Source organism: Ixodes scapularis, unplaced genomic scaffold (assembly GCF_016920785.2).
Source record: "Ixodes scapularis isolate PalLabHiFi unplaced genomic scaffold, ASM1692078v2 PGA_scaffold3__209_contigs__length_174095766, whole genome shotgun sequence".
NCBI lineage: Eukaryota > Metazoa > Arthropoda > Arachnida > Ixodida > Ixodidae > Ixodes > Ixodes scapularis.
The window spans coordinates 59,789,003-59,861,091 of NW_024609868.1; positions in this window are offsets into that span (position 1 = coordinate 59,789,003).

Below are 72,089 nucleotides of genomic sequence, written 5' to 3' on the forward strand. Positions count from 1 at the left end.
TTTCGCCTGGCCGGTTTTGAACAAGAGGGCTTTCAGGACAACTTTCTGAGCGTCAATACCAAAGACAACACACGGCAAATGCAAGTTGTTGTTAGCTGACGTTCTATATTTTTTATGAGAAAATAAAGCTATCCTAGAAGCTCGTCACTGGAAACATCACACACACAAAAAAAAAAAAAAAAAAAAAACAGGCGACGGAAGCGGACACGCGATCGGGAAAACATTGTTAGTGGAATATTTGCTGGCGAAGTCGCGCTTTCTTCCATGGAGTGTATTGCTTCGCTTTATCAGTAACTATGAATATGGAAAAGTAAAGCCTGGCTATCATTTAGAGCAAAAAATGTCGACAAACGATGCACTGTAATTTGCACTCTGTCGTAGAATTAGGAACTGATTCGCAGCAGAACGATTTTGTAAAAGTTTACATCTGAATTTCTGCGCGGTTTGCAAAAACAAACACACACACATACACAGACACACATATACATACACACACACACGAACTCCTGCATGTGAGGGATCCTGAGATACGCTAGCAAAATTAAAAAAAAAAAAAAAAAAATAAGATCGAGAGTCATATGAGTTCTTGAGAAACGAAGCATTCTGTCAAACTATCATTTGATTTATTCTTTGATTATATCTTGTAAGAGAGGGAGAGGGTGACTTGGTTGGCAGCGCACCATACTATTAAGTGCCACTTACTTACCGCTTGATTCCTTGGTCCGCTTTTTGGCTGGATACATGTGAATGTATATGAGATACTGGGATTCTTTTTTACTTTGACAATTTTTTATTTTTATTTTCAGTGGCTTTAATTTTTTTATTTGCTTTTTTTTTCTGGTGACGCTTTTGGTTTGCGGAACGCCAATTGTGTTTCTCAAACGCGACTTCAAGCTGGGCTTGTTTGTTTCGTTTGTTGTAGTGGGAACAAACACAAAACAAAAACATGTGTACTTTTATACGTTTGCCATCATAACCTAGTCCTACGATGCCGTCCAGTTGAACATAGGAGTAGTTATAAATAAATAAATATTCTAGAGGGCATACGAATACGTATAAAATCGGGTACCCCCCATGACAAAATTTCATATAATGCCCACATAAATATATTTGAGATGGTGCCGACTTACGTTGTTTTTTTTTTTAATCGTGACTGTCGAACTTTTATACATGTAATGGCCTAAATCAGGGGTCGGCATCCTTCTTCATTCAGCGGCGGGCAGAATTGTCACGAAGACCCGACCCCTTCGCGACGTGAAGTCGCGAAAAGGTCGGGGGAGGGGGGGGGGGGCGAAGAAGAAGGGGGGGGGGGGGGGGGCAGGCGAAGAAGGGGGGGGGGGGGGCAGGCGAAGAAGGGGCGAAAAGGAAGTGAGGGCGTTCTCTGCTCAAGCATGGGGTGCCGGACCAATCACCCTTGCAGTAAAAAACTGCCGTGTGGTCCTTGAATGTGTGGGAGGAACCGGCAGATTAGGGGGGGGGGGGAGGTTTGGGTGGTGCCAGAAGCAGCATAAATCTGTCTGGCGGGCCACATGCGGCCCCCCGGCCGTAGCTTGCCAATCCCTGGATTAGATAATTCTTGATCATTCATCTGACGTAGTTAAAAAAAAAGAAAATTACCAGAAGATTTATTGATGGATCCTTAAGAAATACGTTAGCATGACTGTCGGGAAACGCCACACGCGTCCTCCTTTGGCAAACGCTAACGCTAGCCCCTTCACTTCTTTTTTTTTTTTTTTTTTACTCTTTCTTTTCCTTGGTCTATTTCGTGCTGCCCCTTTTTGGCTTCGTTACGGGGTAAGTGTTAGTAGAAAGTTCTAAAATAACGTGCGCAATTTCAGCGCACGCTAACACTAAATGTAGCGCTTGCGTTAGCGCACGTGACGCATGAGAGTTCTAGAATAGCGTTTCTCCGCCGCGGCGCAAAACCTTGAGCACCTCGCGCTTGCAACGCCATCAAGATAGAGTCACGATTTTTATGTCAGATACGAAATGCTGTAACGTGAGAAAGAACAAGTTTTTTGGTCTAGCGTAACATTTTACGTTAGTTTAAACGGGAGAGTGCGACGCGAACGGTCGACCGGTCGTGCCCGCTTGCGTCGCCTCGGCAAGAGAGGTCTCGTTTATTGACCTTCGCCGAGAAATGTTCGCGCGTCGCTAGCATCAAGTTGCCGGTGATCGTTGCAGTCCTTGCCGGGTTTCCCAAACCGAGTGCAATGTCATACCTTATTGAAAATCGCAGTCGCGAGAATGGCGCCGACGTTGCGCTCACGACGCCGCCAAGGCGGCAGCAGCCACGGAGCCGCCCTTTTTTTAAACGTGCTAGTTTGGATTTAGCCGACTTTTGATCACAAATACCTCGGAGGGATGCAAAGATTCTTTCCGTATGAACTAAATTTTCGAGAAATAACGTCCGCTATATTAGCGCACGCAAAGCGCAATACGTGGTTAGTGTTCGGCGCATGCGCAGTTGCCACAACGCTATTCTTTGCGTGTGCAATGTTTTACCGTGCGCTATTCTAAAACTCCCTAATGTTTAGCAAAGGGCGATGGTGTTGTGTTCCCAATGGTCATGCTAACGCCTTTTTTTTTTTGAAATCCATTAGTAAACCTTTTTTTTTTCGGCCTGCTTGGACCAGGGCTAGTGCTAGGTTTACACTCCATTTTGTAGCACAAACCAAGGCATAACCGCTCCGCTCACCTGCAAGTTCAGACTCGCCTCTGCTTCCGCGCGCGCATTGGCTTCTGCCTTCTGGCGTCGACTCGCTATCGCCTTTCTCCTTCACAAGTCTCGTCCTTTCTATGCCGTCAATATAGGGAGAGGTCTCTATATTGGCAGGTGGAGAATCACGTGGCACGTTTTGAATTTCTCTTTTGCATAAATTTTTGGGGTGATAAAAGAGTTACTGATCACATCACCTTCTCTAAAGAAAATAACGAGAACATATAAAATATTGTTGTTCTTCCATTTTTTTTTTTTTGTGCTAGACTCTTATACAATGGGTAAAAATAAAAACACCACCAAGATATGGACAACAACGCAAACGTAGCCAAACAGGTTTGTTGTTCGTCTACTTTCTCGTTCTTGTCCGTGTGTTAGCGCTGTGTTTTTTTTTTAAATTTTTATGGATGAAATACCAACCAGCCCGAACGTCCGCGTTAGTCAGCATTCATATCAATTAAAAATGTTATTATATGTAATTCATTGATTGATTGGATGACGAGAAAAAGTCTTCATGATATAGTTCTGTATTACTATTTCTCGCGGTTGCAATGTACAACAAAGATGGATGTTTTTTTTCCCTATCCGTCTTCATAATGCACAGTGTCAATAGTTTCCTCTGGAAAGGTGTTTCAGTGACTGCATTAGAACCACTTTTTTTTTCATGTTTCGATCCAGTCACGTAAATGGGAAGGATGTTAAACACGAGGTGTGTCTCCGCAGTTTAAAGTAATTTTTTGATTAAGAATAAATATTGTTTTCTGGATGTTAGAAGAAAGAAAGACTAAATTAACAATTTAGAAACAAATATTACTTTTTTGCATTGATTAACATTTGTACCTACAGTTAGGGGCATCTAAATTCCTTCGCTTTAAATTATTCTAGAGGAACTCTTATGAGTTCTCCAACATTAGACTGTGTACTTACGCCGAATGACATAATGTATAAAATAATCGTCTTAGAAGCTTTAAATGTTGTCGATTTCGTTATAATCTCGATATATACGTACGTTTAAAAGGGGCAAAATAGGATATACTCAGTTGATAATTTCGACCTATCTAACCGCAATGTTTCCAAGTTAATGCAAGAATTTTAGAAACGAGCAGATACACTCTTTTCCACGTAGGCGTTTATCTGCATGAATTCGAGGTAACCGCTGGCCGGCATTTTCCTATTCGTAGTTTTTTTAATTTTTGTTATTTTTGATTTTGAGTTTACAGCGTTCTGAAATTAAGAGATCTTGCTGCAACCACTAGTTGTACGTTTGGACAGAGTGCGGTCCCCCGAGATTTATAGTACTCATTTGCCGAGCGAAAATGCGGTCCACTTTCCTCGAAGGGAACTCTTCAAGGGAGTACTGCATTCACAATGATGATACTATTATCCTCCTAAAAAAACAACGCAAACACAGATGTTGTCACTATACTTTCCCTGGCCAAGACGATAAAAATTGTATATTTGTATGTTATTTACAAAAATAATTAAAAAGAAAATGATAAAATTTCTAAAGCAGACTCTAAAATAAAGGAAGATCCATTGAGAGATCCTTAGGGAATGCGTTAGCGTGACCATTGGAAAACGCCACAACGTCCCCTTTTGGGAAAAGATAACGCTGATCACTCCACTTTTTCTGTTTGAGCTTTCTCTTTTGCTTTCTCTGTTTTTGTTTTTGGTACGGGGTCAGTGATAGCGTTTCCCTAAGGTGTACGTGCGTCGAATTTCCCAAGGGTCATGCTAACGCATTTCATAAGGATCCACCAACGGATCTTCATTGTATTTCGTAGCCATCTGCTTGAACCTAGCGCTGAATATACAAGGTGCCACTCCCAAAGAATACAGGGTTTTTTTACTTCAAAAATGAACTACGCATCGCCGAACGCTCGTTTTCCTCCAAAAGGTAGCGATAGAGGTCAAAATAGGATTCCACAGTTTCAGCATGAACCGATATTTTATTTAAAACTTTTAAATGATTTGCTGAAAATTTCATTGGGAAAGTGGGGCGCATTTTTCGCCCGTTTTCGATTTCTGAGGCCATAGATCGTCATGCAGTCGAGAGCTCTATCGTTCACAATTGTCCCATTGAAATTTTCAGAAAATCACTTATAAATCTTGAATACAATACCGTTTGTGCTTAACCTTTGGCATTTAGTTCAGGCCTATGGGCGAAGAATGAGCGTTCGGCGATGAGTAGTTTATTTTTGCCTTGAAAAAGAAACCTGTAATATATTTTCCGGGAAACCCTGTACTGGGCTCACGCTCCCTTTTGTAGCACAAAGCAAAGCATACGCGCCCCGTATACACCAACTCATGTTTACAAACAAACCGGAGCGCCCCTAGCGGACACCACCGGCGCCGCGCATGCGCGGTGGACGGTGGGCAAGAAGCTCGTCGTCGCCCATAAACAAACCATTGAATTGCGTTGTTGTCGGCGTCGGTGTGAGTCCCCGTGCTCTTTTTCGCGTTGGAATTTTCGATTCTACGTCCCCCTAACAATTGCTGGCTACTTGAGCGGCTTCAGCAAAATTAACGAGGCTCGTTACACCGCAAAACTTTGCGTGAATAATGTGACATGCGGCAATTCATTCCGCGTGGACGCCGCAGAATGGGCGCTAACACCTGACTCCCACGATGAGATTCTGCTCGCTATTTTCAATCTCGACGTCGCTCGGGCTGCAAAAGCGTGCACCGCAGCTGCGATGGTGAACGTCGATACTGAAAACCGCAAGTAGAATCGGACATTACAAGTCGGTGATGGCCACTGGTAACAATGATCAACATCTTCTATCTACTGTTTACACTTAGCCTACTTACCTCAAACAACCTTCAAAAGTGTTTTGAGGCCTGCATTTACTTATTATAGCAATTACAGGGTCAACGTTTGGTTTACGGGCCGCTGTCATTTGAACGAGCTGACGGCAAAAAAGCAGAAACGTTTGAAAGAGCAGACGACAGTTCGAACGAATGCGCATGGAGTGCGGGCAAGAGGCACAGCGTCCCGCGTCAACAAACCATTGGAATGTCACGTTGTCGGCGTCTGTGTGAGTCTGCAAACTCTTTTTCGCGTTAGACTTGTCGGTTCTGCATCCTCATTGCAATGTCTTGCCAGTTTAATCGCCTGAGCAAAACAATCAAGGCTCCTACGCCGCTAAACTTTGCGTAAATAATTTGACGTGCGGCGGTTCATTTGCATGAACGCCGCAGAATGGACGCCAAAACCATGATGAGATTCTTTTAGCTATATATTTTCGGTCTCGACGTCGCTCGTGCTGCAAACGTGTAGAAGGTAGCGGCGATGATCGACGTCAATACTGAAAATCGGAAGCGGGGACAGACCAAGCGTAACAAGTACGTGATACCACTGGTACCTATGATCAACATCGTGTATCTACTGTTTACACCGAGCCTACTTAAGTCTTTTGAGGCCTGCAATTACTTCTTATTGCAATCATCGGGTTAAAATTCGGTCTATGGGCTCGAACGATGAGGCGGCAGTGTTAATTTGAAGACGCACTGAACCCGCGGGTGGTCCCGACAGCTTGGTGGTTTTCTCTCGTTCATGATGGAATACAACAAATACATCTGTCGACCACAAAGTTTTGCCCGCACAAGCAATCGTAGCTCGACAGTTTCTGGTTTGCCCTTTTCACAGTTACTATCCACGTGTTCGGACGAACGGGGGGGGGGGGGGGGGGGGGGGCAGAAACACATGAAAACTTACCTTCAAACCTTTCCAGGCTCTCTTGGTCTAAACAGATGTTTCGGAATTTTCATTCGGTGCGCCGCCTCCGTAAGTTGTGATGATTGACTCTCCAAGTGTGTTGCGGGAAAGTAGACGCAGGGGCTTTTTTTAGAGTGTATACTTCATAAATTGGAAAAAAAAGCTCACATCTGTCGACGGAAGAAACATCACAGATACAAACAGCCGGACGACGATACAGTTGGGTTTATAATGAATTTGCCTCTTTGTCAAAAAAAAAAAAAAAGCAAACGCGTATGGTGTAAAGGGGTATGTCTGACAAAAATGCCATCCTTGATTTCCTGTGTAATGAAGAGAGATGTCGTGTTTTCTGTTACTCGCGTTTTGTATACCAAGGCAAGTTGCGGTATTTTGACGTAAGTATTCGGTTCGTTGTGGGCAGGGAATCTGGCCACAGTCAGAAGGTAGGTCTAATTCATCGCACTTTCACACTGACGAGCATACAAGCAAGCTAGCACACATAATCCAGGTGCGGGACGCATGCATTTTTTTTATTTATATATATATATTTTAATTTATTTACCTGTTTATTTTTCGCCATGTTAGCGTAAATGCCACAAAAAGGGATAAGAAGCTTATATTTTGCCCCCACGCTTAGCGTTTTCCAAGCGCCTAGCTATGAACCTCAATAGAAACATTTGCTAGCAGTTTTCTGTATCAGCATAATTTTATTTCATATCGCTGAATTATCAACTTATACCAAAAATACTTGTTCGAAGAACCGGATAACTGATATTTTTTAGAAGAATATTACCAGCAGCCTTCGTGCACCTATTTATTCAATACTAAGTTTTAATCAGGTACAGTCGCCGGCCATATGAGCTCCCCCGGCCGAACGCTGACCGGAGCAGCGAAAATCCCGCATGCGGCGCGTCGAGCGTTGCCGCGTTCTGGGAGCCGGGCTATTGGGACCAAACCATTCCGCTATGAAAGGGGTGGACGCAGGAAGTTTAATATAATTTCGCGTTTTGGAACGTGAATCTGAAGCAAGGCCGATTACAATCCCCCTTCTGGTTGTAGATAAATGCGGGCGGCTTATCGAAATTCTTCACTGCATAATATCTCTGACGTGTCATATGTTACTTTTTTATTTTCGAAACTGTTTTGTCATTATAAATAGTCCCTACCCGAAGAGTAAGCCTACGCACAAGCCACCCCTCTCTTACAATATTTCTTAAACCTTGACTAGAGAATGACAAGCGATTTTGATATAATTTATTTCATCTATAAGGATATGCTATAAATAACAAAAAAAATGATTTGTGTCGAAGCAGAATGAAGATTCAGGCACTTTTCATGAACGCGTTTTATCGAGGAGAACCTATTGTTCTGCGCTCAGTAGCGTGTTGCTTCGCCAAGGGTGACTCTCTACACGATGATTTTGCAGATGGCTTCCTGGTCGACCACTTCTTGCTCGCCGAGGCATCGTTTTCATGCCTAATATCATATCAAACATAGGGACTTTTACATTTGTAAGCATCGATCGCACACTGCTGCTTTATCTACGCCTAAAGCAAGCTCCAGTTTATCAGAAGTTGTAACATCATCTCCGAACACTTGGGCCCAACACCCGAAGACGGCAATTCTAATCGGCCATGCTTTTGTGATTCACACTTCTAAAGGCTGGAATCCCGATAAAAGCTATGCGTCCACTCCTCCGATAACGGAATGGTTTGGTCCCAATAGCCCGGCTCCCAAAACGCTGCAACGCTCGACGCGCCGCGTGCGGGATTTTCGCTGATCCGGTCGGCGTTCGGTCGGGGGAGCTCATATGGCCGGCGACTGTACGTGACTCGGTAACATTTTAGATGGTTAAGCTAGTATAATAATATCTACGACGCCTTGCGGGTGTAATCAAAGTATTGCCGCAGGAATAGTAAAGGTGAGTTTTAGAAATTGGTGGTGTGGGAAATGGCGAGCTCAATAGACATGATTCCTAGGGATTTAACTGCTTCACATAATTACGTTATATGGTTAAGACATTTTCAACACTATAATTAATATTTTGTATTTTTAATGAATTTAAATACTAGGTGTAACGATCTGACCTTTCTGATCAGATCGTATCATCGATCTGTTCAGAAAGGATGTGTCTCCGCGACAGGTAAATATATATCGGGTTTCTCTCCTCTTTTGGTTCACATACTATCCAGACATTATTGTGTAGATTTGCTATAAGTTCTTAGCTTAACATAAAATACTTAGGAACGTAACGTGACAAAATATATACGCTCCTGTAGCACAGTCCGGTACGTTAAACGTTTCAGTAATAAAAAAATAATGATCCAGACAGTGCTGCATGAACGTAAATAATTGGCAACGTTACGTTCTTAAGTATTTTATGTTAAGCTCATACATGATAAAAAACCCACACAATGATGTCCGGATAGTAGCTGAATTACAAAATAGATGGGAAAACCACGGCATATGTTTCCTTGTCACGCAAACACAAATGTTTAATCAGATCGGTGATGTCGAACGAGGTTACAGCTTGTATTTATATTAATCAGAAATACAATAACACATAGTTCTTGTATTCCTGCCCAGGACTCATCTAGAAACACGAGAGGAGCGGTAAATGAAGTATGCCAGTGCGCTATATATATATATATACATATATATATATATATATATTTGAATTTTTACCAAAAATTTTTTTACAATTTTTTAATTTTTTTAATTTTTAGTACATGGAAGTAAAAAATGTTTGTGCTTAGCTCTTGATGCTGCCTCTCTTGGAATAAAAAAAAAAAAGAAACATTTGTTATTAATTGAAGGTGTTTATTTTAAGTTTGTACACGGGAATTTCCTGAATATTTATTGTTAAAGTTCACAGTGCAATTTTGAATCCCGTCCAGAGTCAGATAGCGCTAACTCGGCTATTGGTCCCGAGACCGACCTTCGACTCGCTAATTGGACACGAGCCCCAGCCGAACCCTGACATAGCACTCGTGACCTATCTCACATCTCGATCGATCTGACTGTGATGGACGCGTGCGGAGGTCCTTTGTCTAGGTGGTGTTGTCCCAGCAGAGTCATTTGGCGTACACATCAGTTGGATCAATCAGCTTTCTTTAGGTGTCGCACGTTTCCTATTTTACTCCACATAATAGGAAGGGAACGTCCTGGAAAACCTTTCAGTCTCAGCACCTAAATCTGGAAGTTAAACCATCCGGTGGTAAGAAGGAAGTGCTAGGTACAAATAGCGGGAATCAATTCTTCATGTCTTGCGCTTATAACAATTAAAGTTGAAATTGGTCTGTTACATGCCTCTAATGCTTCTAATACACTCTAAACCACCTATTTTTCGCGGGATCAATAATTTCTAATTTAGGTAAAAGTTGAAGTTTTGGAGTAATTTGCGTGTTCTAATTTTCGCGACGCAGTGGGATCTTATTATAAGTTCCAGTGTGTTTACATTTTACCGGAATTGTTCGCGGGACCTATATTTCACGAATCGTAGGTGATTCGCGAAATTCGCAAAAATTAAGCAGCTAAAGTATTTGTGTTTTGGCAGCAAGATATGTTTAGACAATCTGTTTGTTTCTTCTTTTTTTTTTCATAGGCCAGCATCTCGTAAAATGCATAGAGTATGCATGTATTACAGAACAGGATACTTGGGAGAAGAGCGTGTTGGTTCAAGTGATGGATGAAGATGTAGTTGTGTTCTCCCAGTGTTAATTGTTTATTCTTTCTTCATTATTACAGAACATTTTTCTTTTTTTTTAAGCAAATAGGTGAAAAAGAACAAACAGATAGCTTTTAAACTGAATTAGTGTATCGGCATTGTAGAGGCGTTTTCTGCCAAGAATTTTGGGGGAATATGCAGAGCGGTGCACCATTTACTGTTAGCTATAAAGAAAAATATTGTTTCCCAATCAAGTCTTATATTGAACTGATGTCACAATATTTTTATTTTTTCTTATTTTTTGTAATTTTAACTGTGATAGAACTTAGTGGGACATTTCTCCAGTTTCGCGCCTTCGACCCCGCTCCATTTCGACGCGGGCCATTTTCTGCACTCCGCCAAAACATTATGCATTAGCGTCAAGCCATTCGACATGACTGTTACGTCACGCCGCGTATCACGCCACTTAGACGATAATGAACCCTGGAAACAGGAACAGCGGGGATAAAGGTCAAACAGAAATCTTCAAACCTCTGCTAGTTCGTCGTGTATTCGGAGATTTGCCAACGATTGTAAATTTCGCTGCCTGGCTCCTCGCTCGTTGTGCTGCATTATTCCGGTTCCTTAGTTTGTCTGCGGTGTGCTTGCGTGGACAGGCAGGTTTCGCTACTGCCGAGATTGCGGCCGCCAACGTTGTAGATGTTTAGATGGCGCCGCCATGTTCGTCGGCGTCGAGAGGAGCAGAAACGGCCGATTGTGCGCCACCGTGTACCTTTTACCGGCTCGCTGCCGGCACGTGGCCCGCAGCGCCATGGGGTGGCGTTCCTTGAAACTATGACGAGCGCCAGCCAGTGGGAACCTCGTTTCTTGAAACGATGACGCGCGCCAGCTAATGGGAGCCTATTCATAAAATCGCTGCTACAGAGGACAGGCTTCGCTCCACTGGGACAGGGGAGTTTAGGTAGCGTTTAAAGCGGCTTCAAAAGCTAACAACGCCGGTTTGCTCCATGGGACAATTAATGCGTTCAAATTAAAATCTACATGGTCCTCGTATCGAACCAGGGACCTCCCCATTTTCAGTGGAGCGCTCTACCGAATCAACTAACAAGGAGTAAGACCTCACTAGAGCGAACGGGTTTTATCAGCTGCCACCAGTCTAACACAAACAAAGGTGAACGGCATGCATTTTAAGGTTACGACGTTGATACAATTAATGCAAAGTTGCAGGCGAGTTGGACAGAATAAACGATTGTTCATTTTGTCCAGCTCGTTGCAACTTTGCTTTAATCGCATTGACTCGTCACCTGTTACCTGGCGCCAGCTGACACCATGACGTGACATCGTCATGTCAAGTGACATTGCATAGTGACGGCACGCGACTTAATGACGTGAGGTGAAAAAGCGAGTCACGTGGTCATGACGACACGTCAAACTCTGACGTCACGTGACATTCAGACGTCACGTGACAATGTGTCGTCGCGTGTCACCATGACGGCACATAAGAAACATACACATGAGACGACTGATAATGAAAACAATAAAAACAAAGCGTTTTCGGTAATTATGTCAGAAAGGTTCGGGCGATAAAACTAATAGAGCTTGGTGGGTTTTAAGCTGGCGAAACCACGGGCGTTATATAGGTGGAGCTACACGCTTGAAACTGCAGTGGGCGAAAGGTGGATAACCAACTCGCCCAAGCCGCCTTTTGTTCAGTGGGCGATTTTTGAAGTGTTCTTCAGTGACTACAAGGCGGTGTTAGTTTGTATCCAATAACATGGCATAAGGCGTTCAGGCAGCCACACCAACGACAGGAAACGGTTCAGGCACACAGATGCAGTTCTGCCGTTCCCTGGATTTTAAACTTGGGATCGGGATTTTTGAAGTGTTCTTCAGTGACTACAAGGCGGTGTTAGTTTGTATCCAATAACATGGCATAAGGCGTTCAGGCAGCCACACCAACGACAGGAAACGGTTCAGGCACACAGATGCAGTTTTGCCGTTCCCTGGATTTTAAACTTGGGATCGGGATTTTTGAAGTGTTCTTCAATTACCACAAGGCAGTTCTTGTTTGTGTTCATTGAAATTGTCTAACGGGTTCACGAAATGCTCTCTACTTATAGTGCAACTGCGGTCGAAAACAAAATAAAATAAATGACTCGTATTGCTTTAGTGGCACCAAATATGATCTCACCCGAAATATTGCGTAGAAGTGAAGCAGCGTACTCCACTAAAACCGATTTTAAAAATGCGACGTGCTGCTCTTTGGTGGGAGGCAAGCGGGTTAGCTTTTAGTCAACGAACAGTGGCGCAGCACCCTTGTGACGTCACGTCACGGTATAGGTGTGGCTGATCGGTTGGACCGCGTACCGCAGCCTCTCGGTGACGTAACGTTGGGGCCGCACGACTGATGATCGGTGTTGCCATCGCTCTAGAATATAGTTTCGCTTTCGCCGTAGACGCCCGAAACAAAACTTTGAGCCGTAATATTCATAAAACTGCACACAATGTCGAGATAAAAATTTATACAATGTAATTCAAAAACAATGCTTTAGCTTAAAACAGTTATAATCCCGAATTCAAAAATATAGACCGGGGTTGCCCTTTAATACACGCTCATTGGTTTCCTAAACACTATGGTTTTTTCGTCTAGTGTTTTACTCGGTTCAATCCGAAAGGCCTACGCGGACTTTAGGTGCGCGCTCGCACCTTTACCATTCATTTGGTCCCTCGGTTCAAAAATGACTACCTAGCTACTTCGACGTCGCACCTTTCCACTTCAGTAGTTGCATAAGTGACGTAAACTTTTTTTTTTAATTATTAAATATTGTATATATCAGTCGGTGCGCTTTGTAATATAGTCATAGTAATGAATACATTATAATAGCAAATCAAAATGCTGCGCTAACAAGCTGAAATTGAGTCTGTAATAATAATATCTTTATTTGTTTCATTCTAGAAACATGAGACCCAAAGAGAAAGCTGCAATGGAAGCTTTACTAATGAAATAGTAATAATGAATAAATAAAAGTAAAGCGAAGTGATAGTAAAGTGATACAGGCTGAGCAGCCTCATGATCGAAGTGTCCTAAAGTTGCGATCCAGACATCCTGTACTAGAAACAATGGAACTATCACCAGCGTTACATTTAGTTTACGCACTTACTGAGATGAGAGTTACTGTCTACCAATTGTCCACCCCACAAATAAAATTATTATTTTGTCCTATATCCCCGCTTATCAAGATGGCACAACGCAAAGTATCTAGACAAACCATTTTTACGCTCCACACAAAATTGTTTTTATTCTCCGTCGTCTGTATTGATTCCTATGCTGCAATATAGGCTCTAACATAAAAGCGCCTCCTCGTCTGCCTTAAGCAGAGCACACGGAAAAAAAATCACCTGTATCTATAGGGTGCACCCCTCTAATAAAAAGGAATCCATCAGATTTTAAATCGAAAAAGCGACCTGGGCATGCACAACGAGCGAGAAAAAAGTTGTGTTAGAACTTCATTGTCTAATTTGGTTTTTAAATCAAACTGTCCCTCGGCCTTGTCATTCGCTCAATGCGCTTAGGAGATGGCAGTGGTTTTCCCACCGCGCGTTTCCCAGGATGTAGCCAAGCAAGCGCTTTTAAGTGTGAGTTTTTCTACAATATGTTATTCATAACTATTCAGTTTTTATGCAAACCATTCGAAGTGGATCTGCTGATGTAGACGCAATGTTTTATGTCCACAAACTATTTAAAGTATACACCTTCAGGGATATGCGAACTATAAAAATGAAGACAAAGCACAACGCGAACCGCGGTTAAATGCGAGCATCATTTCAAGTAACACGCTTTCTACTGCTCACTGAGCATACTCGCACAATTTCTTAGAAGGCCTCGCGAAGCGCCTGTTCGAGAAACAGTTGCTATTTCTTGAAACTCAAATCAAACGAAAGAAGCTTGGAATATTTTGCACATCCCTGCTTTGTTTCGGCAGCCTCTCGGGCATACAATTTGCATGCGTCAACGCAGTTGAACCGTGTGCTTGCTTTCGGGTCAGACAGGCAGAAAAGGAAGACCCACGCACATAGCAATCAGGGCTCATCAGCCCACGTGCCGTAGTGTTCAGCAATTCAGATGAGAGTCGGCAGGAGCATCACTGATCACCGTTCGCGGTCGTTCCGGTTACGCCCGCAGCGCAGTGCAGACACCAGAGGTATATTGATTTGTAATGACTCTTTAACACTAATCGCGAAGGCGTTTAATGAGTCTGATATACGAAATCAATAATGGTAAGCATCACTTATCAAAGTGAAAACGGGCAGCGACGCGAAAGAGCACGGCGTTTTCACACATTGGGTCTTCTGGATCAGTCTTCGATGTCGTTTATGATAAGTAACTTCCACCGATTCATAGATTTAAAATTATTTTTTTATGTGAACAGCCGATGCGAACGCAAAGAAAATTCCTAGTGTCTTTTCCTTTCACTTGAGTAACTCCAATAATTAAAAAAATGGAACGAAAAAAAAATTAAGGTAGGAATTTTTTTTTACACTTAAATAAACGGGCCCGTTTGACAGAGAAAGGTAGACGACCAGTATGTTCCAATGAATTGTCTAACACGCCCGCCCGCCCGCCGCGTTGAATAGTTCGCTTACTTATATTACCCGATGACACCCCAAACAAATCGTAGGCTTAAGTACACTCTATATATACCGACTGTTATAGTAATAGTAGCGGGTTTATTTAAACAAATACAATCGTGTAAACAGAGTTCAGATAGCGGTTTTCCACCTCATGAAAGGAATTATTTTTATTATTCCTATATTGCTGATTTCTGGAGCTTCGATTACCTTTTGTCTTACGGTATTCAACTTATCATCCAATTAAAACCGTATTCGTGTTCTTAAAATGCTTTCTTAAACAAAGTTTACGGTCCTTTGTTATACCCATAAAAATAACATATTTCTTTAGGTTGATTATTTTTTGCACTCTGTTGCATACAAAAAAAAAATAATATCTTATGGTTGATATGCTGGTGACAATATTTTGCTTATTGCGTATCATCACTGAGTGTCAGTTGTACCTTTTTATTTATTAAACATGTGATACAAAACGATTTGAAAAAAAAAAAAACCAAAAAAAACATTCCGAGGGGATAGGTTTGCCCGAATTTTGCACAACAGATTTATGTATTTATTATATTTTTTTATTTATTTGAACATACTATCAGTCCCTTACGGGACCAAGATATGGGTGGGATACAATGAACAGTCCAACAATCACAATCTGCGCTGTCCTGCACCGCTACGATCACAATCGAAACAGTAGGACAATAAAAGCAACGGTAGTAAAATAATAGTAACCCAACAAACAACCTAGGGCGCAACCGATCGTAAAGAAATAAGCGATGCGAACTCCAACCGGCCGCGTGCATCAACAACACGTTCTGGCGACTGGTTCCAATCCAGTTGCCAGAAAGTGTTGAGTGAAATGGTAGGTATTGTTTGTAGAAAGCGTGTTACAATACTTATAATTCGCTTTAATATCACACCCAGATTCATTTTATTCGAGCGGCCTTTTCTTACATAAAGACCACTGGTAAACAGTTGCCTTTAATTAAGTAGAGTGTACAAAATTATATTTGATTGTGCGACAAGAATAAGATGTGAAGCTGAACCTCTCGGTGAGCAACACTGAATTTGGATTACATCTATGATTTCCTAAAACTGCATTATTAAACTTCCTTCAAATACACTTTGTTTAGAAACGTTTTCATGTGAGTAGCGAATAAAAAAACGTAAAACTATAAAACCTAAATGTAAACATTTTCGACGGACATCCGTCTGGTTTCTAAGTTGAAGATTTATTAACTATAAAACCAATTATGAACCCTAAATCAGCATCTACTGATGTTTAGTTGAGGTTTACAAGAAACTATCCATGAATAATTATTAACTAAATAAAAACCTTTCCTAATAAAAACAAAAACAATAGGCCCATTTGGTTGTTTAAGCCTTGAAAACAAAATAGCATGTATAAACGTGTAAGGCAGGCAGATTCATACTTTGTTTTCGCCGGGGATAATTTAGTTCCGTTATTCTATTAAAGAACGTCCTCTTGCCCTAACATCCTGCGAAATTAAATTTTATTAGCTAATAAATCAATTTCAGCGCCATATAAGAAGCACATTTTTAAATAAAAATGTCAGTCAGCTTGTCAACGGACATTAAAAACTGAAAGGGCAGAGGTCAACTGATTAAAAACATGACCGATGCATGGTCTGGGAAGTTCACTTCGAACCCGAAGCATAGTTAAAAATATTTATATCTGAGTCGCATACCCTCCCCTCGACAACATAGCCTGCAGCACTGAAACCTGCCTTTGTACAGCTGCAGCAGAAAAATATTAGCAGAAGTAACCGATGAACGGAGCGACAAATCCCAAAACGCGGCCCTACTCTTCCCGAGGACGCCGATAGCGAGAGTGCCAGTCGCGCTCCATGTCTCAACGAGGGGGTGGCCGGAAGAAAATGGAGGGATTGGTAGATTTCGAAATGCGGGCTTTAGGATGGGCTGCTTGCTGCCGTATTCACTTGGACAGCACATGCATCAATGACGTTGATACAAATCACGAAAATATAGAGTTTCTTGAATTCTGGCATATTCAAAGAGCGCCAGAGAACACCGATTGGTCTCTCGGAGCTTTATCATCCTCATATGTGAACGGGCTTCGTCACTTTATTGAAAAGGGACAGCCGCAGAAGACCTGATACCCATCGTACAAAAAAAAGAAAAGGGCACTGCTCCTCAACGGCCACATTCATAGACGCCCCTGAAGAAGATGCCGAATTGGTTTCGAGACGTAGGGTCCCTATAGGAGGGCTTGGTTTGTGTTTGAACTTTTTAATAAAAACTCTTATATATATAGAAATTACATTTCCCAATAAACGCATATAATAAAATAGGATCTTATAAGAACCTACAAAGACCACATAATTACATATAAGAACAATATACGATCATATCAGAAGGTATAAGAAATTTCTCAGTTTCTTATAATTGCTTATATAATTGTCTATTCTTCTTATATGTTCTTATATGGCTTTTGTATTCTCTTTTAAAATCTTATTTTAAGAAAGGCGTTTAACGGACGAAAAAAAATCTATACGTATAAGATTTTTCACTAGGGTTACATGTATTCAGTTATTGCTACAGCAATAAACTAAAGGATCAGTTACTTTACAAGAAACCATAGTAACACACATTTGTTATTTTCTGTTAAAAAACGAGTAATGGAACCTGTTTGTTTTTTTGCGTCTTCAAAGTAGGTGCACAGCACCACCTGTCTCTACTCGGGCGGTGGCTAAAGACAGCTCGCAGTCAAGTGAGAAATGGACAACTTATTGCCAAGCTTATTGATAAAATCTTTGACCCCATTTCGCTCTTTAAAGTTTTCCTCGCATGCTACAAAAAACAAGTTTTCATTTCATTATTTGATTTTTTGCGCTCTGTTCAGTATTTCGCTGATATTTTATTATTGTCTAACTAAAGTTAAGTGTAGTCAGGGCCATATGAGCTAAAATGTAAGATTTAAAACTCTTTTCTAATTTTTTTTTCATGTTAACTATACTATGTGCGAGGGGTTAAGAAAGCTTCTTTCCAAGGGCCGATAGGACACGTAAAAAAAATTGAACTTCACAAACACCCCTGACAAAACTCGGTCACACCAGCACACAAGGGGCTCGAAGATCTTTCTGCCTTTATTGCTTTATCCAAACGGCCTTGCACCTGGCTTGCGTATATTACATTTTGTGACTTGTTTTAGTCCAACACACTCCGCTGCATAACCAACCAAAAATTAATCTAGCGGAATCCGGGTTGAACGCAATCATACCAAAAAAGATTCGTTTACACGTCAAGATATGGAAGAAAAAAAAAGAGAGGGAACGTCTGCCATTATCGTGGGATGGCAGTGTTTTGCCTGACGAGACGTCTCTGTTACTGGAGAAATCTGTGAGATAATTGTCAGCTTTCAACTACTCACATTAGAAAATACATCACTGTGCATACAACACACACTTGTAAAATCGTTATTTCTATGAGCACGCATGATAGATGAATACAATCAATCAACCAACCATTATATTTGCACCTCTACAGATGCCGGAAGGCAGACCTAAAACTAAGAGTTTTAAGCTTGACAATGTCCGCTCTTCCGTCTCTGAAAAAACGAGCTACAACAGCGAAAAGAACCACACCATGTATTTCGAAGAAATAGAAACACGAAAATAAGACACCAAAAACAGTTGAAGTGATTATAATGTTCTGAAAACCCTCCATAGTTGCTTGAGAGCTACGTATTCTATATGAATACCATTTCTTGTGAAGTTGTTAAGTACTGACGGTACAGTGTTTTGACATTTTTAAGGCCAAAGTTCGACTTTGAGGAACGGTCCAAATTAGTCATGCCACAAGTTGTAGGCGTTAGTGTTTGAGGTTAAATGCCATATGGCAAGTATGTTGGGGCATGTATATTGTATATTATCACGGATGAAGGTAACGAGAAGATGAACTATGAACTGGAAATAAAGGTTTAAACGGCGAACTCGTTCCAGAAATAAAAGGTAGAACAACCGTAGAGTGAGCAGCAACGAGCGTCGACTGCGGTAGCAGCGAGCGACTGTGCGTTTGCGCGACAGCCTGCTAGCGCGAGATAGTGAATGTGCCTCGTCGTCGGGAGAGTGAGTGAGCCAGCAAAGTCGCGCTCGGCTCCTTATTTACTACACTAGGCTTCTCGAAGGTTTGGCTTAGAATGTTCAAGAACGAAGTAAATCCGACAGCGACTAGGCAAGGTCTTTCTGGCCTCCTTATCTTTTATACTCGCGGAATAATAAGGCGAATCTCCTATATAGATGAACGTAGGAGCGTTTCTCCTCGATCATGCGCGCGGCATTACTCTCCCCTTTAAAATTCTATCGCCCCGATGCCACCTTAAACAAATTAACACTGAGCTACACCAAGATTACAGCTAACAACAAAATCGAAGGTCGGCTGAACCATAAATAGTCATTATTCATATCGAGCATAGTAGAACTTGAGAAGCACGACGTGCGCGCCACCTCGGGCCGCTACTGGCGGCGTCCTGACGATCGTGTTCCGTCTGAAAGCACCTCGCAGTTGAGGTCTCTGAGGCAACGGAGCACCTTGTACGGCCCGAACTAGCGCTTCAAGAGTTTCTCGCTGAGGCCGCGGCGTTATATCGGTGTCCACACTAACACTCTATCTCCCGGTTGAAAATGAACGTCACGTCGGCGGTAATTGTACCGGCTTGCGTCAACACGTTGTTTTCCTTGAATTCGCTGGCGGACTAGCTGACGCGCCTCCTCTGCACGCTGACTGATCACCAGGGCGTTTAGGCTCCCGTCGTCAATTGGCTGATGGGGCAGCATCGAGTCGAGCAACGTCCTCACTTTTCTGCCATGCACTAGCTGAAATGGTTTCACTCCGGTGAAGGACGACGACGAAGTGTTTTGGAACACGGCTCCATTTCTTCGCTCCTTGAATCAAACAACAGGATCCAGAAAACTGTGCAGGTATCTGGCCGTTCGTCTCTATCTTACCCGATCAGAGCACTACAAATCTGCGACGACGCCTGAAAAAAGGCCCTGATTTGGTCCCTTAGGGGACAAACACCATGATCCATGAGGCCGGCAGCGCAGCGCAGTCATCAGATGCATCCAGCATGTCTGATGACTCTAGCATCATTATGAGCGACCCTGACGACAACGCAGGCTTTACTCTGTTGAAATCGAAAAGGAACAGGAAGAGAAAGCATGTCTCGAAGGAATCTGCATCCAGTGACGACACCATCATCACAACGCCAAGCCCCGGCCTCACCGTCGTCGTCAAACCTGCAGATCCGAGCCAAATCATCACGAAGGTCAATCCTCTAAAGCTATCTGAGAAGTTAAACGACATTGCACCGGACGGAGTGATCCTCATCAGACCAAACTACCGACTTAATCTTCTGGCGATCGACACGAGAAACACCGAGTCCAAAAAGGCTCTGCTCAAAATGACAACCCTCTGCGGAATGAAAATCACTGTGTATGAGGCACATCAAAGATCTTCAGCTATTGGAATCATCCGTGGAGTTTCTCAGGAGATCATAGAAGCGGACCTCCAGGAAGGGATACGCGCGACTGTCCCTGTCACCCAAGTGAGAAGGCTAGGGAAATCAGATATCGTCAAGCTCGCCTTTGCCACAGAAACTACTCCAGAGTACGTCACTCTAGGCCACACCAGATTCAAAATCCTACCATACACAGACAAACCTCGACAATGTCCAAAATGCAGTCGCTTTGGCCATGTTGCAAGTGTATGCAACAAGGTGGAGCGGTGTAGTCGCTGTGGCGGCAACCACCAACGCAGTGCCTGCGAAGCAAAAGAACCGCAGTGCGTCAACTGCAAAAAGAACCACGAATCGACATCACGCCAATGCACCTTCTACAAGACAGAAAAGAAGATATCAGCCTACTGCAGCGAAAACAACGTCAACTACACAGCTGCCCGATCTGTGGTGAAGCCATCTGGCCCCAGACATCAAGATCCTGAGCGGAGAAGTCATCACCGCCAAAGTAACAAAATCGAGAAAACATCGCAAGTTGTTGTGGTACCCCCAGCGACAGATGCAGACTTCCCACCTCTGCCAAGCCACTCAACTGACGGGACAAATCCTGTTCAAAGGTCACCTGGATCTTCACACGACCAACACCAAGAAAGCGTCAGCCAATCGAAGAAGCTCCAGTGGGTTCCAAAGCAGCTCCATAACGAGTGTAAGGCCCCACCGCTTTTAAGATCGAGTGAAGCACCAAAATCACAGAGCCTGGGAAATCCACTACACACGATAGCAACGCTGATTCGTAATCTTCTTGTTTCCCTTGATTCTCCACTGGCACAAGCTACAATCACAATCATAGACATCGCTCTTCCTCTGATCAGCTCCTGGTGCAGGTAGAGAAGGTCCGTAACAACTCATTCATTTTTCAGTGGAATGCTCGAGGCCTCCGGAACCGTCTTTCAGACTTTCGTCAATTAACCTTCAAATATCGATTCCCCGTAATAGCAATATCGGAATCACGTGTTACTCGAACATTACGCTTGTCCGGTTATGAAGTATTCCACTCAAGTCGTGGAAGAAGTCCCAGCAGGCTTTTACTGGCGATACGTGAAGACCTCACATATGTGGTACACGATGTAAATCCCCATCCTACCAATGAATACGTGGCAGCAACAATTAGCAAGGACACTACGGTTCTAACAGTAATAGCTGCATATATTGAACCAAGAGCCAGATTCGACAAAGACATTCTAGACGAGCTAATTAAGGCAACCCCGTCTCCACATATTTTGACTGGGGATTTTAACGCCCACCATCCTTTATGGGGAGGGGTAAAAACCACAGTACGAGGAAAAAATATTTTAAACATTGCTCACCAACACAACCTAACTATATTGAATGACGGAAGTCCAACATTTATTAAAGGTGCAACACTTAGCAGCTGCTTAGATATCACGCTGGCATCGTCTTCCATTTCGCCCCCACCTCGCTGGTTTGTAGACATCAAAACTCATGGCAGTGATCACTTTCCGACTTACACATTGATACCCGGACTAAATAACAGTCGCCGTAAAAAACTCCTTACATATACTAACTGGAATATGTTCAGCGAAAAAGTTGAAATAGCATGCCAGGAGATAACCACAATTGAAGATTTTTCGAATATTATTGAGAAAACAACATCGGATGCTACAAAATCTTTAAGAATGCAGATCAGCCGAATAGCTGTAGATGAGGAGTACGAACGACTTCGAGCCATCCGTCGACGAGCCAAACGAAGGGCAAGAAAAACTAAAAATAGAGAAGATATAAGAAAGTCCAGACAAGCGCAAAGAAAGGTGCAACGCCATCTCGATAAGCTTTCAATGAAACGATGGAGATCGAACAGTGCTAGACTGGATCCCAGGAAGCCTGTAACGCAAATATGGCATATGACGCGAAGTTTAGGTTCCAGGCCGCAGCAAACTTACCCATTTCGTTCGATCGCACTACATCGGCAAGTTACACAAAAGGAAGTAGCAAAAGATTATTGCTTGCAGATTACTCGCGACTCCTCAATATCATACTTGGCTATCCCTATAGCTAGTCATAACACTGCATCAGTGCAAAACGATGTCATCGACGCTCCATTTACTTTAATAGAACTGAAAGAGGCACTCTCTTCAACAAACAAGAACTCATCCGCTGGTCCAGATGGTGTCCGCTATTCTGCATTAGCACATCTTGGTAGCGCGGCTACAACATTCTTACTCGATGTCTATAACGCTTCGTGGGAATCTGGTAGAATACCAAAAGAGTGGAAGACTTCACGAGTGATTCCCATACTTAAGCCAGCCAAGACCCCTTTGGAGATTAGTTCATATCGACCCATCGCTTTATCGAGCTGTGTCGGGAAAGTCATGGAAAAAATGATACTGTCACGACTCGAATGGGACCTCGAAAAGAGAAAGATACTTCCTACATGCATGTCAGGATTCCGCCGAGGAAGGAACAGTGTTGACAATGTTTTAGACCTAGTATCCACCATTGAACAAGCAAACGCGAGCAAATTGAAAACAACTGCCGTCTTTATTGATATAAAAGCTGCCTTTGATTCTGTGGATCATAACGCCATCCTTACAGATATGAGAAGGATCGGTCTAAGTACAAGACTATGTACGTGGGTCTCCGGTTACCTGAAAGGTAGACACATCTTTATTTCCACTGAAGATGGAGACACCGATCTCTATGAAGTTACAAGAGGAGTACCCCAGGGAGGTGTCCTGAGTCCCACTCTTTTCAAGATATCTCTAATTCATCTTGTCAAACTGCTTCCGAAAAATGTGCATACATCTTTTTACGCCGATGATATTTGCTTCTGGGTCTCTAGCAGATCGTTATATATAAACAGAGCACGTAAACAAAAAGCAATCAATATAACTGTAAAATACCTCCATTCACATGGAATGCAAATCTCCCCAGCCAAATCCGCCGCTATCGCCTTCACGAGAAAGGATACAAGGAGATATCCCATTCTAATAGAGGGGACACCAATTGAATACGTCAAAGAACATACATTCTTAGGAGTGACCCTACATCGATCTTTGTCATGGTCCCCACACATCAGGCGCATAAAGCAAAAACTGAAGTCCTTCACACAAATTATTAAAATGATAAGTGGAACGAGATGGGGATGTTCAGTAGGAGCACTTTTGACCCTTTACAACGCTCTGTTTGTCGGACTATTACGCTACAGTATTTCAGTCATGCATGGTATCTCCAAGTCGTCAATGAAAGACCTGGAAAGTGTTCAAGCACAGGCTCTAAAAGTTTGCCTAGGACTACCAAAATGCACATCAAACATTGGAACTCTTGTTGAAGCTAGAGCAATTTCGCCCGGTATCCTCAGAACCCAAGAAACTATTCGAGTTCACCTACGACACCAAGCGCGCAGCCAAGCACATCATCTGGCGAATATTACGGAGGTTAAACCCACTGCTCGCTTTTCGAAGGTCATCTCGCAACTCCATGGGTATATTCCAAATACTTTTGAATTAGCTAAAACTCCGCAGCAAGCACCGTGGACGTGCAGTCCTATCGACATTAAATTGAACATCCCCGGTGTTACGCAAAAAGCAGCAACCCCAACACCTGTTATGATGCAGCTAACACTTGAGTATATACATCATGCCTATCTCTCATCGCGACACATATATACGGACGGGTCAACTAACTTTATATCATCATCCATTGGAGCCTATATTCCGTCAACTAGCACGACAATCAAAACGAAACTGAGCCATATTACATCCTCGACAGCAGCTGAACTTGCGGCTATCCGGGCAGCTGCTGCCTACATCAGCACCCAAAACCCCCAAAACTGGACAATATTTGTAGACTCTAAGTCCGCTCTCAGCGCACTCATGCATAAAAGAAAGAATAACGTAAATGCTCAACTGATTTATGACATAATGCAGAAGTTCCATGATGTGAGGTGTCAGGGACATGAAATTGTCTTACAGTGGGTACCGGGGCATAGTGGCATACCCGGCAACATTTGTGCTGACAAAGCTGCTAGGGACGCCCACGAAGCTGATAATACCTGTGCAATTCCACTGTCAAGGACAGATGCAAATGATATAGTCCGAAAAATTGGGAGAGAAATATCATTCAGACTATGGACAGATCCATGCTACTATTATGCGCACTTGAAACATATTGACCCGGAATTAAAGTTCCGAATGCCGGGAAATATAAAACGACGAACAGAAACTGTACTGCATCGAATACGCTTGAATGTGGCTTTTACTAGAAAATATCTTCATATGATCGGCCAAGTAGATTCACCGCATTGTACAGCATGCTCAACAACACACGACATTAAACATGTACTCTGCCATTGTTCACTATATAGTTCCCAAAGGAAAATACTAAAACAATCCTTGAAGATACATAATCAGGACATGGAGCTCGGCCATATATTAGGACCCTGGACTTCAGTAGCGAAAGAATCCAAAGCAACCAACGCTTTACTCCGGTTCTTAAAGGACACCCGCCTGGACCAAGAGCTGTGAACTGACATCACTCTTTTTAATTTACGTGTGGCTATTTATTTTTCGCCAATCTTTGAGTGCGTATATATGTGTTTTAGTATGTGTGTGGGATGTGTGTGGGGGAGGGGGGATACGAGTGGATATGTGATCTCACTCTTTCTTTACTTCTCTACTCTGTCTGCTGTCTCTCTGCTCTCTTCCTTTTCACGCAAAGTAGCAAACCAGCACTCACAAGCAGGTTGACCTCTTTGCTTTCCTGTAAATAAACATACCTCTTCACTCCGGTGGTTTCTTTAACTGCCGTGTTATAAGCAAACGTTACGTACGGCAACACATTGTCCAACGTTTTGTGCTCCAAAACGACGCTCATATAAATCATCTCGGCAACGGTCTTGTTGAGGCGAGGGTGTGTGGGTGGTACGCTGTGGTACGTCGGTGGCTTGTGTGGCTGAGCCGAACAACCTTCCGACTCAGATGAGCCGTAAATGTTGTTCCTTGGCCCATAATCAGAAATTGAGGGCCGCCGTGACGGAGATTGATCGACTGAATGAGGAACGTTTTAGACGAAAACCCGAGACTGGAGGAAAGGAAGGATAACACAACGCGAAGTTTCAAACACAGCGGTAATTTATTGGACAGAAGATCATGGTTTTACAGGGTACAAGTGCCCTGAAAACCAAAGGGAGGGAAAAAAGAAAAAAGGGGGGGGGGGGGGGTTGAACTTCTCTTCTTCGAACTAGACCGGACCCAAATAGGAGGGCTTTCGTCTCGGCCTATCCGGTGAGATTACCCGCCACTACGACTGTCCACCGATTTCCCTGTATTGACTTGGCGAAGGGCTTGAGTAGATCCGTTGAGACCTGCTGGGACGGGGCGGACGGCGGTGATATTGGTTGCAACAGTCCTCCGGTTTTATTGGGGGTTTATTGCGATGTTGGCATTTCTAGCATGACCTCGTGTACTCGTGGACGGTCTTCGGGACCTTGGACCTGTAGTACTTTTCGAGGATTCATGCCAGTGTCCTACTGTAGTCAAGATGCCCTGCCGTCGGATCGTGGTGGCAAGCTTCGAAAATCCGTCGAAGAGCGGCGGGATTATCGGGACCCACGCCGAATCGCTGTCTCTGAAGTGCTCTTCGTAAGGCACGCCTTGTCGAACGGCGGAGCTTGCCAGGGCTCGTGAGAGGACAGGGGAAACTATACTTTTTTCTCCTTCCAGATGTCCAGTCATTCATTCATTCTTTATTTGTTCCTGCTTATTTGGTCCCCAGAGGAAACTTGCTGTGTTCGTGCCGACAACAACTACACCACCGGATAATAACTGGGTTTTATTCGGTGACGGCCATCAGCGACCGCTTGTCCTTCCAGTCGGGAGAGCTCCTGGGTGACTGCTGGTCACAGTGCAAGAGGCACTGGGCGAGCCTTGCAAAACTTGGGGGTCGCTCTTTCCTCGAATTGCAACTGCACCAGGGGTCCAGCGAATCCCGAAATATCCTCCTGGACTACCGCGGACTGGCGTTGCAAAACCGCCTGTACTTGTGGTGGCGTGTTCTGCTGTTGCAATTGGTTTATTCCCCGTACTCTGGTGTGGAGAGTTTGGAACCAATCGCGCCCGAAGAGGTTGCAGCAGGATTTTTCCCTTACCAGAAGCAGGACAAGCGGTCGCTGATGGCCGTCACCGAATAAAACCCAGTTATTATTCGGTGGTGTAGCTGTTGTCGGAACGAACACTTGCACAGGAAGGTGACTTAAAACGTGAAACCCCAGTTGCCTTCGCGTCAAGAACATTGCGAGCTGCAGAAAAGAATTATTCCCAGCTCGACAAGGAAGGGTTGGCCATTGTGTACGGCGTACGCCTTGCAACACTTTCACGAGTACATTGCTGGGTGGCACGTCACAATTTATACAGATCACCAATCGCTTTTAGGAATCCTCGGGTAAACAAAACCCATTCTATAGGCACTATCTCCACGTATGACGAGATGGTGCGTCAAACAGAGTGCCTACGATTACAATCTGGTATAGAGGCGAGGTTCGTGCCACCAGAACGCGGATGCACTTAGCAGACTCCCTCTATCAGGCAATGTAGACGAACCCTGCTTGCCGGGAGACGTGCTGACGTTGGCACTTTCTCTAATTCCTCAACTTTCACCAGAGCGGATTGCAGAAATGACAGGACAAGACAAGATTTTGACACACGTGTACAAGGCAGAAGAAGGACGCCTACAAAGTTTGAAGGGCGAACACTATCGTCCATACAAGAGTATCGCGAATGAGCTGTCGACCGTAAACCGTTCTCTCACTTGCGGCACAAGGATTATAGTTCCTACAGCACGCAGAGCCCAAGTTATGGATTTGCTGCACGCTGGCCACAGAGGCGTGGTGACCATGAAGAGCGCCGCGCGTGGACATGTGTGGTGGCGCGGCACAGATAGGGACTTTCGAGTAGCGGCAGGACAAGCGGTCGCAGACGGCCGTCACCGAATAAAACCCAGTTATTATTTGGTGGCGTAGCTGTTGTCGGCACGAACACAACAGGGCTTAAGGCAAAAGGCGTCAAGCCTAACAAGGCCTTGGCCCCCTCTTGGCGTAGAACACATTACATAAAAACAAAGAAGATACAGGCAAACCTTTTAATAGGAATTAAAATATCCTATATGAAAATCCTAAAAATGGCATACTAGTGTACAAGAAATTATTCCAGAACATTGTTCGGCAAGAAAATGAAATTAAAGCACAAACAAATATACATAAATTTACAAAAAAAAAACAACATAAAAAGTAAATTTGAAGACTAGATTGTACAAAACGAATTAAGATGTACACAACCAAGAAATATCTCATATAAGATAAAGGCGCACATGGAAATATGCACAAATTTACGATATGGTCCGAGAGGAACAAAAGAAGTACAGAAACCTTTAGCCGTACATAAATTCACATATTAATCCGTTATTAATCCCCGGTGCTCGATTCAATCGTCATTTCCAACACAGTAAAAATTCCAAAGAACATTAAGAGAAAACAAAATCACTGGAAACAAGATACTCTCTAATATTTTATTTAAACTGTGCTGTAGAATTTTTATGATCAATTTCGCGCTGCTCGCGATTTAGGATTTTTGAGAATAAAAGCTTAAACTTTGTCGGCCATATAGTTTGTTCTTATACTAGGTACTTTGCGTTTCGGACGTCGTGTGTTATACACATGTGATTTTAAATCATATGGTGTCACGTAGGATTTATTTGAGTGTATTAATTGCAGAAGTTTAATATATATCTGATTGGCGTTCAGCATGCAATCTTGAAGAAAAAGTGGGTCAGTGAGGCAGTTTCTATAATTTCCGGTGTAGTTTTCGTACATCCTTTAAACTTTTTTGTAAAGTTAATATTTTTATAATTTAAAGTGGTTGTGTATTCATACAAACAATTGCGAAACTTAATTAAAGTAAAATAAAGAGCAATAGGTATTCTTGTGCAGCCAGAGCGGAACGAAATTTGTCATTTTATACATAATGCCAATAGTTTTACACCAATCGGCTTTTAGCTTCTCCATATAGATGCGGCATGAAATATCCCCGGTGACCCATACACAAAGGAATGTTTGATCGCTCACTTGTTCGAATATAGAGTTCTCATCCTTTAAGTTTATGAATTTATTTTAATTTATTAGTTGGTTTTAAGATTATGTATTTAGTGTGGTTGTGTTTAATTGAAGTCTATTCATTTGTAGCCATTTTGAGAGTTACTCCGGCGATTATTGAGCTACTCCCAATAAATACATTTTCGGAATCACCGGCCTTTACTCGTTCCGGTATGCTATTTATAGGATTCCGTGTTTTTGGAAGTTTATTTCTAGTGAAATTCAGAGGGTGTTTTTCGAACTTTATTTTTCGCTGGGTATTCGTGGTTTATCGTAGTATATTTTTGTTAGATTCCTAATTCTTCGAAATTCAATGTTTATTTTACTGCGTAAAATTAAACTGATAACGTTTCCAATCCCCTGTAACGCCGAATTAGAGCGCAGCTCTTGAGGAGGAGGAGGGGAAGGTACGGGGAGGAGGCTATGCTCCTCCTATTCTCTTGCTCGCCTCCCATTTAGCGGGAAATTTTTCGCTAAATTACGCGCTAAATTTAGCGAGAACTTTCTCCACTAAATTTAGCGATTAAATTTTGTGATAAATTTAGCGGGCAAATTATTAGGCTAAATTTAGCGGGGAATTGTTTGCGCTAAATTTAGCGGGGAATTTTTTCGCTTAATTTAGCGGGGAAATTTATCCATAATGCAACGCGCGGTGACGTCACTGGTGACCCTTGTGACGTCACACGTGACGTCAAGTGTGATATCATCTTGGGAAACATCTCATAATGCACCGCGCGGTTACGCCGACGGCGACGGCGACGCCGCTGAAGCCGAAAACGGGCGCCTAACAGCTGTGCTCTAAAAAATGCAAAAGCAAATAAATAAGGTCCGGGTACCATCACCCGTTCTCCCGGAGGAACCTCGACGTGCTAAAAGGCAAACCCCTTTTGTCAGTAGTTCTAGATTTCAAAGGAAACTAACATGTAATGTCCTCGGGACTACTGACATTAAGCTTTTATAAAGTTTAGTTGTAAAACTCCGTCTTTTTTGCTGTATATTTGGTGTCTGTGACCTCGAAAGACGGGAGTTTTCCGGATAAGTCTGAATCGACGCAAAATGTACCGGCGAGTATATTTTTCAGATTTTTTTTTTGATTTATTAGAAAACACGCAACCCTAGCTATTTAGTATCGCGAAATTCAAATTAGTTATTATGAAATAGGTAAGCGAAAATGATGCCAAAACCAAAATTCAAATATACCTGCGCTTTTCTGTGACTTGATGTCAGGGGAAGGCAGGCTTGGAGATTGAGCGGACTTGGCAGTCTAAAAATGGGTTATGCCAGGCATTCGTTTCGTGCTGCTAGGTGTGTGCTGGAGCCAGCTTCCACAGTGACACAAAGAAACTGCTTGTAATAGTTGGGAACAAAGTCTACAGTCCAAAGAGTGAACCACTGCCTTCCCTCGACGTCACTTTTTCATCGTTGCCAGTACGGACAAAATTTTGAGATTCAATAACTTCGCGAAATTTTATCTTATTTTGGCCCAATATTTCGTTTACTATTTCAGCGATGTTTGTTGCTGCGTTTAGCCGATTGTCACGAAAACCGCGGATTGCAAGAAAGCGGCGGAGTGCTTCTTAAACTGTTGACTTTGGTGCGCCTTCAATACCATGTTTTGCTAAGCCGCTAAAAATATGTTTCAGTCATAAGCGTACATAATTATTTCTTGCTTATAGGGTATCATTATTAAATAATTTCTCTATATCAGAAATAATCAGGAGCCTAGGATAGTGTTGCGTTGGGCCCCGGTGCGTTCCAACGACGCTCGACAGAGTCACGCTCAGCTCCAGAGACCAAAGAAAAGGCCTACACTCATTTTTCCCCGTCCTATATATATATATATATATATATATATATATATACACCTGGGCGCCTGTAACCAGGCCTCGATCTTTCACGAACATTACTTCACCGTTACTCGATCCGATCATGCCTTAGACTCCCGTGGCTCAGCGGCGCATCCGCTCGCTAACACGAAACACCGTGAGACTCCAGGCACCAACGTCTGCTCGGTAGATCCAGATTCCCCCCCTCCCCCTCCATTTGGTACTAAAAAAAAACAAAAACACTAGATAATCTTATGCACTCGCATCACTTAATAACAGAACAACAGAAAGTGAGAGAACATTTGACAATCAAATATGCATATTAACTTAATGTTAACAAGTAACCCCAAAGCGGTGCACTTTTCGCACCACGCGTCCCGAACGTTTCACGTGAGCGTGAGGTGAACCACAATGTAATGAGCTATTTGACTTGGTACTATAATCAGAATCGCTACCCTGCTCTTATTGCAACCCACAGAAACTAGTGCTCGTGTTAGGCAAGTCGACGCCACCGGGAATGTCATAACTGCCCTCGTTTGGATTGAGGTAAACGAGAAATCTCCGGTTTCCTTCTAATTCCAATCCCGAGTGCATCCTAAGAACGTAGGACCTTGACGATTGGCCGGTCGTCGACTGTGGCTCTTTCTTTGCAGTCTTTCGCCCACACTTGGTCACCTGACTGCAGTGAAGGTAGCTCTCTAGCCACGTGACGACGATCAAAGTTCTGATTTTGCTTTGCTCTTGCGGCACTGTCTTTTTTCCGAACAAGGTTCTATTTTACAATCCCAGTCTCCAGCGTGCTGGGTTGAAGCGGAATCGTAGTCCGCAGCCGTCGGCCCATGCGCAGTTCGGCGGAACTTTTCCTTATGGGTGCCGGCGTGTTGCTGTAATCTAACAGAGCGAGGAACCCTAATGAAAAAATCATTTGTATGAGCATTTCTTGTTTCCAATAAACACGTATGAATCATACAAGATATATAAGAATATATGAGAACCGTATAAGAACTATATAAGAACTATGTAAGATTTACAAAACCAAATAAGAACCATATGAGAAACTTCTCACAAATTTCTTATATGGTTCTTATATGTTCTTATGTATCTTACACAGTTCTTATAGTTCTTATATGATTTTTAGGTGGTTCTTATGTTTTCTTATATATATTGTATGATTCATATCTGTTTTTAGAGCGCAGCTCTTGGGGGCTCGTTTCCAGCCTGAGCTTCGTCGGCGTCGGCGTAACCGGGGGGGGGGGGGGGGGGGAGGGGGGGTCACGGACCCCCCCGAGGTCACGTGACCCCCCCCCCCCCCCCCCCCCCCCCGAGGTCCCTTCCTTACTCCTCCTCAAGAGCTGCGCTCCAATTCGGGGTTACAGGGATTCGTAAACGGCTTTCATTTTTTTGGACACCAAAATTTCTCATAAAAGTGCGATTTTTCGATAGGGAAGTGGTCATTGGATTCCTTTATGAGGCTTTATATGGTTTGAACCATCCTCTCTACCTCCCCGTTAGCCTGCAGGTACCTCGGGCTTGACGTGACTTGGTGGAGTCCCCGCTCTCGGGCATAACACTAGAAATCCGAGTACACAAATTGCATTCCATTATCCGAGAAAACTACTTCGGATATCGCGTGCCGTGCAAAAAGTATTTTCAAGTGGGTGATTAGAATGCAACTGGTGATTCTCGTGAGGCGTGCTATCATCATCATCATCATTTAATTTCCTTGAAGGCCCCAAGGGGCATTATACAAGGAAGTGAACACAATAAAAACATCAACAAAAATAGTTAATAAAAAACACGCTGTAACCTATACTTGTTTTTCATAAAGAAAGAGGTTAACGGCTGCAGCAAACTTGTTAGTGTCAGTCATGTTTACAATGAGGTCAGGTAATGAGTTCCAGTCGTCAATAGCAGATGGTAAAGTCGACATTTTATAAGAGACAGATGACGAAGTAATTGAGCGCAGTTTACATGAGTGGTCAAAACGAGGGAAAATACGGTAGGGAGTCTGGGCACTGGACAGGTGGTCGACAACTACCAAGTTGTGCGCACCGTCTATTTGCCACAAAACGACATTAACCTTCTCATGTCGTTTAACACCTAAAGCTGTGGTAAGTAAAATGGAGAATTTTAAGTCGAAGGAACAAACACGAAGGGACCGTTTCAATTTTCTTCATTTTCTTTACGACAGTTTTAGGTGTTAAACGACATGATTAGCTGCCGCAGGCGAGTAGCCAGGGGGGGTGTTCGGGTGTCAGAACACCCCCGAAATCTTACTTTATTATATATATATATATATATATTGTGAACGAAGCGGGGAGAAGGTGATTATTGAATTGATTGAATTAATGTTAGGGAAAGGGAAAGGGATTAGGGAAAGGGAAAGAGAGCTGGCGAAAAATTGGGCCAGGAGCGCGGATTAAACCCGCAGCCTTCGCCTGTCTGGGGCGGCGCCTTAACCGATTAGACCATCCCGGCCACTGGTTTCGGCGGACTCACTTTCTGACCAGCTCTCTGTGTACTGTTTAGTTTCGAACTCGCTTAACTTGGTAGACGACAACCGTTGCTGATTTAAGGCCCGCGCTATTTCCGACATGCAGCAGTGACGTGGCACGTCATCTCAGCTTGCAAATGTCGGAAAGGGCCCGTCTTCCAAGATATCTAGGGAACCACTCCTCCCCATAGGGACAGGCTGCACCGTATATATAATGGGAATGAGTGAAGATTGACAAGTGCAGCCGTAGTAATATTGTGAACGAAGAGGTTAGAAGGTGATTATTGAATTTATTCCATTAAAGTTAGGGAAAGGGAAAGGGATTAGGGAAAGGGAAAGAGAGCTGGCGAAAAATTGGGCCAGGAGCGGGGATTAAACCCGCAGCCTTCGCCTGTCTGGGGCGACGCCTTAACCGATTAGACCATCCCGGCCACTGGTTTCGGCGGACTCAATTTCTGACCAACTCTCTGTGTACTGTTTAGTTTCGAATTCGCTTAACTTGGTAGACGACAACCGTTACTGGTTCAAGGCCCGCGCTATTTCCCACATGCGGCAGTGACGTGGCACATCATTTCAGCTTTCAAATGTCGGAAAGGGCCCGTCTTCCAAGATATCTAGGGAACCACTCCTCCCCATAGGGACAGGCTGCACCGTATATATAATGGGAATGAGTGAAGATTGACAAGTGCAGCCGTAGTACTATTGTGAACGAAGAGGTTAGAAGGTGATTATTGAATTTATTCCATTAAAGTTAGGGAAAGGGAAAGGGATTAGGGAAAGGGAAAGAGAGCTGGCGAAAAATTGGGCCAGGAGCGGGGATTAAACCCGCAGCCTTCGCCTGTCTGGGGCGACGCCTTAACCGATTAGACCATCCCGGCCACTGGTTTCCGCGGACTCAATTTCTGACCAACTCTCTGTGTACTGTTTAGTTTCGAATTCGCTTAACTTGGTAGACGACAACCGTTACTGATTCAAGGCCCGCGCTATTTCCAACATGCGGCAGTGACGTGGCACATCATTTCAGCTTTCAAATGTCGGAAAGGGCCCGTCTTCCAAGATATCTAGGGAACCACTCCTCCCCATAGGGACAGGCTGCACCATATATATAATGGGAATGAGTGAAGATTGACAACTGCAGCCGTAGTAATATTGTGAACAAAGAGGTTAGAAGGTGATTATTGAATTTATTCCATTAAAGTTAGGGAAAGGGAAAGGGATTAGGGAAAGATAAAGAGAGCTGGCGAAAATTGGGCCAGGAGCGGGGATTAAACCCGCAGCCTTCGCCTGTCTGGGGCGACGCCTTAACCGATTAGACCATCCCGGCCACTGGTTTCGGCGGACTCACTTTCTGACCAGCTCACTGTGTACTGTTTAGTTTCGAACTCGTTTAACTTGGTAGACGACAACCGTTGCTGATTCAAGGCCCGCGCTATTTCCGACATGCAGCAGTGACGTGGCACGTCATCTCAGCTTGCAAATGTCGGAAAGGGCCCGTCTTCGAAGATATCTAGGGAACCACTCCTCCCCATAGGGACAGGCTGCACCGTATATATAATGGGAATGAGTGAAGATTGACAAGTGGAGCCGTAGTAATATTGTGAACGAAGAGAGGAGAAGGTGATTATTGAATATATTGCATTAAAATTAGGGAAAGAGAAAGGAATTAGGGAAAGGGAAAGGGAAAGAGAGCTGGCAAAAAATGGGGCCAGGAGCGGGGATTAAACCCGCAGCCTTTGCCTGTCTGGGCCGAAGCCTTAACCAATTAGACTATCCCGGCCACTGGTTTCGGCGGACTCAATTTCTGACCAGCTCTCTGTGTACTGTTTAGTTTCAAACTCGCTTAACTTGGTAGACGACAACCGTTGCTGATCTAAGGCCCGCGCTATATCCGACATGCGGCTGTGACGTGGCACGTCATCTCAGCTTGCAAATGTCGGAAAGGGCCCGTCTTCCAAGATATCTAGGGAACCACTCCTCCCCATAGGGACAGGCTGCACCGTATATATAATGGGAATGAGTGAAGATTGACAAGTGCAGCCGTAGTAATATTGTGAACGAAGAGGGAAAAAGGTGATTATTGAATTTATTGCATTAAAGTTAGGGAAAGGGAAAGAGCTGGCGAAAAATTGGGCCACGAGCGGGGATTGAACCCGCAACCTTCGCCCCGCTCCTGGCTCAATTTTTCGCTAGCTCTCTTTCCCTTTCCCTTTCCCTAACTTTAATGCAATAAATTCAATAATTACCTTCTCCCCTCTTCGTTCACAATTAGCTTTTCTTAGTGGCGTTAATTTTTAGGAAGTTGGAGTTTTCTCATGGTTCTAACTTTGCTTGTACATTATTTGCAACAACGACAACCTTCTCCCCAGTTAGAGCAGATACGAACAGACTGGAGTCGTCAACGAGATATAAAATGTCGCTTGATTGTTTATTTTTCCTAAATCAATAGTATATAATAAACCGAGACGATCCTAAAATACTTCCGAGAGGAACTTCCCGAAGTTAAATTCTTTACAACTGCAAATGACCGTTGCTACTCAAGGTAGCGCGATGTTAAGGCGGGCCGGGGAAGAGGAAGCAGACGGAACGCTAAAGAGAGAAGGAGGTTTCCCTCTCTTTTCTCCACCGTTCCGTCTGCTTCCCCCTTTCCGGCCCGTCTTACCCTCGTACTACCTTCTTGAGTTGGAACGGACTATAGCGCAGACGCTCCAAGTATTCCGTAGATATACGTGCGATTTCTGGCGGGTGCTCAGATGATACTGGCGGTACTCGATTGACATACGCGATGCCCGGCGGTAACTCACCCATTTCTAGGTACTGTGTGGATACACGGGAGATATCTGGCGGGTACTCGGACGACTCTGACGGTACTCGATTAACTCGCGATGCCCGGCAGATGCTCAGGCGACGCTGGCAGTACTCCAGTGATAATTTGCTGGTACTGCCCCGCTTTTTAAACGATATTGTCTGATCATCGTGTGGATGGGAAAGACAGTATACTCGGAGTATTTGCAAACAATATTGTATAGATACTGGCCTAATATTCTTCTGCCGCTTGGGATGTTTGCCACTGGCCCGATGCAGGAGAAAAGCACTCTCAACTGTGTAACCCACAATGCTTGTTCAGGACAGACAGGTGTCCTCTCCATAGTTAACGTGAAAAAAGAAAATGAGGTTAGGGATCAGGAAACTAGTCAAGGTGTCAAAACCTTCTGTGCGAGCAACTAGTGCTGGGTGTTGATTAAACTTTTTAACTCGATTCATTGCCACGATTTATACGATTAATTAGTCGATTAATCGGTCTCGTTCATTTTCATGCATAATAGTTCTTAAAATTCAAACTTATTTTTTTTTCTGTTGAATATGTGATAAGCGGCGCAATTAAGAATTGCGATTATGAATCCACCTCGATGTGTAATTGAGAACAGATCAAGGACCCTCAGACTCGCATATTTTCAATTCAGCTGCATGAGTCAGACGTTTGTTGATGTTCTCCGGCACGATTGACCTCCCTTGATTGTTAACAATAGTCTGTGCTGTTATAATCGGAAACTCGCACACCATTGAAGTGGCCACAAAACGAGAAACCTTTTGCATTGGTCTGGAGTTACAAATCTCGCTTCTTATTACCTGAATTTTAACTGAAGTTTGCCCTTCTCACAGGTTCACTTTTCCACGTCTGCCCCGTGAAAGCGTTTATTTTTAATTTATTTTAATTTTACGTTTTACTAATTCACTGGTTAAAAAATTAATCGCGATGAAAGCATTAGTCGAATAATCGGTAGGTTAATCGATCAATTGCCCAGCCCTAGAAGCAACAGTTGAAATGCAAAACAATTCGACAGGCTCTGCATATATCTACATTAGCTCCAAAGATTCTGGTGAATGTATGTATGCAATCATTTAGTTTGTAAGCAGCGAACTGGATGTAGACAGAAGCTGTATCTATCCTCACAAACAAACTTCTTTTCCCCCAACATATCCACCTCCAGAATGGACCTTCTCCTTGATTTAACAGCGCCATCCGCAAACCAAAAACATTATTCTCGATGGCCTTTCAAAACATTTAAGCCGATGATTACGCTTGCCTTTTTGCTGCAGTGGATGAAGGAAAAAACCTACGGCATGTTCCAATTGAAATGCTACACTAGCCTCGGCTACGCATTGTTAATGAACGCCGATACCATCATGCAAGCACCGCCCAAAAATGGCGGACAGCATCTTCTGCAACCACTAAGCATGTAAGCGACCCTGGAAAAGGTTCATTTGAACATTGAACAACACTGTGAAATACTTCCGACATGTCAGCCTGAAGTTTCTGGCGCTGAAAATGCCAGGTACCCTGAGAGCTAGGTCTCGTTTTTTTAAACAGCCAATCCTTTTTGCTGCATTATCAATATATTTATTTCTGTTTCAATCATATCGTCGAGATAAGTTTCGATTTTGCAAATATCTGCGTGGTACGCATAATTTCAACTGTCTTTTTGGTGGGCAATCTCCGAGATACGAGTTATTATTTAGATGCACGGTACGATTCAGAATGACAATGTATAAGCAGTAAACTGCTGCCTGTTGCATGGCCCATTTTCCTAGGCTTCAAAGAGCTGTGATAGCCTGCACTGGATTTCAGTTAGGCAAACCGGCATTTGCTGAGTGGGGAACTCAGCAAATGCATGGGTTTGCCTAACTGAAATCCAGTGCAGCCTATCACAGTATGTTAAAAGCTGGGACACTGATCCGCTTTTGGGATCCTCTTCTAAACGCATGATAGAAATTTAAAAAAAAACGATTTATTCAGTAATTCTAACTTGAATTAAATTAACTGTTTAACTGACTGCATTTTGCTACAACCGAGGACATCTGCGAGACGGTTTAGAAAACAAAATAATTGTAAATTCTAGTGAACAGTGCAACAGCAACGCTGCCTCCAGGCGTTGACGAAGTTAGTTTTCCAGGCGTCGCAGGGGAGACAGGTTCTCTCGGTTTGGACGTGGCGCTGGAGATGCTGAACGTTTCGGCGATGTTGAGCAGCGGGATTTACGGCGGAGAGGCGGCGCTGAGGATGGCGAACATCGGAGGTACTCCTCGAGGTACCGTGGGCGCTCGCCGTACCATCGGTGCGAGTCGTTCGGGTGTAAGCCATGAAGCCCCAATCGTCCGTAGGGACATCGATGATAAAAGTGGTCCGCTTCACCGCAGTTACAGCAGATGGATCGTCGATCCGCTGTTCTCCATACTTCGGTTTTCCTTGGCGCCGGTTTGTCTCGGCGGTCGTACTGGTGTCGTTCGTCGTTGCGTCGGGGCTACAACCGGGTTGGTGATTCCCGTCGTGGCGCCACCGGGTAATTTTGAGCAGCTGGCGGCAGTCGTTGGGCCATTGCGCTGTAGGTCAGCGTCGGCTCTTCGGGTGCGGCCGCGGTAACAGTATTGGAGGCCACGGTATCTGGCAGGAACGCTGGCTAAACCTCGTCTCGATCAACTTAGGCGATGGAGATTTCGGTCGGGCGCTCAACAATCGGGAGAAACTTCCTAATCTCCTCCCGGACGACGTCGCGGATGAGCTCACGAATTCCATGAATGCAGTGGCCAAGGTCGCAAGAGGTCTGCGGAACAGCACTGACGTCGGGTAGCCTATGGTGGTGGCTGGCTCTGGCGTGAAGAGCCCGCTCGATGTTGGTGGCCTCTGTGATGAATCCGTCGATGGTCGTAGGCGAGTTCTGCACAAGGCCTCCGAAGCTGGTTTCCTTCACACCTCGCATTAGAACCTTGAGCTTCTTTGCTTTGGAGACATCAGGATCTGCCCGGTTGATGAGTTGCAGAACATCTTCGACAAAGCTAACGGCGCTCTCATTGGGATTTTGAACCGTCGCTTGAAGAACCTCTTCGGCACGTTCTCTCCGCTTTTGGTAGGTAAGCGTACTTCGGAGCTCAGGCTTTAGTTGGTCTGTTGAAGTAATCGACGCTTCATGGTTCTTAAACCAGTTCTGTGATGTGGCAAAGTAAACGGTCTGAAGGCACTGCTCCGGTGTCCATCCGTTATGGCGAGTCACCCGTTTATATTGCTGGACCCAATCATCGATGTCTTCGTAGCTTTCGCCGTGGAAAGGATCAGCTGTCTGGAGGGCGAAGGGCAGGATGACGACGGGTGGGCTAACCAGCTCCCTCCAAGGTACGCATGAAGCGTACCTCGAAGGGGTACGCTGCATGGGTCCAATCCATGAAGCATACCCCTCCGAAAGCCCGCAGTGCTAGCCCGCTCTCCAGCGCAAGAAGATGTTTCGAGGAGAAAGCTGGCCGTACCAAACGACAACCCCTGGAAAGGCAAAGGAAGAAGACCGCGACAATGATTACCCTACACCTCCACCAAAATGTTATAATGACAATTGATGAGGCGGCGAAAACTGAAGCAAACTAAACGTTTAATGGGTAGAACTTGTGCCCCAAACAAATTAGAAAAAGTCTAGCGTCGCGTAGGCCTTAAAATAACAGGATTGAGCGCTGGGGCGAGACTCACCCTGAACCGCCACGCGGAGCATCTTTTGCACCCACGTGGGTTCCTGGAACATTCAGCGTAGAACCCTCGGAGCGTAGAACATTCGTAACACGATCAGACGACAAGGTTTCTGAACTTACGAGAACGTCAAGTTAAAAGAATAAATGAAAAAAAAAAAAAAACTAGCTTTCTATAACCGAACCTGGAGCTTCCGTGCGACAGCCAAGCACGGCACATTCAATCCACGAACGCCCTTGCTCTATGACGCGCGTGGCAGTATTATGCCATATATGTTTAGTTGGGTTTAATAGACCTACTGATATAGTACCCGAGCATGAAAGAGAATGCAGGGATTGGTGACCACGCGCCACACGCACGCCTTTTTCGTATAAAAGATTCAAAGTAAATAACCAAATTAAAGCGATGACGAACCATTCATTTTTGGTACTTGCTCTAGAAAGGTTACTACTACTGACACCAATCCCCCCTGTAAACCGTCCCCTCCAGGCCGTCGCGCCATCCTTATCTTAATAAAGTGTATCAACAATAACTACTGACACCAGCACGCGCGGCGTGTGGAACACCAAATCCTGCTGTCTCCTTGATGCTTGGGTAATATAGCAATATGTCTATTGGTTTTCATCATTTAAAAGGTTGTTTATATTATGCGTTGTACGACGGTCCTCGTCGTACGTGTTTCTTATTTCGTCCGTGTTTCCGTTTGTGCTTTTAACGTTTTGAAAGAAAGCTATCGTTAGAGAGAAACGACGGCTCAGAGGGTTTAGAGTAACAAAAAATGCATATGTTACTTTTTAACTTTTTTCAAACAAGGGGAGGAAGGGAGGGAGAGAAAAAAGCTGCCATTGCAGCTTGACGAGGCCTCTACCTCCCTTTAGAGCATAGCGCGAAAAAGGACACCTGCAAATGCACATGCAGAACCCAAACAAATTCATAATAAACACTTGTACCAGGTTTAGCACGATTGAAAAAAGAATACTAGTTACATCAAAAAGGACATTTTCACATTACGTTCCTCATTCATAAACGAGAAAGATTTTGATTCACAGTAACGCGTTCCGTTCGTGCCTTAGCAACGAAATGCGTCAATTGTTACTTTTTGAACCAGAAACGATATACCAGTCTTTAGTTACTTCTTTATGGCGTGTACTCGTCTCTGGTATGTTCCTATAATATCATCTAAACTTAAAAAAAAGAGACACGAAATTTACAAACGACAGGTCTTACCATCTTTTTTTTTTTTTTTTTTTTTTCTAAAATGGTTCAGTCTGAACGTTAGTGAGAATATTTTGCATTTTGGGGAATCTTCAAAGAGTAAGGGCACATAACATAATCATTTAAATGCAACACGGGATTACCTACTTGAAATTGGGAACTCTCGACAGAAACCTCATTTGGGAAGTAATTTTCAAATGATGACTGTCGTTACATACCTCGAAGCTCAAGCAGAGTATTTGCGTCAAGATGAACTCTCGAAATGATATGCAGAAAGCCAAATTAATGAGGGGCAGCGGTGTGGGTCGTCTGTGAGATTCAAATTTGTGCTCTGCTTAGGAGGAGTTTTCTTCTATGTATTTTGAACATGAATAGTGTATAGACTTATTAAGATATCTTATGCAAAGATACCTTTAATATTAACGCATGAAATATCTCCGAATGTCGCTGAATTTTATGCAAAATCACTCATGTTTTAAGCCTTGGTTTTAGTGATAGATGCTAGCTCAGAAACTTCAAGTTTGAGCTGAGATATCGTTTAGATTACTGGAAAATCTCATGTTTAGTTTTCTTTTTTTTTTTTTGTAAGCAGTTCGTTTGTGGTGTTACGTTTCACACTCTGGTGAGGCCGTGCTCCACCTAGGGCACACTTATAGGGACGATCCGCAACACCATCGCTCGGCAGAGACCCTCTCGAAGACCCGGAACCAAGGCTTTCGAACATCAGCTGAAGTAACCAACAATAACGGGTCTTCTTCTTCATCTTTCTCTAACATCAAGAGAAGCTGCTGCTGCGGCGGCATAAACCTCCTGGCAAACGAGAGTGGCTGATGGACCTTATCTTCATCGAAGCCAGCAGCCCCCACCAATCCCACCAGGATCCCGCCGGTGACGCACCATCGTCACGTCACCAGGGCTATAAAAGGGGGACCCGTGGACACGCGCGGTGGAGACCGAATGGGACTTACCACCGGACGCTACAATCATCTCATGTCCCATTAAAACCTCGCCAGCATAGAGTCCGAACCCGGTCTCCAGACTGGCCGTCTTCCAGCCCTTAAAAGCGGACACGGTTACTGTATAATAAATAGTGAAACAAGCTCCGCAAATTAAGCTTGGGCGCTCTCATTTCACTCTACTATCTGGGTCTTACGAAACAGCGCCAAATTTCTTCCTTTTCTACTACGAGGAACCGATAGTATAGGTTGGTTAACTATTATTATAAGGAAATGGAAAACTTTACTGGACTATTAGTGTAGAGTTAGAGATGAATGTACTAGGATACAGTGTTTTCTTAAAAGTTTTTGTTTCGGCAAGCATCCATCTAATTAGGAATGGTTAAAATAAGACAGAAAAACTTTAACGATTTCAAATCTAAATACCCAACCTTCCAAGGTCTGCTCCGCCCCTTAATCACATGTGACTGTTTATACTATTGTCATCGTCTTCCAATGAGCCCGGTATTATCTTTTTTGAAGTTCCTGGTGTCTTTGAAATTACCCACTGTGATTGTTGCATTTTAACGTTCAGAGTTTTGATTATGTTGCTTTGGTGATGGTTTTCTCGCCATTTAACGCGTGACGCATCCTGATCCAGAAATGTAGCTGCTAGGTAACGTTCCAGCCGGTCGGTTTTCCTGTGTGTTTTGAATATGCCGGGACTTTGACAACACGCGTTTTTGCCAATTTCTTTTTTATTTGAGGATGTTTTTGTTTTTTATTGCGATGGCGTGGTTCTTTTGCTCAGCGCGTTCGGCTAAAGCGCTGCCCTGTATGTTCTTTTTAACAGCATACTGATGCCTGCGTAGCCCTTCCGGGAAGAGTTTGGTCTCTCCAACATACGAGGTGGGCAGTCACCACAAGGCATCTTGTGCACAAAACCCTTCGTTGTGTGTGTCTGTGTCATTTTTTTTTTGTGTGTGTGGAGCGGTTGTTTGGAAGACAGAAGATGGCTGATGGTTGACGCTGGTTTATCTGTCGCAACGAAGCCTTACTTCCGCAAGACGTGAGCAAGTGCATCACTTGTGTCCTTGATGTATGGGACACGCACGGCAGGAAGAAGGAATGGCATATTCTGTTCTTGAATCGCGATACTATTGTAGATCCTGTTCAAGAAAATGGACGGGTATTCGTCATTCCTGAGGTTGTGTGTGACTACGTCGATTTATATCTACAAGGCGTCTTAGGTGGAGCAAACCGTGATTTCTCGGCTGAGGAGTGAGGCAACAGAAGACGTGTATGTCGAACGATGGTTTGACGCGCAGTTTAAAAATCAGCCGTTCTTTTTTTTTTTTTTATACATTGTAAGTCCATTAATCATACCTTCTCACAGTGCGGACGTCCAGAAATGACAGACAGCCGTCCGACTCGAGCTACATGGTGAATGGAATTGCCGGTTCTATAAATTTCAGGTGTTCGTGAAGACAGTCCCGTTTGCTAGTCTCTACCACGTAGTAGAAATCGTGCACGAACTGAGAGAACAAAGCAGCTCTGGGGGATATTATGCTTAAGGCTTTCCCTCGATTGTTTTGCATCGCACGTTTGGCTAAAGTGACCACGACTCCTGCCCCCTAGCCGTGTAACTGTTCTGTTGGTAAAAACATGACCAGCGAAATAAATGTAATCACTGACTAAAGAGAGGCGGAGGCGGCAAATCTTGATCGTCCACTGTAAGGCAGGTTCTTTGGAAGGTTTTCAGTCGGACAACAATGCCGTCCTTCACACAGATGCCGACAGAGGTAAGCGTACATTGACAAAGATGGATACGGCGTCTAAGTATAAGATGCTTTCGTCGTCGCGCGGTGTGACACCCGATTTAAGTTCAGTAAAACGGTCAGAACTCTGTAAGTACGTCCTGGTATTCCCTGTAAACAGGAGAAATATAGATAGACCACGCACGTAATGGTGGCGCCGAGAAATCTACGATGGGTCCGAGTGGACACCAATTATATGAATTTTCGGGAGGTCGTAGGAAACAGGTGGGGACCGACTAGACTAAAAAAAGAAATTGAATTTAGTTTCATTTTAAATACTGCGAAGCATCGCATCACCGGTAATATGAAAAATGATTTATATTAGGATAGAAACCATTCGGAACATCAAATATTTTAGTAAGTCCACCAATAATACCCATATAGCACATATTAATATAGAAAAAAATATGTGGAATTACACTTTACGGCTATAAATCTTCAAACTAGTGGTTTGCGAATATTTGAATTTAAAAATCTAATCAAATAATCATTGTATGAATAAATTGATTCGACTTTCGCATTCCTTGTATTTGAGTTATTAAATAGTTATATTTATATGGAATATCAGTACTACGGGGACATATTAGGGATGATTCAGGAAGGCCGTTAATATGGTGAAATAATCCTCACAGGCATGTGATGGATATAAACAAAACCTGAATTTATAAGAATTAATTAACGAACCATTTTGACAACAAGTATTTTGTTTCTAATGTTCCCTGAACGAAGCAGTTGTGTTCTCAGCGTCTCGGGAGCGCTCGATAAAAACCCGTAATCCACGCACGTCTCCATCTCAATTCAAGAATGTTGAGTCACCTGCAGCCGGCTCTGTGCACTACAAATCTATTCACAGTCCTTACGTCACTAAGGCTTGAAATTATTATAAAAATACAAGCACCGGCGATAGCTTAATTAGCCTCTTCCACTAATCCGTCGCTCCCCGCGGCATCGAGCGAAGTGCGAGGGCTAGGTGGCGCAATACATCAACGGATTCAAACGATTCAGCACGCTAAGTATCTACATGTGGATGGCTAGACACATCCGTCAGCTGTGCTTTAAGTTTGTCATTTAGATGTGGGCAGTAACACCGCTTTTACTCTTACTGGCTTCTTCGTTCCGCGTGCCCCGCAGAAGCATAACACGTAGGGCTCTTTTTTTTTCATCTATTTAACATATTTTTTATCCTGTGAAGATGTGAATGAAGTATTTGATTTTCGTACACAATTCGACAATTGACTTTGGGGCCACTATTCGACACTATTCAATTAGATTTCAATTTGAGTTGATATTTTATTATTCGGATTATACTTAAAACGTTCAAATCAATGTGTAAAAAAAAAACTGAAATAAGTTACTTGGCAGTGTCTCACTATCCTCGCAACTAGCAATAAGGATATAGACTATGTTTTTGAAGGGACTAGAACATAAAAAGAGAAGGAACTTGTTTAGGGTTTTTTTTAACCGTGGGTGCTAATTTGGTGGCCTGCACTCTAAGAAAAAAAGGAGGAGAAAGGTAGCAACAGCGACTGTTCCTCGTTGTTGCGGACAAGTTGCCCAGAGAAGGGAGGAACGGCAGTTCAGATGAAAGGAAGAGGGCGACTTCCTCCTTGTTCAGTTGGCGCAGGGGTAAAATATCGCGCTACTGACCAAGTAGTCAAAGGTTCAATCCTCAAAGGAGCGTTTTTTTTTGTGATGTTTTTATTTTTTTATTTTTATTTACCAAAACACACATAAACAAACACAGCCCGATGAAGGGAAAATTAGAATCCTTATTATTCACCGAGACGTTTTCCTCCTCCAGGCAGACCGGAGAAAGCTTTCACCCTCCCGACTCATCTTCTTTCGGTTTCGTTTTTCGAGCACATCGCGCACGTTGTTTAATAAATTAATGTTGAGTTGTTTGAGCTTAAGCAGCAGCGAAGGCCGCCTATAATTCCGTCTTCTAGTCCAAACGTGCAGAACATTTTGGTTGCATTGACGTTTTTAGCACTAATTTTATCAAACGAGCTAACGAAACCGCCATAAACAGCGAAGTTCCGGAGCAGTGCCAGCAGCGCTACATACACTGGGTAAGACGGCCGTCTCCGATTTGCGGGACACACGCGGAACTACAGCAGCGAAACCACGAGGAACTGTGTCAACGTTTTCGACGTTATGGAAATCCCGGGAACTCCGTCCAAGGCAGGCAGGTTTTCCTGCCGGCTGCCTGGGTGCCTTCCGTGCTGAGTTCGGTTCTGTTGTCCCGTGCCGAGTGCCAACCGGCGTTCAACGTGATTCTGTATTTCTGCGTGTCAGCAACATCGTCAACGTGGTTCTGTGTTTCTGCGTGTCAGCGACATCGTGATGGCAGTGTTGTGGGTTGTGAACAGAAGACTGGAATTATCGCCGATGTGACCGTGTGTTCTTCGCGTGTCAGTGGTGTAACGACAAGATGACATGACGTAAACTGTTGGGCATTGATGCTGCTGGTCGGGCCGTGATCGGAGGGGCAGGGTGTCGCAGGATGACATTCCGCTTTACATTAGAGAGTTTAAAACCACTCAAGGAATTAGGTACAGTCGATCGACGTGTGGATAGTCATGTTGGAACGCTGGTCTGAACAGTAAGCTCCTATCGTACAGGGGCCGATGTGACTGTCGGTCCCCGAGAGCGATTGCGCTCTGGGGAAAAGACTGAACAGTAAAAAAGTATGACGGAAAGTACGTATATTTACAATGGAAGTTTAGCATAAAAAACAGGTAAAATCGAAAAAAAAAACGCTATCCTTTATTTTACTGTTTAAATATATTACGGTTCCTGTAGAAACTGCCCTCCAAGTGGCGCGCTGGGATGAGCGCTAGACGTTTTCGAGCTCGCAACGGCGTAGCTCCGTACACTTAACAGTTGCCGCAAGTCGCGGCTTTGACTGCATTCAAGTTGATCGAAAAGCGATTTCTCTGCCCGTGAAGCATCACTTCCAGCTGAGTGAATATCCACTCTACAAAGATTAATTTAAGATGGCAATTGCAGCCGTGCGCGAACAGCACGAATAGAAAAACAAACACTACAATATAAATACTGGCTACGAAGGGCCGTGCGGGAAAACAAACTCCTGGCTTGGAACCACATTGGAGCGGCTCGATTTATTGGCTTTCAAATAATTACGGCACGATCGAGCGTTTTCTTTTTAATAAGAGATTCATCCCCTGAGCCATTCAAAATAGTCTCAGATGTATGACATTGCTGGAAAAAAATGAACATGTTCGGAATCTTTTTTATTGCTTAGGGAGTCACCGAAAAACTCCGTACGTTCAAAACGACCAGTATAAAAGACGGAAACGCAGGGCTCGGGAGTAATGACCGGGGTAGTATGCTGTTGTATTGATGCTTGTATGTGCGATGTCTGTGTATGCGCTCAATATATGTTCACTTGATGGTTGTAGTGTGCGTAACTTGTCTACATGTGTTAGAGATTCCCGAAGAAGAGGAAACACAATCGTGACGTAAAAAATAAATATTTTTTTGTAAAAACATGAATTGGGCGGTACCTAGCGCCATCTAGCCTAGCTACTTGCGATTACTCTCCTTGACCCTGCCATCTGGTGGCAAGCGATTTAACATCCTTCTACCTTACGCGGCTACGCCATAATTTCGTGTTACCGTGCTGAGATAAGCCAAGAGGTTGTTTCGGACTTGCTTTTTTTTTTTTTTTTTTGAGAGCGGTTTTTGGTTTTGTGGGTGAGTGATTTTCACTCCTCCGTGATATGCGGTTGACGCAACGGTTGACGAAGGAATTGTGGCTCGAGGAATAGCAAAGGTAAGACATAAAGTGCGCGAACTGGGTGCCGGTTGTCTCTGATGAACATCGCAGTGCTGACGATGAGAAGACTGAGTGACTGCATGCTTTCGAAACGTAAGTTTCTTTACCTGCAGGGGTAAAGACACTTCGGAAATAAATACAGTTCGCGGAAAGCTCGTGTTACGTTTTTATTGGCTGCTCCTCTCGCTTCGTACAATAGACTTAGTGTTCTCGTTAAGCCTTATCCAGCTCGATTTGCTCGATTCGTGGCCGCCATAATGAGATCCAGTCGACGGAGGAACTTTTGCTCCCCTGCTTAAGGGACGAAAGTTTCTCCCTTTCTGAAGGAACATATGTGTCATGGGCGTTCGTCCCTTTAAGGAGGACTATACTGACCCTTTTTTCTAAGAGTGCGGGGTCACTTGAAAACAGAAGACATTTGTTAATTAGTTACTTAGCGCAAGTGTTTCATTTCCTCTTTTGAGTTATTGTTCGAGGCGTTATGTTGTAGAATTGACACTACTTTATTTTACTCTCGCCTAGATTTTAAATACTGTAAACAACGGAATTTTCGCGAATTTTGCGAATCGCCTCCGATTCGCGAACAATAGGTCCCGCGAACAATTCGGGAAAATTTCATCACCTTGAAAGCGGCATTGAGACACCGGGGAAACACGCGTCCAAAATGCATTACGATATCATTATACGCGATATGTGAATATAATATGGAAAGTATCCTAAAGTAAATAATGCCATAAGTCGGAATTCAGCTCACCTCAAGAAGTATATTTGGTACCTTCAGACAATTCAGCCAGAATATAGCCGATTCGGATCGTGTCTCTGCGGTTCTCGAGATCCGCATACACTTCAATCAGCCATGCTGCTTGAACGGGCTTCATAACCCTTGCTCGCCAGTCGATCTTAACGTCAGCTGCGCTTTGTCCTTTCTCTGCCACCTCTTGTACACATCCGGCATACCACTGGGTAAAGCGGTTCATCATGGCAGTCTTGAACACATTGTTAATGTTTAGGTCGTTCGGTTGCAGGAGTCCCGTGCAGCTTGCCGGGGCGAAGACGTACTCAATGTTGTTTGCAGCTACTTTCTGCAGAAGACTCTTCGTACGATGTGCAGCGAAGATGCCAAAAATGCAAAGTGCATGTTGACTGGCACCACCAACACGACTCGTGCGTGTCTCCAGGTGCGGAAGGAGAACAGTGTCGACAAATCGCAGTATTGTGGCTTCGTTGCTCCAATGTTTGTCACTGTGTCACACATCCCAGTCATTTGAAAACATGACCTTGGCATGGCACCTGTCTGTTTTGCCTGCATATAACACTTGAGGAGGCAAGAGCCTGCCAGAAAGCGTCGTGGTCATCAAAACGGTGACTTCCCTTTTGTCGTCCAAGCCAACCACCCCAACTTGCTTGGAACCTCGGGCCTCCATCGTCCACCTGCTGGCCGGAACCAGCTTGACACCTGTTTGGTTCCAGTTGAGCACCAAGTCGTCGGGAATACTGAAGCGGTTTCTCTTCTCGTCGATAGTCTGCAGGAACTTCTTCTTGGCACCCTCTAAATCGTTTGAAAAATTTCGCGCAGTCTTCGTGGCCTTACGCTTGACGAATCCAATCCTGTTCAGGAAAGATCTTGCCTAGCTAGGGTCTGTCGAGAACGAGAGTCCCACCAAACTCTGGCAACAGTGTGGGCTTGGTCGCCTGCACAATGCCCAGTGAAGCAGAATCCTGGAGTTTACAACCCCGCCCCCTTCTCTGAGCTCCACAATGTAAGCCCGTACGTCATCATCCAAGTTTCCAAGCACAGGCTTGACACCTCAAAGTTTACCAGGCAAGGTAGCCAGCTCTTTTGAATGACAGGATTTTCAGGCTTGGATATAGGAGGTCTTCATCCCCCTGACGGTGCTCTCGTTGAGAGGCTTTTCTTTTCCATCGAAAAACTTCCTCGCTGCAGCAATTGTCCCATTTTCCGCAGCATATTTTCCAATCTTACGTCTAAGTTCGTCATTGTAAGCAGAGTAGGGCCCCCGTTTCCGCTTTCGGGAGCCCACGGCGGTAGAAGCGGAATAGCACTTTGATTGGTCGACGTAAAATAACGCTTATCACGTGTGGTCTTGCATACCTGTGGGCAGGCAGTCCCGGCATATGATGATCTTCCGCATTCTCGACCACTGGATTGAAGTAACGTAGTAAGGACATCGCGGGACAGCAGATTGACGGGCACAAGAAAACGTACCGCACGGACACAGAGCGTGCTGGCGTCGACGACCACGGTCCGCAGCCAAGTTTGATTGGCCCCTAAACCTACTTTGAATCGGTTTATGTGCAATCGTTGGACCCCATCGCCCTTTGTCGCTGGCCTTCCATGCAGAGTGTGTGACCTCGAAAAGTGAACCCAAGAAAGATTAAGGGGTGTGTGACCCAGTTAGTTTGGACCCTTAACTTATTTATGCACACTGGTTTGACCCCATTGCCCTTGGCGGTTGTCCTTACATGCAGAGTTGTTGACCTCGAAAAGTGAACTCGAGAAAGGTTCACATCAAAGAAAACCGATGTGAACACTAACCCAGCCTTTGTCGGCGTCTCGAAGCTGCTGGTAACGGCAGTGACTTCCGGATCATTAGTCACACAACTTACCGCCGTCTTCCCTTTCCTAGATTTTGGTTGATTGACTTAAGCCGCAGAATCCTAGAAAGATGGAAAGACAACCGGGCTGGAGGGGAGGGGGGGGGGGGCGTCTCGTGTCTGTCTGGATTCGCAAAAATTAGAACCCGATCGGGCAATGTTCTGGTGAGAACTCCTCACTAACACACAGATCATCACAAAAGTTCAGCGGCCTGTCGTATAGTTTTTCCTAGTTTATCCACCGGTTGGCGTCAGCTAACGTACGGTAGCAAAAGTGCTAGGTAGACAGGCCAGCGAAACGCCCAATTTAGCTCAAACCTTGGCAAATCCTGAAGGCATAACTTCGGCCCCATACGGGTTTGCTTCATGGTGTTAGATAGTGTCATAGGACTTTTCTTTTGAGGTTTTATGACTTTTTAGTGGATCGCCACATACCTGCCAAAGTGCCACGCTTGAGCCAAGAATGCCAGGTCTGAAACAAAGAACACGCAAATAAGTCTAAATGTCGCACTTATTTGGCGATTTAGGCCCAAAGGTGGCAGATGACACAGCCAAACTAGAATACAGTGAACACTAAGTATATATAGCCTCTTGTTTTGCGAATTAGGGCTAATATAGTTCAACTCTCACCAAAAATGGTTACGGTTGGCTCTACCGTTACTTCTCCTTTTTTTTTTAGGCCTAGACATTTCCAGTGGCAAAACAGATTTTGGCTCAAAAGAACTGTGCTACCTGGCCACCTTGGGCTTCGTGTAGAAAGCACGCTTTATTTAGCTCTTCCAACGTGAAATAGACAACAATTAGAATTAAAACCCGCGTCCAATTTCACTTCAGGGCGGCACTCAGTTCGTAGCAGTCAATCCACTCTTTTTTTTTTTCTCGGAGACAGCCGTTATTATAGGGAGTTTCGTAGGTCATTTTTGCCGTCCCGCAACCCTCTCCGCAACCCACTACGACAACCGGAATTCTAATCGCATGGCAATCCGCGCCCAGGCCAACGAGGTAGAGGGGCTTAGAGCGATAAAGCGGGGTTCCGGTCTGCACTCGAAAGTGACCCCCATAAGGCGGCTGCCATTGTACGTAAATTTGACCACACGTCACATGACCAAACCAAATACGTGACGTCACAGGAAAGATGGCAGCGCCCATGCAGCGGCTGGCCCCAGCTGGGCCGGAGCTTGTCGGATGCTTTGTTGGTTGTCGTTCGTCTCGGCGAGTTGATTTCAGACGCGGAAGCCGTCATATGAGGCCGGTCGAAAGCGAGTTCAGAGTTCAGCGTGGTGTTTGACGTACGTATAACGTGAAAATACGGAGAAACGGTGTGCATTTTGCTGGTGACCGACCGGGATATTGCCACGGAAGAGACAATCTGACCTACGTTGCTCGGACCTCGGATTGATTCGGATACCGCTAGGATAAAATTTAAGGCGACGTTTCTGTTCTCTCATTGACCATCGGAATCTTCGAGGTTTGCAGTGAAGCGTGTGCAATATATTTGGATACACAGTTTAGCGACGGAAATTGCGTCAGTCGTGCTTGGCGGTGTGCAATCGTGGTGCAGCTTCGGTCAAATGACCGAGGGCTCACTTTGGTTGTGCGGCACACCGGAAAGCTGCCTTGAAGCTGGTAGTTCCCGTGCCGTGCTAAATGATGCTGTGCTGCTTCCCAAATTGTTCCGGCGTAGACGTGCACCTTCACGGAGCACAGGTGTGCGGCGCACCGAAGAGCTGCCTTCAAGCTGATAGTTCCTGTGCCATGCTTTAGGTGATGCTGTGCTGCTTCCGAAATCGTTCCGGCGTAGACGTGCACTTTCACGGAGCACAGGTGTTGCAGTTGGTATGGATCCCCCTGGTCTGTCGCACGTTTCGTCAACACAAACGTATCATCCACACTCGTTACGCGAATTGCAAGCTGTACGGACATTTCATCGAGCGTGTTACCTACCCAGCTCACGCCGCTTTGTGGCAACAGTCTGCAGTGGCTCATTACCAGAAAAGTGGCCCCACATCCATTTCAGTTCAGTTCCTCCACGGCAGTCGCCAAGCCCCGAAGGAGAGGGTTTATTCGGACAGAATGCCACTAAGGCAATGCAGCTTCTTCGGTGGTCAGGATAGGCTCTCTTCTGCGAGTTCTGTTATATTGTCACGGATCCTTGTTCCAGTCCTATCTTCTATCATTTTTCACTATTCTGCAACACTGCAGGTCATGCTCGGCTGTCATCGTATGTTCTGGTGGAGGTGCTGGGTACTTTACCCATAGCCCTTCACTCTTTGTAAACCCGGCGGCTCTTTAGCCGAGTTGCCCGATAATGGGACACGGGTGGCGGACTATCCTGCGTCTTATACCCCCGGCGAGCTGTAAGAAAAGTGCTAACCCGAGCCTGGCAGAACAACCGCAAGACGAGCGAGTACCACAAGGATTAACCTCGGAAATACACGACGAAGCACCTGAAATCCGAACCAGTTGCTGCTACCAGGAAAAACCACCGGAATTCGGTCTCCTGCCAGAAAAACCGAAGCTGACTAAGCCAACAATGACAAACCTGTAGCAGCAAACCGCGTCCCCTTCCACCATTGTTTGCATGCCCGTCGCAAATCACACTCCGACGCTTTTTCACGCAAGGTGTATGAAGACGTCAAGGATTGGATTGAACGATATGACAGTGTCACCCGCCACATTGGGTGGACAGACAACCAGCTCTTGTAGAAGCTATACTTCTCGTGGAAGAAACTGCCGGCGCTGGTCTGAGAACCATGGATCCTCCTTAACGTCATGGGAAGTTTGCAAGATCGAGCTGAAGCCCGCATTCGTCAGCCAACTTCAACGAGAGAGAGCCGCATTCTTGATTCTGTCCAGGACACGGCCCCAACGAGAGCGCCACCGCACTCGTGGAGGATCTTTTGTGCTTGATCGAGCGCACACGCCCACGCCGACCTTGATGCTACAGAAGACAAGAACCTAAGAATCCCATGTCCCTCATGTGAGGGACAACACCTTCGGCAGCCTTGTCCGCAACCCCCCAACAACAGTCGAAGTGTTCATATCACCGAGGCTTCCAACATTGAATGTGTGCTGCATGCCCGAGCCTGTCACTATGAACAACTTTCTGGCGTCTCGACGCTCGAGTTGTCCAGCTGCTACTTCGACGCCAGCCTCCCAGGCACCCGCGACATCATCCACGACAATGTTTGGGAGGAGATCAGGAAGCTACTTCCTGCCATCAGTTGCCTGGCTTTTATTTTGATTGCCGAGATTATTTCGGAACAAGTTTGACAGGTATTTCAACCGAGACTTCTGCGAGCGAAGCGGCATCTGACAAACCAAGTGCAACTTACGCCACCGGCTGCCCCTTAGTATTCTTTGCCAATTCAATCAGACACCCCAACGCCGAAGCATTCCCGACATCGTGTGTAGGTCTTTGCTCAACAAAGTACACCGAGGAAAACGTAGGTGATGCGAATGGCCTACCGAAAACCACTTTGCTACCACTGCATGAAGCCGACCATGTCTACCAAAGCTGCCCGTACCGATGAATTGGTCTGCGAGGGTTCGTGCAGAACGACCCTCGATCACGTCTCGAGGAGCGACCTCGGGAGATTAAGGATTACCTTCGGCGACCTCTGTCCCTGATGCCGAAGGTGCTGAATTGAAGATGCTTTATCCCTGATTACCCCGAAGCTCCTGATGTTCATCACCTCAACGAGAGGTAAGTTTGACAAAGCAGGTGAGCGGCAATGCTGTGACAGTGGATTTGGTGTCGGTTGTCGTCCAAGGACAATACCTAAAAATTTGCTGACACCAATTATCTGTGTCCGCTCCACGAAGCACTCAATTTCAAACTTTGAGGGAGAATGCCGCTGAGTGACTTGAAGGAATAGAATGGTTGGTTGCTCTCAAAAGTGAACTGCAAGCATCACCAGACTTGGATAGCAAACAAACATTGTTGCCAGCTATCAAGTCAACGGTACAGCAAAAGGCACAGTCACGTAAGCAATACATGCCCGAGCTTGCTGCATTGATGCAGAAAACTACCAGGAAAATGTTCGGATTAGAAGCCAGCCCTGCAGCTTCAGTGCATCAGACGTCAGTGACCGCACATGACGTATGATTACGAGACAGCATCAGTCGATCAAAGTTGCCACTCGACCAAACTGAACACCGACGTACCAGGAGTGTCATCCGACAACAAGGTCCACAGGTACTACGACTGAACGCCTGACACGAGACTGTCGCAGAAAGAACTCATTATGGAACCATTTCCTAAGAATCAATAATTATGTAATCAAGTGGAAATGAACATATTTGATACACTAACCAGATAAACACATTTCCGCTTGCCTTCACGGCTTGAGAGTCTATACACCGAGAATTGTGTTCACTGCACGCTCTGGACCTTACGAGGACACTCGCATCTCTGACCCTTCAATATTAATTAATGGGACATACCAGACTGGCAGACTTGTAGCATGGGGCTGCACTCGTTCAACCTTTCCTGAACATGTGGTGCATCCGAAAACCAACTCCAGTGATGTGAAAACGTTATTTATTAATTTATTCCCTCCAGGGGCCTTTGTAGGCATTCCAGAGAGGATACTTAAAGGTACACACATGATAATAACATTAAAGCACACTGCTGTAACTTGTTAATTGGAAAAACAAACACACCGCTCTGAGCATATAGTTTAATAGTATGTGTTGATCCATTGTTATATAGCAGGACACTTCCTATACGTATGACAGAATGGACCCTTTGCAGAACCCCATCCAGCAACACAACTGTCACCATTTTTTTCGGCGTAAAGCACACGAATGGGCCCCAGTTCACGTCGAACGCTAATGCAGCATTCGAGTCCAATAGGTGCTGAGCCGAATTCGCAGGGATGGCGGACATAACATTCTTGTCGAACAAATGCCCAAAGTATGAAAGCCTGGGGTAATTAGAGTGGTAGCTACTGTTATTTGTTTTATCAGAATTTGGCAGACGGCAAAGGCCGTCTGCCAAATTCTGTGTCTCGGTGAGTCAATACACAGGTTGGAGAGAGGCACATGACAACATATCATCAGAGTGCTCGTCTACACAGATTAGTCACACACCTTGGCTCCGTCTCTCTGATTGGCTCGAGGGGGCTGTGGCGGTTGGCCTTTTCCAAGTTACGGTGATACGAAGTATAGGCAGCCCACACTTTTGAAAAGAGTCTATTAAAGAGACCGAAAGGAATGGTAGTCAACATTTTTAACAAGACTGCTCTCCAGGCAAGGGATGAACACAAATATGAGTCAACTTATTCAGGTGATTAGAACAAATAATTGACCGCCTAATACAATGCACTATTCATGGAAAAGAGTATTGCTGCAATAAATCCTACGAAAGAGAAAAAATGTGCAGATAATCTATGCATGCACCAAAACAGTTCTTTTTATAGCAAGTCGAATAGCTTTGAAGCAGGTGCCTGCAACGATTTATTCTTCCCCACACTCAATAACACGTCATCCTCGTAGCTGAAAATAAATGTGCACTTCGCACTCACAAAAAAAAAAAAAAAAAAGCGATCGAAGATAGAATTGTGGATTAGCACAAAAGGTTAAAATCGCAGGAGCTTCCTCGCTAAAAGTTGCTATAATTGTTCGGTGACGCAGGGCTGAAACAACTTCCCCTAGGCCCTAACGCGACGTATACATTTCGCGTCGATTCTCAGATATTTCAACGTTCAAACAAATCTAAGAGTATGCGAAAATTTCATGTTAAAAGCACTCAAAGTTCTATCGATCCTCGAACACATCCCGGAATCCGAGTACCGGTACGGCAATGCAGAGCTGATGCTGTCTCACAGGCGTTAATATCCAGATGGTCCAGAGCGATCTTGCGCAAAAACGGTATAAAGTCCCATTCCTTCATATTTTCACATTATACCTGCGTCAGCGAGCACGAAGAATCTCGAAGTCGTCGGAAAGCAGCTGCACATCACGGCTACCGCGCACCAAACAAACTCGCATCCGCCAGCTCTGGGCGCTGCCATCTTACCTGTGACGTCACGGCTCTTGGGAGGTCACGTGACGAGTGGTCACATTTGCGTACAACATGGCGGCAACCGGGGGGGTGCCACTTCCGAACTTCCGGTTTATCACTCTAAGCCCCTCTACCTCGTTGGCCCATTCGCACCAACGGCCCCTTCGTTGCGGTGGGCTTAGCAGGGGGGTGTTATGAATGGCCCCCGCACCATGTTCACGATGTCTACAACTGGCCGTTTGTTTTCGTCGAGCGCCTCCAGCGGGTTGAAGGTCATTTGACTCAGCGAGCCTGGCGCAAGCATCGCTTCGGAAGCACGCCTGCCCCGCGGACGCACCAGACGGGCGCCGTGATATAGCCAGACTTTAACGTGTACAAGTCTGGATATGACCTCCGAAGAGGCAAAACAACGTCTCAGGTTTCACGACCGAAACACCAGGGCACGATCCGGGGCGATGAGATTATCCGGACGCCTTCATTCAACGCGTAGACAAGAAGGGTCGAAAGTCGGCACGTCACGTCTCGGCCCCGGACGGTGTTTTGACCAGCTGCGTGAATTCCAACGAGCCGGTGCTTTGGAGAGACTCTCGGCGCCGTCTAGACCAACAGTGAAGTGTTTACGGCGGCTGAGTGTGAGTAATAATGGAATGTTGGGCGGTGTTTGAACGGGACACCTTTCTGTGATTGGCGGACCATCCGCCGATGTAGGGGTCCCTACCTAGGGGCCTAGGGAGAAAGAAGTGTTTAAAATGCGCGAACTTTGACAAGCAAATGTCTTCTATGGTCTTGACCCAACTCTATATCTTGTAAATAAACAGTGCACTTTTCGAGAGAGATCGCGGCTCATCGCTGTCCCCGCGGAGCTCTAGCCCGATGCCTGGCTTGAGGCGCTCCTCCACCACCACGGACCCCGCACGGTCGAAAGAGGAGAAACGATGTGTACGAAAACTCCCTATAAGCGAGGCTTTGCAGCGGATCCCGCGTATGCTTGGTGTACGTACGTCGTGGCCCCCTAAATTTAGCGGGGAAAATTCGCCACTTAATTTTGCAGGAAATCGAACTTTTGTGACATTGTGTCGTCAGAGTGTCACGTGGCGTAATATCACACGATGTGACGACTTTTCCCGCTAATTTTAGCGGAGAAATGTTTCCGTCAATTTTAGCGAGAATTTAGTGTCGAGTAACGTCATGGTGTCATTTGAAGGCATAGTGTCACATGATGTCGTGACGTCACGTGAAGTCGCAGTGTCCCGTAAACACTGTCTGGAAAGCTTAGCTGAACATATGTCTGCTAAATTTAAACACGGCTGACTAAACTGTGTGTAGAAGTGTGCAGCATCTTGGCAGTCGACACTACAATGAACAGGTTCTTTTTTTGTTGTTGTTTGCTTGTAGACATTGTAAGAGTTTTTAGTTTTGTTTCATATCCGTATGTGAATGGCACTTCATAGCAAACAAAGGTCACACTTCGCTCGGATTTACAGACGAGCCGTCTGGAAACACGGCAAATGGGGAAAATTAGATGTCGCTATCACTGTCGCGGTGACCAAAATCGGACACCAGGAGAATGATTGTTTTCAGTATTGAGGAGACAAGTTGCACAGTCTACTTAGCTTGCTCATACCTTAAGCATAGTAATTGAAGACGAAATACGTCTGTTTTGGGCTACTTGTGTAATTTGACAATTTCAGGTATTCTCTACTCTGTGCTCACCTTCTCAACGTAACACGAGTACATTCGGTTTTGGCAGTTCTTAATCAGTACACTGCACCTGAATGTTCAGTAAAAAAAGCGTATAGGAAAGTCAAATCGATATTTCTACACGAGGAAAATTTTTTGTGTACGTCCTTATAGAGTAGTTAAAGGTTGGTGAATGATAATTGTAAACAATTCGTTAACTAATCGTCTTATTTTAAGTGACTTATCAAGGCGGCACTCGTGTAATTGAGCTGCTTCAGCCCCAGATTATTCGAACAGCGAATTGTATACATCTTGGTACTATACTCATTCACTTGCTCTGCTATTTCTTCGAAATTGAACGGCCTGCTGTCAATCGAGCAACCATAAAAGAACTCGTGGAACAATTCATCCATTCGAGATCTACGCTGTGTGAGCAGTCTCCCACTCATGAAGCAAGTCTTGTAAACAACGGTAATAGAACAGATTCCATTGAGAAAGCGGTGCTTTGAGGAAACAAAATGCGGAGAAAAGATTGCGCCTGCTCCTTTACCGCGGTCATTCGAGAGTTGCATGGCTAGACGGAAGTCGAGAAGTCGTTCGGTGGACGGAAGACCAATGGGGAAGAGGCGCCACTGATTGGACGCCGCAGTCATGCACGATCGTAATCGGTGTGCCGGAAATATCTATTGCCGGGTGTTCCTGCCAGTTCATTAAGGACTGGCCAATGCTCCTGTCCAAGGATAAAGAGCGCTTGAGTAAGCATAACAGACAGCTACATTTTTTTTTGCATTATTTTAGCTTTGAGGCGAAAGCGGGTTGGATGGTATGTGAAGGGTAAGGTCACCGTAAAGTATCAAAATTATTATGAAGAAACGCAGGCATTTCTGGCCCATTTAAAGAATTCCGTGAGAGAAATTTCGTATTTGTCTCTACAGTTAAGAAAGAAGAAGTTCCTAAAAAGAATGTGTTAAAGCCATGAGGTATAATGATTGTGCTGTGTTCTGCTTCAGTTTCGTTGATTCAATCTGCTTACGTAATATATTTGTGAATATCCATTAAGTAATCATGCAGCAAGTGAAAGGTATTCCTATTCGGGTAATCATCATTCTGGCAGTTATTGGCAGAAGTTTTGGGTAGTGCTCATGAGTGAACAATACACAAGGCAGTTGTCCACCTTTATGTGGAAAGGCAATGGCTCCATACCTACGAACTAATTTCGAAGTATAAAAATATTGTGTTGGCCAAATATATAACCCTCGTTCGATCAATCGCAAAGCAGTTTTCGCAGACAAACATGACGTGCCAAAAAAAATGTCAAGGTGCAGGTACCTGCCCTTAATATTTAAAATTGTCATCTATTCAAAGAGAGTTGATAGGGGAAACAGTGAACTAGAGCAAAGTTAACGTTATTTTATTTGGTTTTTGTCCCTAATTATTGTTGCACGAGCCTCGCAGAGCAAAGCAATATTTGTTTCCATGGAAATTTTATCTGTTTATTTATTAATTTTAGAATACTGCAGGCCAGTTCTTTAGCCCGAGCAGGAGGGGCAAAAATATAGTCTATGAATGCACATGAAAAAATGACAAAAACAATAATACCAACGAAAACAGTATCACTGCTGCAGGATAACTTATCGAATTAAAGGCAACGGAATCGGTTCTGTATTTGAGAAAAAAACACTTCAATTGCCTTAATTCGACCTCCAGGATCACGAATATCGAGATTATTTTTAAATTTGGTGTACGGAGGCTGCAGAAAATCTTTTTTAACGTACCGGGGAAGCCCCTCCTTCCTGAGGCGTGACATCACTCTAAGGTTTTCAGAATTTCTTCTTTCGCGCATCTTCAGCGCCTGTCAAAGCTATGCACGCGCACTCCTGCGATTTTCAAGAAGGTCAGTATCACGACTGGTGTAAGTGCGGAAAAAAAAATGCTCGGCAAGCTTTCCATTTCACGCGCTGCTTACACGAGCGGCACGCGCTTGGCGGCCCAAAGTTTCTAGAATGATGTCACGACTGGTCGGAGGTTTTCGCGTTTTCTCGCGTTGTGTTACATCGTCGAGGAAAGCGAACGTGATATTCGGATTCACAGGATAAAAATACGCTAAACGTTACTTTTAACTCGTTCTTTTTTTTTTTTGCTTCAGAAAGTGTTTTAGTGTTTTTGTTTTTTAAGGTATTCTTTTAATGTTTGGATGAAATTGGCAGACTGAATAAGGGTTTCTGGTAGTAAATTCCGATACAAAATAGTGCGAAGAAAAAAAACTGCGCCGCAAAGCATTTTTGTTTTTGCGAAGATGGGTGTCAATGCGTGATCCCTAGTCAGTCGTGTTCTTCTTGAACTTAATTGATTGTGATAGGGGAGCGTATTTAAGCTTACAGTGGATATCATGTTGTTGTAAACAAATAAATACAAATCCTTTTCCGACGTGTATTGATAGGTAGGATTTGGTCATCCCTCATAAGTTCAACGGGTGAGTCCAATCTAGTGCATTTACTAAATATGAGCCTAACTGCCTTTCTTTGTACATATTCAAGCTGGTGGATGACTTTTTGGTGAGTGGATACCCAATGATTGACGTATATTCCAGGTTTCACCCAATGAACGTATTGTATACGAGGAGCTGAACATTACTCGGGACGTGTTTGAGCTTTCGCGTTAGAGAACACAGTTTAGTGAACGCTTTAGTGCAAATATTTGAGATATGTGTAGACCAAATTGAACGATTAGTAATGGTAACACCTAAATGTTATAGCTATCAACCTCATGAATAGCAATGTTTTGAATGTGATACTCAAATGAACCTATATGTTTTTTTTTCGTGTCATTCTTAGAGCCACTGTTTTTTTTCAGTATTCAAATACACATACCAAGTTTCACACCACTGCTCTATTTCGATAATAGATTCTTCAGGTGAAAAATGGTCGTCCGCAGTGTCGATGTCTCTAAAAACAATACAATCATCCGCAAACAATCTTATGCAAAGAGACCATTTATACAAATAAGGAATATCAGTGGCCCCACACACTTCCTTGGGACACACCGGAAGTGACAGCTAGAACATTTGAAACATGGCCGTTAACATCGACGAATTGGGATCTATTTCTTAAGGAGTCACTTATCCAAATAATATTTTAAGAGGGAATTCCTCTGCGTTCGAGCTTATAAAGCAGTTTTTCATGCGGCACCTTAACGAAAGACTCACAAAAGTCTAAAAAAAAGAACATCCACTTGTCCCGAAGCATCGAATATCACGAGAAATTAATTAACAGTTGTAACGAGTTACGCAACAGTGGAGATTCCTTTCCTGAAACTATGCTGCTTAGGCAATAAAATATCCTTCTCAGATAAGGAGCTTTTAATATTACCTGCCATGACATGTTCCAGTAACTCGCAGCAACTACGAGTAATTGATATTGGCCTATAATCTTATATCCTTTCTTGTGAATCGGTAAAAGTCGGGTTCTATACTAGTCACCTGGCACTTCTCCGGTAAGAAAGGAAACTTGAAAAATCTTAATTAAAAATTCAGCTAACTGCAGTATATAACGTTTTAAGAAGCCATTGGGTAGACCGCCTGGACCAGAACTTTTTCTGACGTTTAGCTTAAGCAACATGTACTAGACCCTTCAACTGAAATTACCGGAACCTCTAGAAAATTTATAAGCAGGCCTGGTGCCCCTTTGTTGTCTTTTGATTAAATTCACTTTAAAATTCTCCTCCATTTTAATTTTTGTTAAAACTTTCTTACTTGATACCTGTCACCACAACATTTCTGTGGGTCTCTTTTAATAAACTCAGCGTGATATTAAACTACTGTGTTTTTCTAAATCTACTTTCGCCACCAGCTGTTCATAAGTTCCTGGAAATTCTCTGTTGCAGTTTCATGTTTCATCCTACGCCGCTTCAATTTACGCTTAATCTGAATAATTTATCGGCTAATCTAGGGGTTTTGGCGTTTACTACGTACATTCCTCTAAGGGACAATGTGTTTGATGGAAAATTTTATAGCCTCCTTAAAAAGTTTCCACAAGCCGGAAACGCTTTCCTTTGAGTTAATATTTAACTTATCATCGAGGTTATCGATTATGTTTACATCATTAGCTCGGTCATAATCTATAATATTTACAACAGAACGATTCCGCGTACTTGTCACGTGTGTCGCACTTCATCAAAAAGATAAGACACGATAATCTGAGATAGCAGGTTCAACACTAAGCACCCCATTTAGAAACATTTGACTAACATGTAAAATATAATAGTTTTAGCTCTAAATTCTTTGCAAAGTATGAGTTTTCATTTTTGACCAGTGTTAAAGGCACGTTTCTCCCAAAGTATTAGCATGAAATAAATGTATAACTTTTATGTATCTTAGTGGTCAATTACGCTGTCTACCCATAAACTACTGGCAACTCGCAGTGCATTTGAAATGCGTCTTGATTTGTTTCGCCCAGGCCGTAGCTGTAACACTAAGCACGCCATAAAACCGAGTAAAATGTGTCGACAAACCATTTGCAAAATATAGATTTTTGTTTGAATATACCGAAGGATTCTTCTGCTGCTATTCATACAAGCTTTTGAAGAGGGTCTTTATATTTGCCTAAGTATATTAACATGTCCAATTTAATTAGAGGTATACGCTGCGCAGGACAGCTTGTACTAGTATGAACTAGACGCATTTTCAAAATTTGTAAAGACAACGCATTGATGAACCCAAATATTTACCACTTACGTTTGCAACCCTGATGTGCACTCTCGAACACACCAGTAGATTTGATAGTAGCTCCCATTCCTTGATAAAAGACAAAAACAAATCGGTGATCACTTGTTTGTGCTAGCATTGTTGTCCTCTGTACCTGTACACAGAGGCTCTTTGTAAGTAATTAAGGTGGTACTAATCTTGTTGATGCGCAATTCATAGCTCGTTATACACCCATAGAAACAGCAAGAGCCGCCAGGAAAATTTTATTAGTGAAAAATTTAAAAACGTGCGCATTGTCAAATGAGTTTTAAAAATTCAGACACCACTCTCCGAATTGGAAATATTCAAAATCAACGCTGTTTTACAACATTGTTTGACTAATTATCTGTGTTTGCCCCCTGCAGAATAACTGCGGAATAGAATAGTATAAACCTCGAAACTAAACGAAAAAGTGACGATGACAACCTTGTCGTTTTGATACTCATTTTTGAAAAATCAGCCCCACCCTATTGGAAAAACGTACAAGAAACAAACCTGCTGCTTGTACAGTCCTGGTATGACACCACCATAATTTATTGTTATTATACATGCAGCTAGTTTGGTTTTGCGTTCTCCATAACTGGATATACCGGCACCGCTATGGCTCCGGGTCTGTCTATACTGGCAGCCGGTTTGCTCGCCGATATGACTCGGTATGGCTGGTATGATTTTGCGTCCGATGACGTAGGCGACCGCCATCTTTCCACCGAAACGCCTATACCACAAGACCACCGGTATAACTAAACCATACATGCAGAAAGACGACCGCCATCTTCCAACAAAAACGTCCATCGTTTACCACCGGTATCGTTACATACATCATACATGTCGAAAAATACCATAAGCCGCGTTTACATGATGCGACTTAGTCGCATTGAATCCAGTTGCCGCATTCAATATGCGGTCATTTAAACGGCATAATGCGCAAAGCGCATCGCATTAAAGTCGCTAGACAGAGGTGGATCGAGATGGCGAGTGCGCATTCATTCAGCCCATGTAAACGAAGATCGCATCGCATTTTGGAACGGGGAGGATTATCGGAAGGCGCTCGCTGCGGGAGCGAGTGAACAGCTGAGAACATGGTGGCGGCCAACCTCGTCGGCGGCGCGGAGAGCGGTCCCGCAATTTTTTTCCCGAGAACAAACGCAAGCTTTTATTGCGATCATAAGTAAGCGGAATTTAGCGGAGCTGCTCGGTGAGGGCGGCCCCGTCCAAACCTTTGCGAAGTACGACTTGCGCGTCCGAAGGGGTCACAAAGGCTTCGGAGCAAGCACGCATGACAACGAGAGCTCCGAGCACTGTAGAGCACTGCATGGTTGCGCAGAACGAGCAGCTCCTACCTCGCTGCCGTTCCTGGCTGCGCAAGAGCCTTTCGGACTCGGGGTCTGGTCGCGATCGGCGAGGTCTGGCGCGGCGAAACGTGGAGGCTTCCTCAAAGCGTGCACACACACGTCGCCTCTCGTTCAGAGTGGACCGGCGGCCCGGACTGGAGTCCTAAACGCCTTGGGTTTGATGCTTCTTCCGTCTCCCAACTTCTTCCACAGCACCGAAGACAGCGGGCGCGATCTTTACGTTCACTGAATGCGTCGAAATACCTCCACGTGCGATGCACCGGAAAACGTGGTGCGGCTGGTGCCGGAACGGAACTGACGGAACTGCATAACTTCGAGCTTTGAGTCAACGTGCACGGCAACAAACCGATCGTGACACTAAGCCGCGGATACCGCATCGCCGGTCGACAGGGGCAAATGGCCCGTTGCTCGTATCGTGGGCCGTGACTCGTACTCGGCCAACTCGGCGTCTTTTCGTGGCCCCTCGCGTCGTCGCAACCAGCCGCAAACATACCAGCCCGCGACCGTGGCCGATGTCGGAGAAAAGCGAAACCGAAACGTAAAGCTTCCGCCCAGTGGCTTCCGCTGCCGCGCCTTTTCTAACTTCCCGGCCAGTCCCGGTTCACACGCTTCCGGTCGTCGCGGAGATGGCGACGCAGCCAGACGTAGCGGTTTTGGCGCTGGCTCCTGCGTTTTACGGGACAGATGTTTTACGGTCCGTTTCTACTGCGTCTCTGGCTCTCAACTCGACGACGCCTCTCATGGTTCAACCAGGCGTGGTCAGCCGGGGTCAGCACAGCGCGGCCGGCTCAACTCGTCCGATCGCCGGACCGCAGGCGACTTCCGATTTCGGCCGTTAGGCCTAGGATCCGAAGGACTGTTTCCGTGAAGCGGTAAGCGAATCTCGCCCCGTTTTCGTTCTACTTTTAAATTACGTTAGGTGCGCTACAGTGTTAAGCATGCGTGCCAAGTGTTCGTGACAATTTTGAACTAGAATAATTGTGCTTCATTGCGGTTTGTCATTTACGAAAAAGTAAATCGAGCAATGAACGAGGAGCCATGCTTGAAAACGGGTCCATATCACAAGAGCGAATGACATTTTAGCGAACGGCGACATTTGAGCGAATGATCGTTTTAGCGAATAACGGGGGCGCGCGTTAACCCATCCGTCGCGCTGCGCTTTACGCCGCTTCGCGGCGACAGTCTGCGGCAACTCATTACAAAAATATGAACTCATTTGGCCCACCCGAAAACGCCGCTTCGCGGCGTCCGACTATTCGCTAAAGTGTCATTCGATGAAACGTGGGCGTTCGCTAAAACGTCATTCGATCAAGTGAGTGCCTCCCCTTGAAAACGATGTATGTACGATGTTAACTTCTACCTGGGCGGCTTAAAAAAAAGTCGACTGGTTACGGTTGGATGCCAGGCTGGTCCCAATGCAATGGTAACCACTTAGAGCACCTTTCTGAACAGCATGTAAGCAATATAGCGATCAACGAGACGAGCGACGACGAGAAGGTGCGAGTGCCGGCGCCGAGCGACGAAGATTTCTCACTCTCGCTGCTTGCGCCGCTCGGTTCCTGGGCTTCTAGAAAACGTCGCCCATCGCCTTGATCGCTCGCACCAATCGCTTTCATAATGTGTGTCTCGTCGCGCAGCTGACTACCGTGTTTATTATTCAAATATATGTCGACCTTTTCTTTTTTTTTTTTTTTTTTTTTTCCGGAAATCGTGATTAAAGAATTTCGACCTACATTCGCGACCAAATTTTGCGACCGTACCGGAGGCATGAAGCTATCGAGTCACCGAGCCGGCGTTGCCGTAGAGCTGCGCCGCTTCTTGTTTCCAAAAGCTTTTGTTAAACAACCGAAAACAACAGCGGTGGCTGGTGCCGCTATCGCGCGCACCTCTTGGGGCATTAGATTTCGCCGTCGCACCTCTAGCGTTCCCCTTGCTGGGCAATGGGGAAGGAGAGGAACGCGATGCGCCATGCACTTTGTCCTCCATCCTCGCAAACGCGCACAAAAAAAGAAAAAAAAAAAGATGTTACTTTTGTTAGTTGCTTGAGGCGGCTCGGCTCGCGTGTTGCTCATGGCGACACGGCGGCTTTGTTTGCGTCTTTGTAGTTTGTCTTTCGTTGCTTCGCACCTTCTTTCGTTTCTTGTCGTCATTTTACAACGGTGTCAGTGAAGTATCGTGGCGGATTTGCGAGGATGTCTACCAAGCTGTGAAGTGATGTAAATAAATGTTTCTTTCTTTTGCCCAAAATTTCCCCTGTTCTTAAAAATAAAAAAAAGTCGACCTATATTTGAATTGTTTTTTTTATTCTCGGTGGGTCCAACAAATAGAGTTCGACCTATTTTCGAGTAAATACGGTAACTTTAATTTTTATTTTGGGTTACGTCGGACGTAACTCGAATGCTTGACAGTTACGTTGGGCGTAACTTTAATTTTTATTTCGGGTTCCGTCGGACGTAACGTTAGACACTGCGTTACACTTAAGAAAAATAGGGGCTGATGGTTCATCATATAAACCAACCATTTGTGTTTAATTAAAGCGAATCACTGGCCTAAAGAAAATACTGCTGTCCTATAGGAATGTAGCGCTTCAGATAAATTCGTTAATTTTTGCTTTTAGTCTCTGCCCCACCAGATACAACATCTGGCCTAAAGCAGTGTTCCGGATCTCCTTCCAAGACCTCAGGCGGGTCGTCATTCAATCCAGGAGGCGGCGGCGTCTCATGGGCGTGTTGCTGGTGCTTCTTACTGGATGGTGCTACCGAGGGAAAAGTGGTCGTGCTTGGGAAAGGCAAGTATGGCCGCCGTAAGTATAGATATTGTTTTTACCTTTGCTCGAACCCACCTTTAAGAAATGCACAGTTCGCATGTGTGCATCTCTCAATGCTTCTACAGTCGGCTGTTAATATTTGGAGTGCTCCAACTCTGTCAGCGCTAGTTTCTCTAGATTATGCAAATGGGATGCAACACTAAACCACATATGCTCTCGCAACAAACAGTGCTCTGCTGAAGCACGCACTGTGGAATCTACTCTGGCTTTATAATGCAGCACAAAATAGTTGACGCCAAGTATAGCTACTTTTGTGACTCCGTTTTACCAAAAGCTCTGCCGAAATAAACTTGCCACCTTATACGTAGTGCAAAAGAACCTCGCGTGCCTAACCTGGAGAAGGGCACTTTTTTCATAGGTAAATTTTTTCTTAAACCAATACCTTCAGCCTCCTTGAAATGTTAACATCATGTGACACTCAGAAGAACAGTAAACCCCTTAATGTTGGCGAACCTTTAATTTTCGCGGCCTTTAATTTTGCGGAATTCAGTGGCTGCGATTATGTCCTCTGTGACCGATTCGAGAAGAAATAGGGGCTACCAAGATAAGGGGGTTTTACTGTCCATCGGAGGAGAGAGGAAGTCACCTTTGTTTGTATGCAAGAGTAAAACCAACAACAACAATCATGGTGCCGACACTTTGTGAGCCTATCTGTGTCTATTGAATGATATCAATTTTGTTTTTGTTCGTTAAAAATTGTTGCCTGTCACTGTGGGATGTCGTCTTCAACACGAGCAGTGGTTTTCCTCTGAAGCAGGCAGCATGGACGCGTGCCGCAGCACAACATAGTTTATTTGCAGGTGGTACCGCAGTTTGAAGGATGGTTGGCACAATATGGGGGAATCGCAATTCAATGTTCTACCTCGGGCGTAGACAAGATTTGCTCATTCTAAATCATTTTGTCTACAAATCGGGAACTTGCAACGAATGTACCCGCATGGTTGGAAGGGCCAGACAAGCCTTGCGAGCGCTTCGTTTTCTAGCCTCTCAGTCCTGAACCTACTCACGCACCACATGTGTAGATGTTCCGGTACGTGGGAGCACTTATTTGGAAAATGGTGAATGGCAACTGTTGTTATCTTTAAGGTGGACTGCATATTTGCAGTACTTTTCCTCACTTAAAAATATGTCTTACTAAAAATATGTAGTATAGCCGATGACAAAAAGAGAATGGCTGGGCGTCCTTCAGCACATGCTTGTGCTTTTCACCCCGCTTTAGACAGATGTGCTCGCTCCAGGCTCATCAGGCGCTGAAACGTCATCGAAGGTAGCAGACGGGCTGGAGGTCGAACAACGGAGACTTCTCCCTGCCTTTCTGATGGTGTCAGTGAGCATGTACTTCTATACTCTAACTTAGCTTAACCTGCACAGAGCTGAGTAGAATAGGCTTGGCAAGTGCCCTTATTGCATATGCATTTGTACAGCTGAGGCACTTTCTAAATCAAGAACATTGTGTACCTTACCTTCAAAAACACATCATTTTGGGGGTGCAAAAAGAATTCTAAGGCATATTTTTGTTTGTATTGTCCTATTACGCATCGACTCCTTCAACTTAATGCGGAGTCGACCCAGCCTCTTGAAAAATTTAATGCTTGCCAGGTAATTGTTTTGCATTTAGTTGATATATCAGTATTCAGTTAGGTATCCCAAGTCATTAGTCGTTGAGGTGGAGTCTCTCTGTAAGTCAGTCATGTTTAACAGTCATAGAAATGCTTGTCAAATAATGGCACTGTCGAGGACATGTATTCAGCTCGAACAATCGCTGGGCACAAGCTGGTCGTGTGGTTACAGGCAGCAAACATCCCGGTTGGAACGTCCTATTTCGCAATGTAGCTGCAGACTAGGTGAGGGCCCCACTCATAAACGTCTATACTTTTAGTCTCTTTAAGCTGGACCACTTTTAAAACTACAAGCCTTTGCAGCAAAAACAGCATGACGCATGATTATAAGCTCGACGTACCATGGCGTCCAACTAGAAGGTCACATGGCTTGCTTTGTGCACTGAATTTGCAAGGATGGCTTGAAATTTCTGTCGTGGTTAACTTTAAGCTGAGATAGTTTAAAATAATGCTCTCAGTTTTTAGTGTTGCCCGGCATGGTTAACAAGTTGGTGATATAGCGCTGCATTGAAAAGTCTGTGCATTCATGACTGTATCACCTTATGAATGCAAGCTACCTATTAAACTCTTCGTTTTTCAGAGAAATGAAATGCACTTTGCTTCCAATTGCACCCGCTTCTGTAACTTCATGGTCTGAAGCACCTTATGGCTGCAAGCTCTGACCGATCTTGTTCTGTGGTCTGCGCAGGCCCATATGAGGGAGTCACTCCGAGAGCCTCACCAGAGTTTCCTGCCCGTGGTCGTTCTAAATGTTTTTGTTGTAGGTATGCATCCTTTCTGTCTTTCCCTTAATTGTACTCAAACGTCTTCTTTTCATTGTCGCCGATTTGCCTCAAAATTGGTTAAGCACACAAATGCACGCTGTACAACTGTATTGTACATATTTTTTCCAAGGTAACTTTTCTTTGCCAAAGTTACAGATTTTTTTATGAAGGTTAGTCTTTTTTGTTTTTATTTTCAAATTTATGTGAGTTTCCATGGGCAACACTAAAACGTTATGCCAGAAGCAAGGACAAGTTCACTGCTCTAATTTGTTCTCAACTGATTGCAAGAAATTTCGTTAATGTCGTGAAACCTCCTTCCAGCGCTTGCTTTGCAGCATAAAAAAAATTATACATAGGACATACTCTGTTTCTTAAACTGCTTGCTCATTCTGCAGGTCTGCCTGCCATAGATGTCGTGCTACTGGAGAGCAGGCGAATTCGATTGCTGGTTTTGCCATTGCTTTTTTTTTTTTTTTTTAGACGCTGTCTTGTCTTAGTAGTTCTTGTAAATTTGGAGATTTTCCTAAAAAGCAAGCCGGGAAGAATATTTAGTTTCGTTAGGAAGCTGAAAATAATGATTTAGTACCCCTTTGTCAGTAAAATAGATACTGTGTGCCGCTGTTAGTGTCAAGCCGAGATCCACGCTTTTTTGGCATTTTGCTCAGAGTGGTACCCATTCTTATTCGTTAGCCTCTTGGTGTGCCAACTAAACTCTTTGTATACAGACACCTGCCCTCTGCTGGTACACTCTACCCTCATGTTCAGCGAGTGTATGAACCGGAGTTGTATCCACAGTCGACACTCACTGAGCACGAGGGTAGGAAAATCTTTCCATTGCAGCAGAGCCATATATGGGGAGAGTCTGGCAGTCTATGATTTCGCTGCCGTAACGTCTCCCTTCCGAGTGAGCTGATCAGCCCGTGGCACAGAGCAAGAGGCGTGAGCGCATGCGCGTGAACTCTAGGCTGCTCCCAGCTGAACGGGGAGGGCCGCCATTTTCATTCATTCGCCCGGCATGGGATCGATATTCAAATTTCGGTTCTTTCCTTTTATTTGGCAGGCTCTGGCAATAAAATGATATAGTGTTATTCCTCGGTGGCTTAAAAACCTAAAGAAAGAAGTTCCTCCATGTTTGAATGCACTTTTATTTAGGCAAAAAAAAATAAATAAGCCCGTAGCAGACGACACGTAGCCTCAACAGTGCTCCGTGCAGACAGCTTTGCGTCAAAATGGTGGTCGTCTCCTCTTTCTTTCTCTGCTGCCTTCTCTCTCCCTCCTTCGGCGTTCTCCTCCCTTTCCTCCTCTCCGGCGCCTTCGTTGCCACACCCGCTGGCTAAACTCTCCCACTATACGGCTTTGCATTGCAGTAGTAGTTTTATTTGTAGTCTTTACAGTTGAATGTGAATATTTGACAGAAGTCTCAGGTTGGGGCGAAAGGGGGTTAAATGAATGCATTTGATCATTCACCTAAATTCGGTACCCATCATTTTAACGCCTACGTAGCTTTGTCCTGGGGGGTGACTATGACTAAAATAAGAGGATCTATGTGCTGATCACGAAAGAATATGCTAGCCATTCTAATGTAGCTCTGCCAAGTACTTGATTGTGATTTGTTTTTATTTTCAGCTACTTGGGTGCCTCAAGATCTGGAGATCCTAGTGGCCACAAGCTTGGACTCAATCTTTTTCTGTGGTCTGGGCAGGACCATGGGGGAGGTAATCCCAGCAACAAGAGCATCGCAGTATCTCCCTGGCTGTGACTTTCGGTCTGCGTCACGACACGGGAGTCCTCGTGCCACCAGGTGTTAGGTATGCCACTTGAAATAAGCATTTTTCTTACCTATTAATAGAACAGCAAAAGCACTACTAAGCCTAAAATGCAAAAAACATATTCAAATCTTGGGTTGGATGAAATTCCAATTACAAAAAGGAGTCTGCAGACATGATTAACATGTGAACTTAAAGCCCGCGGATGTAGGTTCGACGGTGTCACAGAAATAACTTCCCGCAGATCGCCTTGCTCGTGCTATACCCAAACAAATTCTTAAAATAATCATTGTGTTTCGTTGGTGTCATCAATCTTATGTCCCTACCACACTCACCAGTCGGGACATGTGAAATATAAAAAAACAGGAACTTGCACATTGTCAGCTCTGCAAAGATTTATATAGTAAACAGCATAGCACGTTCAGCTTAAGAAAAAAATTCAGTGCAGGCCTATATTCATGGTTCACATATGTGTAATTGCTCTTTATAATGAAGTGAAAACTGCTTAAGTTGTGGCCCACTACAGGCTTTCTATAAGTGTTAAAAAGTGCGGTAGAAAATATGATTGCGCTTGGAAGACGGGGACATAGGAAGGACAGACACAACAGAGCGCTAACTTTCAAGTGATTTAATTCAAGAACCTCAGCGTAGAAACGGACTGTGTCACCGCACCACATCTCAACCAATCCGTGGCCCTGCCACGGACAGCAAGTACGCCAACTCCTTATCCGCCAAGTCAATTGACGCCACACTGACACAACTTGTGCCGGAACTATTTATAGTGTCAGCCTCCATAATCTCGCTAACAGTCCTATCTTTGTGCCTCTCAAGAACAATAGACGAAGCAAATAATGGTTTGCACCCGCAGTCATGACAGTGACACGACAGATCATGACTGCGAGTGCAAACCATTATTTGCTCAGTCTATTGTTCTTGCTAGGCACAAAGATATGACTGTTAGAGAGATTATGGAGGCTGATGCTATAAATAGTTCCGGCACGTGTTGTGTCAGTGTGGCGTCAATTGACTTGGCGGATAAGGAGTTGGCGTACTTGCGGTCCGTGGCAGGGCCACGGATTGGTTGAGATGTGGTGCGGTGACGCAGTGTGTTTCTACGCCGAGGTTCTTGAATTAAATCAGTTGAAAGTTAGCACTCTGTGGTGTCTGTCCTTCCTATGTCCCCGTCTTCGAAGCACAATCATGTTTTCTAACGTACCGTACCAACTTGTCCAACAATCAGCACTTGCTAAAAAGTGCTATTGTGTTTTAAGCAGCTCGCACCAAATATTTTCTTGAAATACATAGGTTCATGCAAATTATTATGTAGATGTTGGCAGACAGTCATGGTGAGGCCAATCTTTAATGCCAAGTGGTCCACTTATTCAGAGTTAATTGAGTTTGTAAATATTGTAGGTCGCAAACTAAATTTTTATGGTACGCAATGGGCACAATCATCCGTAATGACTAGCTCTACCTAGGGGAACTTCATACGTTTACTACGGCAAGATGGTTTCGAAAAACAAAGTATTTAGTTTATTCAACTCCTGCACTAACCTTGTCTTTAGAAACTTTTTATATTCTTTGCGATGCTGAGATAAGATTCTGGAAATAGTTTTTCTAGAACTACTCTAGATATTTCCAGTTCATCATTTTTCTCGCAAAGCATTCGAGAGAGCCAAACCCTGTAATGTACGGAGGGAACTCACAGAATGATGCGACTGACAGTTTGGAACATTCG